This window comes from Pseudorasbora parva, chromosome 16, assembly GCF_024679245.1.
Source record: "Pseudorasbora parva isolate DD20220531a chromosome 16, ASM2467924v1, whole genome shotgun sequence".
NCBI classification, from domain to species: domain Eukaryota; kingdom Metazoa; phylum Chordata; class Actinopteri; order Cypriniformes; family Gobionidae; genus Pseudorasbora; species Pseudorasbora parva.
In genome coordinates this window covers 6430730-6502818 of record NC_090187.1, presented here as the reverse complement: position 1 = coordinate 6502818, position 72089 = coordinate 6430730, and the positions used below count along the sequence as shown (strand labels likewise).

General features: G+C 38.9%; 1 long non-coding RNA gene across 1 annotated transcript; it reads left to right on the top strand.

The window, feature by feature from the left end:
* The first annotated feature begins 26642 nt into the window (after positions 1–26642).
* Positions 26643–57499, top strand: LOC137043110 (uncharacterized). Its single transcript, XR_010898419.1, has 3 exons — positions 26643–26752; positions 40921–40997; positions 57424–57499. It is a non-coding gene; the product is annotated as an uncharacterized lncRNA (long non-coding RNA).
* Positions 57500–72089: the final 14590 nt, after the last annotated feature.

The window sequence follows — 72089 nt, the reverse complement described above, 5'->3', positions numbered from 1 at the left end:
TGAGGAAAGTGATTCGCTCTGTGAGGAAAGTGATTCGCTCAGTGAGGAAAGTGATTCGCCCGCCGCGTGAGGAAAGTGATTCGCTCAGTGAGGAAAGTGAGTCGCTCTGTGAGGAAAGTGAGTCGCTCAGTGAGGAAAGTGATTCGCCCGCTGCGTGAGGAAAGTGAGTCGCTCTGTGAGGAAAGTGATTCGCTCTGTGAGGAAAGTGATTCGCCCGCCGCGTGAGGAAAGTGAGTCGCCCGCCGCGTGAGGAAAGTGAGTCGCTCAGTGAGGAAAGTGAGTCGCCCGCCGCGTGAGGAAAGTGATTCGCTCTGTGAGGAAAGTGAGTCGCTCTGTGAGGAAAATGAATTGCCCGCCGCGTGAGGAAAGTGATTCGCCCGCCCCGTGAGGAAAGTGAGTCGCTCTGTGAGGAAAGTGATTCGCTCTGTGAGGAAAGTGATTCGCCCGCCGCGTGAGGAAAGTGAGTCGCTCTGTGAGGAAAGTGATTCGCCCGTCACGTGAGGAAAGTGCTAATACAGATCGACCGCCGGCCTATCAGTGGGTAAGTCAGTAGCTACTGGTTATAGTATAGCGATTTCCCAAGACAAATCATTAGTCTTATTTTTGGACCTTCCCGCCCGCCATACCCGTAGATGGTCTATTTCCCTGTTATCTAACTAAAAAGGCTATGACCGTTTTCTGTTGCTCGGTCGGGGTCGGATCAGATGGAACAGATGTGAGCTTCTGATGGTCAAAAGGATAGTGTGCTAGAGACTAGCGCTACTCCGCTAACGTTAGGCATTCACTCAAACTAAACCCAAACTTATGCTCTGCTATGATTTTGTAGATGGACCGTTTTGAGAATACTTCTCTGTAGCGCCTCTTTTGACGACGTCCACTCACTTTAGCCTCCTCACCCACAGGTTTTGCTGGATATATTAACTTTTTTCTGAAGGAAATCGTACAATCCTACACCTTTTGCTGTATATATGACCACGCAACCCCAAACACAACATGTTTTCGTCAAAGTTTCAACTTTAATCAACAACAATGTTCTTAACTATGTAACTGTTTACAGTAGTCAGCTGGATCTCTTCAGTTTGCAGTAGAAGCCGCTCGCGTTCTGCCACCCGGAAGTATCTTGGTGCCGATTATTTACAAAACATTCTGAAATGCCCTATATACATGGACTAGTTTTAAATTGCCATTTAAGTACACATTACATTAATATATGTACTTCATTAAGCTGATAAAAAGCAGGTTAATGCGTTTATATGTTAAACAAAATCGATATAAGGGACAAAAATCAAGCAGTGATGACCGTTAATGCCTAATGCACTCGGAAGCCTGGCAGACAATCAAGCTAAATGAAGGGTTTCCAGCAGATGGCACTGTGAGCTTGTGCAGCACTAACAGAATACAGACCATTTGTGTGTGTATCAGAAAATGTAATATTCTGCGGTCAATTTTTAGTAATTGTTTAAGGCAATTTCACAATTTCAGCCATCATACAGTTACCAGCAACAACAGCCTTTCATAAAGCGCACGCGCCTCACTCTAGGCTGGTTGCTATGGTTGATTTGACGGGAGTCACGCATGGAGACACAGGACTGATTATTCATCTTAGTCAATCAGTTTGACAGGAAAAAAATAAACAATGTAGTGACGCCAGGTTTAGGACAAATAGCGCAGTAAAAGTACCGATACAATATTTAAAATGTACTCAAGTAAAAGTACACGGTTTTTAACCTTAAAAAAAGTAAAATTCCTGAGAAAAACTACTCAATTACAGTAGCGAGAGTATTTTGTAATTTGTTACTTTACACCACTGGTAGATGGACCGTTTTGAGAATAGAGGCTGACGTCCCTTTCCTTTCCAGCCGAGGCTGGGTGGCAGAAGAGTTACTAGAGGACAACACGAGAAGAGCAAACGATTATCAGTTTAAACTAAAGTTGGGCTCGATATAGTGGGCCTTATAACTTACCAAATATTCAGTGATCCATGGATAATGGCATGCAGCCAGGAATCGTGTTTTCCTGACATTTTTATGAGCCTGATTTAGACATTTATAATATTTATAAATGTCAGTTATCACATTTTTCAAGTGAATCCCACATTGTTGTATATTGAATTATGTGGCTGCTTGTCAAGCATGGAAAACAAAAGTTTATCCCTTTATAAAGCATTCACTCATTCAATAAACACAATCTCACAAAGTTTTGCAGTGAAGCTGGTATACGATGAATCTCTTATTATCACGATGTCTGCACTTACTGAGGATTGACGCGAGTGTTAACTGAACTCAGCGCCTGGACAAACACACACAAATCTACAAACATGTCTGTGATTGGCTACATTACTCACCAAAGCAAAAACATGTTGGAAATGTAATCATCTGACGAGTGCAAATACAGATACACACTGGATCTTTTGCTAGCTCCTTTTCGCTAATAATATGCTATTATTACGAATTCTTAAGGAGGATTACGAGGATTACATATCCCAGACAAGCAGTTATGGGCAGCTTTTCCCTCTTAAAGCAGAAGCAGCAGCAGGTGGCAGTGGTTTGAGTGAGAAAATGACACGCTATTATCAAGTCCATCTCAAGGTCGGAACAGCAATGTCCATGGGGTCCGTGGACAAGCCTCCCCCCTACAGGCGCCCCTCTGTCGCCAGGCCTGGTTTTGAGTGTTTTCGCTGCATTCACGCTGTAAACCAATGCTGCCTCTCAGTCTTTTTGGCACTCAGTAAGGCATAGTCACTCCAGCTGACTACGAAGTCATGTGCATTCCCTGTATAATTCTCTGTAGCACTAACTACTTTTGATGACCTCCACTCGCTTTATCCTCCTTGCCCATAGGTTTCGCTGGATATATTTAATTTTTCTTTTGAAGGAAATCGATACAATCCTACACCTTTTAATGTATATCTGACGACGCAACTGAGAACACAACACGTTTTCGTCATAGTTTGAACTTTAATCAACAACGTTTTTAACTATGTGTTTACAGTAGCCGGCTGGATCTCTTCAGTTGGTCAGTAGAAGCTGTTCGTGTTCTGCCACCCGGAAGTATCTTGGTGCCAATTGTTTACAAATATTCTGAAATGCCAATGATGTCACCCACCTGTGACGTACAGTCACGCCATTGGACTGCAATCACGTATATATATATATATATATATATATATATAGTAATATTAGAATGCTTTTGTATGATTTTTTTTTCATCAAAAACATGCAACCTTGTAGCCTAGAAATCTAGACGCACCCTAGCGGCAGCAAATTTAATTTGCCCGCAAGTGTGGTCTAGCAACTCTCAATTCCTATCTGAGCTGTATTCCTCAGAATCTGGACGGCCCAATCACATCGTATAGGCTATAGAGTTGGCGGGCGGGGCCATAATGACGACGGCCGAGTTGCGTTTGCGTGCTTCTAGTAACACAGAAACTGGCGAACGGCGGCGGTCTTTCGAATCAGCTCTGCCCGCGCCTCCGGAAGACTTGGAGTTAAGCTCTCCTCTGAGAAAAGAACAAAGAGCGGCACTGAAGTCATTCTTAAAAAGGGAAGATGTGTTCGGAGTTTAGCCGACCGGATACGGCGAATGTTTAATCAGTCAGCGAGCTCCCCTTCACCGTCGTTGCTCCGGTTGGTGTAGCGCTATCCTATCGCGTGCAGAGGGAGTTTGAAAGACAACCGTTTATCCCGCCCCTCGGATTGAGCCCTGTCTATGGTGAGTTTCCAGACCAAACATCTTGATGTGGGTCTGGCTTGTCAGGCTAGCAACCTTGGTGAAAATCAGATGCTTTTTTTCCAAGCTTATGAATGGTATTACTGAATGTGTGTGTATGTGTGTTTGTTCTCATGTTTTTTCTATGCCAGTGGGGACTTCAACCTGAATGCATATAGACTCATGGTGACTCTAATTTGAAGTCCCCATGAGGAAACAAGCTTCTATTACTTCTATGCAGAGTCCCCTCAAAGAGAGCGAACCAGACGTGTGTGTGTGTGTGTGTGTACCATGAAAGGCAAAGGCTCAGCAATATGCAGTATTTTTTAATACAACATTGATTTCATGATTTGTCAGTCAATATGTCAACTCACCAAAACAGTACTAATTTCCCCCCACATTTTTAAATGAATATGTCATTAATGTTACTCAGTTTTGCATGCTTTTCTATCTGTGTTTTAGTGTGTAGTTATACATGGGCATTGGAAGCAAAAATAAAATAAAAGATTTGGGGTAAAAATGTTATCCTGCTGGAGTAGATGCCGTTTACATTAAATGCAAATAGCATATGCCTTGTTTACTAAACGTCTGGTTGGGCCAGACCAAATTACGGAAGGACACCGTATGTCGTTATTATTTAATAAGGTTATTTACAGTGACAATAGTGTAGGGGTAAGGCAAATGGCAGAACGTTTTGATGCAAATTGACCCAAGGCTCAAATCTTCCTTTTGCCAAACTCGCTCTGTGTTTAGTAATAAACTGTTTATTGGTTAGGAATAGGTGAGCGGACATGCGCTGAATTAGAGACGGTAAAATGTGGGTCTTGTCCCACCCACATACAGTGGTTCTGACACCCATGTTGTCATATAAGGAGTGTGTTTACAACACTGCACTAAACACATAACACAATTAACAACACATTAGCACAATCCATGCCTATCATCACTGCAAATTAAGCCATATTGTTTTTCTTGCAAGGTTTCCTTAGTTGTTGAGGATAATGGCATGGCATGCAAACTTTCACCGTTGGCATCTAGTTAATCTTCTACCAAGTGACAGATTCATGTGTGCCAAGACCTTGCATGCCTTGTAACTCAAAGCTCTATAAACAGACTTGTGCTGGGTCAAGCTGTTCTTGCGTGAATGGTGTCAAGGGACCTCTTTCCTTCTACTGTTTTCAGCGCTGCAGGCCGTATTTACCCCCCGCTCGCTCGTAGTCACAACAGGAGTTCTGGAGCCATTCGGGTTAATGCTGAAACAAACTTTACTAAGGAGATGAGCTTTTGTTCAAGGTCAAATGTACTTCTTTTTGAAATTGTTTTTCTACATCAGAACATGCTTTGTCCTATTAGCACTTCATATTGAGAAACAAGAGTAACAAATCACTTTAATGTAGTACAACAATGGATAAATAAATTAACAACTGTTTAATACGAGCCAGTTCAAAAGCATATTATAGATGATTACCCTTGAATATGATTGACTCATGGCGTCAAGGAACATTTTATACCTGTCCGTTCGGGCACCGTTTATACCTGTATTTATGGCTGTACACATGAGACAGATATAAATCTCAGGTCTAAACTGGCCCGATGTTTTTATCTTAACACATTTTTGGTGAGTCACACCAGTCTTTCCATCTCAACCTGTAGACAAACTTACAGGGCTCTCAAGTTTTGAACTGAGTTCAGAGTGAGATTTCGGCCGTGGCGGCAGCAACGGGGTTTGGCTGGGTACGGTGGTCTGATATGAAAAATTACACATTCGTACAAATAAATAAAAAAAACGCATTTAATTAGTGTGTGTGAGAGAGAGAGAGAGAGAGAGAGAGAGAGAGAGAGAGAGAGAGAGAGAGAGAGAGAGAGAGAGAGAGAGAGAATGGTTAGTGTTGTTTATTGGTGTTGGTAGCAGGTTTTTGAGGCCTTCAGCCCAGAGGTTGGTTGCATCTTAACATGAGCACGGTCGCGCTGAAGTGAACTGTGGTTTACAACAGAGATTATTTTACTCTCAATTAATCTTAGACAAGCTGCCTATGATTATTGTTTGCTATATCATCAGTATAGTTGTATTTTTTCCTCTCTTTATGACAGCGGCAGGTCCGGCTCTAGCTCTTTGGTTGCCCTAGGCGAGATGGAGTTTTACATTTTCAATTCCACATTGAATTTTGCTACATTCATTGCGGGATATATAATCAAAATGCAATTGCAAGAATCTTAAATGGGAGTTTAAATGCAATTTGGAAAAATAACATTTAAAAGATCATTTTGCTACAATTTTTGCTTGAACATGTTAAACACATCTAATTATTTCTGTAATACCTTTTAATTTTAATTTTGCAACTTATATAAAGTATTACAATATACAAGTTATGTTTAAATTATATGTTAAAACTAGTGTAGGAAATAGCAAATGTAAATTATATTATTCAATTTGAATTATCATTTTGTTCCAAATGTTGCACACATGGTATGGAAAATGTAAATTTAAATACTGAAATGCATTGCCATTTTGCATATTGCATTGCAAATTTTATATCGCTACACTTCAACTTCCAAAAATAGGGGTGAGCACGAATATATTCGATTTGTAATTAATATTCAAAAAATAAAAATAAAATTGAAATTTTACTATATTGCTTCGCTGGCCTAAATGCAGTGAATCCATTATAAATCCCTCTAAATCTCGCAGTTATAACTCAATCCACTGGGTGGTGCTGTGGAGCGGGTTAATAACTCGACTGTATTTGATCATAATGTCGTCTGCCTCGTGATGTTTGGAATTACTAGATGAAAATGATCTTACAAAATGGAGTTACTTTTAATAAATTAATTAATGAAAGTGAGTTAAAAAAAAAATCCCATCCAAACAGCAGTGGAATGAGGACAGCTGTCCATCACCGCATTCACGAGTGCAGAAGAGCACAGATGTTCACTGAGTGAAAGCGCAATAACGTGATAGCAAAAGGCATTTCATGCAAATCATGATTGAGTGTCCTTTAAATTTTGTTGAGGGATTAAGAATAGAAAACACAAAGTGCTGTCAAAAACTTCACTTAACACCGTTATCTTTGTGCCTCTTCGTCTGGTCTGTCATCGGGGCTTCTAGTTGCCAACTAACGGTACTTCAGAGAGCATTTGATTCAGTGAGCGAGGCGGAGGCCGTGGCGTGAATCACAGAATGTGACGTTGGAATCAGAACGTAAACGTTATTGGGTGGAGGGAATATCCATATCTTACCCAGATACAGCAAATCTATTTTATGATTGGCTGTTCGGTCTCTATTTTTATTAGATTAACTGGTGCGTGGCAGGGCCGTGCTCTATACTCTATGGGGAACTCGCTTGATTCCTCTAATAGCGCGCAACTTATAGTGTGTGTTACCCTGGCGATTTCTCTGCGTGAGAAATACAAGGTGTGGCGTGTGAGCGTGTGAACGGGTTGAAATGCGTGTGTCTCACGCCCAATGCGTGAGACTTGAGAGCCCTGAACTTATATCCCGCATCTGCCCAGCAACAGCTATTACTGTGCCAGTCTTCATCAGTATCTTGGCTGCGGTTTAGACTGAGACCTTCACCTGACAGTCAGAGAGAGCGGCCCCGGAGCTTGTGTTTAACACTCCAGTAAAAGACCCATGTCTGCCTGCTTTGGTCCCGGACAAACTCAATTTAATCCCCTGTCTCTGTATTGATGAATGGTGGGGAAAGTTCAGAGAGCAAATTAAGTTTCTTTAAGAAGTTTTGTTGTCGCGGATGTTGTTGTGGTGGTGGTCAGTTGGACGGCTCAGCTTTCAATAAAATGTCTTGCCTTTGTTTTGGCCCACAAACAGTCGGAAGCTTCTGCAAGGAAGGCTTTTAAATGCTTTAAGAGTTGTTTTACATCTAAGCTGAATCACCTAATTTGTAGCTTTGTCAGGTCATTGGTCATAGAAGGTTTATTAAGGGGAAGTCTCAGATCCATTAGCGCTTGGCTCAGGTTCATAGAGGGCTAGATGGAAACATTTTTAAGAGGTATCGAGGGTTGAAGAGCTCATCAGTTTATGGGGACAAACGTATCTCTCTTTGCCAGCACTCACCAGACCCTGTTGTATAAGTAAAAAGGAACCATTACTATGGTCAGAGGTGGATTATGTGTGCTCCCTGCCAAATATTAACATGGAATGGTTGGAAGTATTAAGGTTTCTTTTTTGAGTTTAATTAATGAACTCATACTTGGAACAAAGTATTACACATGTATTTCCTCCTTGAAATCTTATATATAAATATAATATATTTATTTATAAATGTGTACATTTTTAAAAACTGTACTTGCACATAACCTCTTAAGTGTAGGCTACTTAAAGAGCAAACACTTTCATGACTGTTTCTTAACATACGTAAGTACTCTTTTTAAAAAGTGCACTTTGTAAAAATTTCAAATGAAAATGTTTACTTTTTAGCACATTTTAAAGTATTAGGGGCTCAAGTGCATAATGCTGAAACCCTAATTTCCAAGGATCAGCATTCTCCCCTAAAAGTGATCAGGCAGACCACACTAATCATAGAAACATAACTTTGTGGGATGGTAGTGCCTTCCTTGTCTACAACATGTCGCCAACATGAAGCCAACATGTCTCATCTAAAGATCTTTTACTAAAATGGCTATGATTTTTAAACAGTATGAGATACTTTCATAAAACTCAGTACAACTATGTATGGGCTCGATCTGTGGTCATGTGAAAAAGGAATTACTTTTTTTAAAATTTTAATTTAAAGGACTTATAGCCCTAGAGGCCTGTGAGAAATTCGAAAGTTTGTGTTTTTTACATGCATAAAGGATTGTATACCACATAAATTTCCACACATGCCCAACTCTGCCTCTAGGACTACCGCTGTCAATCGAACTGTTTGTTAATGTTGGAGATTATTTAAAAGCTACTTTCTCGAACTAGTCCTAGGTTTTTCAGCTCGATAACTGTTAAAAACTTTAAAACTACTATTACTATTACACAAATATTGGTATGTAGTGCAGTGCAAGATTAGCAAGTTAGGTTAAAAAGTATATAAATTAAAAAAATAATATAATTAAAATGACAGATGGTTTCGCTTGAGAAGACCCTATTCCTCGTCAGGGATTGCGCAGATCCCCTGAAGCCCTTCGCAGCGCTTTGAAACTTAATTGATTTGGACCTTCAACATTTTGGTTGCCATGTATGGAAGGCTGGAATATTTTCCTAAAAAAAACTTCATATTCGACTGTAGATCATCTTGGATGAAGAGTAAAATATCAGGAAATTTTCATTTCAAAGTGAACTAACCCTTTAAGTATTTTCTTTTAATGTGTATTATTTATGTAATAAAAAATTATGCTGAAGTGTACGTTTTTGAGGGATGCATGAACTTTCATGCAAAAACATCATAACTAATAAGTAATAGGCTATTTTCTACACTGGTTTTGAGGCTCTCTCCTGAACGCCGGGTTTTGATGGGCGTGACGCACTGGAGACTTGGAAGTAAACGCCCACGGCTAGGATTGGATAAGATTTGCATATTTAATGAGCTTTAGCTCTGCTGTCATCTATGCCCTTGTCAGTTCACGTGAGGGAGAGATTATTTTTAAAGCGGCGACTGCAAAGATTCTCTCGACCACAGGGCTCGTAAACATCTTTATCAAGCAAACACAACGATTTATTTCTCATCGACCCGCGATTGATTGGAATATTATTTCTGTATTACATGGCCCGCAGGATCGGTCGATAGAAGCGTGAACCGTGCAACGTCATATGGGAACATTCCATAGGCGTAATTGTTTTTATACTGTACAAACCGTATTTTCTATCCCCTTACACTGCCCCTGCCCCTGCCCCTGCCCCTATTTTCTATCCTGCCCCGATGGGTAGAATGTTTCTTACCCATCACAGGAAACATTCTGCATTTTTACTTTGAAAAACCTCATCCTGTATGATTTATAAGCATTTTGAAGAGTGGGGACATGGCCAATGTCCTTATATTTCACCCTCTCATTGTGATACCTATGTCATACCCATGTCATTATACACATTTGTTTCCTCATATGTCACAAAAACATGCCCACACACACATACACGCGCAACCAGATCAAGAAAGAATTTCTGCCGACAGGCGTACATTTTGGTAGCCCGTCTGGAAAACACACAGCCCCCGGACTACTATTACTACATATAAAAAAAGACGTTTTTACTCACATAAGTTTGTTGCACCATTCCTGTTGAATCCAATATAGAAGGCACAACATTGAGTCTGCAAATCCAGCACTTGAGGCTTGTTTACAAATGATTCCGCAGTGAAATGAAGCGAACACACATACAGCCACGTGAGCTGGAACTTTATCACACATTCCTAATAGGATCCGAAGGAAGCTTATGCAGCGACTGTGTTCTTACACAATATCTTGCTATCTACTTCCACGTGTTTATTGCTGCTGGCTAGCGAACTGAACAGCTGGGCGGTGGGCGGGGCTACTGGATTACACGCGCTGTAGAGGCGTTCACGGTCGTTTTCTGGGCCTGGTGTCTATAAAAGCTTTTCTTTGACTAAAAAGGACATTTTCAGCTTTGTAACTTAATGGATAATCTTGTATTACTGTTGCTAACCCACTGGAATTATGGTCGAATACTCGTTAAACTGATGTTTCCATTTGTGTTTTATTCGTGACACTCATGTAGACACCATAAAGGTCCTTTCACACCGGACACGTAACGAAAAAGCGTAACGAATAAGCGAATATTTCGCGTCAAAACCATTCACATCAGCCGCGACACGAATTTGCGACGTTTCAGAGCTCCAACATTCCAAAACATTCGCAGCGACAGCTGAGAAAACACGGGCACTTCATCATTCAGTGAAGACGAGCTTTTCATTTTATTTAAAGGACCGAGAGGAAGGTTTTGGGTGCAGCCAGTCTTAAAGAACAGAGTCTGAAGGGGAGGATGCTAATCTTGAACAGGAGCTAAAACTTTATCATGGCCGGTTCTGCACTTACTTTCTAAAGTCTGTGGGACAATTTGAGGATCTCCTCCAGAGACGGCAGCGCATCTGACGAGACAAACCGCGCACTTCAGGTAATCAATCGATCCGAGCAGATGTTTCCAGTCGAGTCACATGTAAACATTTCAGTGCCACAGACAGGCGTACTGATGGCAACACGTTCACTTTCCATAATCGCAGACACAATGTTTAGAAAAAAATCAACCATTTATAAAAGGTAATAACTTATAACTTATAAGTTATTATACTAACTCATAAGTTAAGTTATTGCTGTCTGTAGCGTACAGTGGACAAACACAGCTGCAGCTGTACAGCTTACAGTTGTAATCTCATGAGAAATGCCATGCCTGGCAAAGGTTAAAGTTGATTGAATAGCACGTGACATCAACTGGACATTTCGTCAACTTTGTTTCCTTTTATATGATTGGTTGAAGCCGTTTTTAATCGCGCTAGAGTAAAAAAAAAAAAAAAAAAAAACGACATCGAAACGAAAAAAATAAATCTCATTTTTTCGCCTCAGCACATTCGCGTTCGGTGTGGAAGCGCTCATAACTGTGCGTTCACACCGCCGGCGGCGAGAGCGGCAAGCTGGCCGGAAGTCATTCATTTTCAATGGGAGCCGGGCGGCGAGCTCCGGCGAGAGCGGCGCGGCGCCTCTTGGACGATTTGGGCGTCGAGGAGAGTTGAAATCAGCTCAACTTTATGGTAATGAGCTATGACGCGGTTCGGCGGCAACAGGCGGCAACCAGTCAGAATGTAGAAGTGCTCCGCTTGAGAGAAATCCAGATAACGCAGGCCTGTAAACTTTGGTTCCGACCACATTAGTTCCCAAGCAATTTTTAGGAGAGGTTGATCATTGATTGCTGTGCGGGTTTCCCTATCATTTATGACAAGATCATTCATAGTGATGTGTAACGTTAATTTGTTAAGAAGTCGCGCAACACACTATTTTATAGGCGCTAGAACGCTCGTTGTTCAGCGGGTGTGCAATTAATTCTTACTTTCACATTTAAACGATTTCATGAAGTTAATTTATACCCTACTTGTGGTTAGTATATCCATCAACATGCTTGTTTGATTTGCGGCCTCTTTAAATACAGTTTAAAAAAAGAAAAAACATTCGATCTACGTCAGAGCAGCAGCACGTCCAGGAGCTTTCTACAGCGTCGTTGTCAGGGCGGCAAGAGCGAATTTTGACGCTCCCGCCGGCGGCGGTGTGAACGCACGGTTACACAAACAGCTGATTGAAAAAAAAAACCATCACACGAATTATTCGCACATAAAAAATCGCGTCCAGTGTGAAAGGGCCTTAAGAGCTACAGCAAACAAAAACAAACACTGCATGACTCCCACACAATAACCAACATCATAATAAAACAATACTATTACTTACTAAAAGACATGTTAATAAAAGACAACTTGTTAACCTTAACCCTCGAGTGGGATGCACAAAAAACACAGTAGAAAGAAAACCCCGTCATGAATTGTAGGCTGCGTCCTTCACGAGAGCGTGCGCACATACACAAAGCTGAAACAGGCCGCGCTTTATACAACCATAGGTGCATGTTAAGGCTGTGTCAAAATAAAAGTCCTTCAAAATTAACTCGATTCAAACACTTGAAAATTCTCTTTAACAAATTAGCTGTCATTTACAATTACCATGACCTTTTATGTATCAAAAGCTCAAAGGAAAGTTGATTTCTCAATTCATCACCTCTTTAATTGCTCACATGCATGTTTTCATCTTTACTATAACAATGTGAACATATTAGAAAAAGTGACAGAAGTCTGAACAGAAAAATATCAAATCTAATATCACATATACCCTGCAATTTGAAGACAACAGTATAAGAAATAAAATGTTGCCTGCAGTGTGAACAAAGCTAAACATCCCGCATAGCAACCACTTAGCAACAACCTGGCAGCCATCTTCCCTAGCATTATGGATATTAATGTTTTTTTTTCTTCTCACTATGTAATATTTATTGGGCATATTTAAATTCCTCATTAACTCCAGAATCAGGATCAGAATCAGAAAGAGCTTTACTGCCAAGCATGTTTGCACACACAAGTAATTTGTTTTGGTGGCAGAAGAAGCTTCCAGTACACAGGGACTCCATAAAATATCCTTACAAATCCTTTACACTGTAAGCCATGAATGAATGCAGGCTGATCCCAGGGATTTTCAACTGTGAATCTGAATCTTGTTTCCTTTAAGGCATTCTAATATAGCCCACTATATCTGCACATCTGCCATCATGGGATTATTAGAATGTGGAGGGATTGAAGGAACTAAATAACCAACATTCAGTGACTGATTATTCATTGCAGTAAACAAGCCACATTCCCTGTGAATGCCAGAGGCTATATGTGCAAAGCATGATGGGAAACCTTAATCACGATCCCTGACCCTAGCTATGCACTATGTTTTTGGCCTATGTAATTAAAATAAAATCATTGACCTAGCGGAACATATCGAAATGTTCACCCACACGCAAATATGCACCGACCGAGAATGTGCATATACTTTATATGCATTTAAGGATTGTCCATCTGGGTAGTCTGCACTAAGCTTCATCCAGGCTTACTTGGTGGATCGGGGCATGTGAGGCAAAAGGACGCCCGCAATCAAATCATTATTTCAGAGCTGCCGACAGAAACAGCATCTGTAGATGGGATGATTGGATTTTGCTCCGTTTTTAAACACCACATTAAATTACAGCTGTAGTTCAACAGTGCAAGTCCACAGAAACAAATAAATATCAGAGCTGGACTGATTATAGCTGTTTGTTTCTTTTCCAACAAACAGTATATTTACTCCTGTCAGTGTTACTAAGTGAAAATAGAAGTTGCCAATCAAAAATACAAATGTGTGGTGTTAGCGTGTTAATGCACTACGGATGATTATGAAGTCATGCAGGTATGTAACATCAGCAGAGACGCATGTGGGAGTTGTGTGGGACTTGGATATGACATAATGAGATTAATCACACATAATGGATTCAATACACATTGTGCACTGTTTTTTTTCACTCTGTATGTGTCTGTTGCATGCGGATAATGGTATATTATAGCAGTCTACAAACAATTACATGCAATTGACATGACACACAAGCTGCCTGTTTGTTTCTTTTATCCACGTATTTGCTTAAGCCTTGTCTCTTGTTCCCTCTCTTTGTCTGTCCATCACTCTGTCCAATAAATGAAGAGATTGCATGCTAAAAACACACAAACACAAATATCTGTCTGCTGCACAATACCTCTGTCATTTCAACCCATTATCACTGTCAGGATTGGGAGCCACATTATTATCATGCGCAATTATCATTTGTATCATTTGTTTGCTATGATATTGATGGCCGCAGTGTAAAACGCAAGCATCAAAAGGGGAATTTAAATATATAGTTCACATTTTAATTTAAAACACCAAAATAACGCTGTTAGTTTAATGGATGCAGCATATGACAGGGAATAGTGGGGTAAGATGAGTCATTAATTGTTCATTTACTTTCTTATTTGTGGGCTGCTCTTTTCTATACAAAGTCAAGCCTACCAGGTGTTGTTAAGCTGCAGAAAGGAGGCTAACACCAGACCAAAATCAATTTAAGATTGAACATTGGTCTGGGGAGTCTGCTCTGTATTTTCTACTGCACAAGAGGCGTGATAAACGAGCATTATTCAAATGACTCTGTATGCAATTGGATAGTCCTTCAACCAATCGGACCACAAGAGCCGTGATAAAACGAGCATAATTCAAATGACTCTATCCGTCATTGTGTTAAACCCGCCAATAGTGCGTCAGGTGGATAAGCCAGTCTGTGATTGGTTCCCGCTAAAGTGTAACAGAAGCAGTAGAAATTAATGTACAGGTTTTCATTCTGAGTTGCAGGGCGAAATAAAATTGCCGGCAGATCAGGCTGAGTTTACCCAGTCTACAAAGGACAAGCAAGCACCATAAAATATATGCTGTATAAAATATACAGTATCGTATTGGTTATCAGATAAATATATTTTCATTTTTAATCAGTTAGTCTCAACCTCAGACTTCACATTGGCTGAACATCTGATGCATATGACATACTTACATATTAGGAGTTTCAAACTCCTCGTCATCTGATTGGTTGAATTCTACAGGGTGTAGAAGCAGGCACACTCTGTGAGTTTAAATCTAGACTAAAAATGCATCTCTTTACTATGGCATACACATTGAACATTTTTAACTTTCATTAATCAAATCTATTGACTTGGGCTGCATTAACTAGGTCAGCCGGACCGGGAACACTTCCCATAACACCTGATGTACTCGTTACATCAGAAGAAGAGTGGCATCCACACTAATATTAGTCTCTCTGTTTATCCTGAGGTTTACTGCAGTTGGCCGGATCCAGGCCGTGTCCGGATCGGATGGTGGACCTGCGTCTGGACATGACCAGCTCATCCTGGAGTGTCTGCTGAGCCTGTGTCAATTGGTGTCTCTTCTGGATTTGCCCCACTGGCACGTCATGCTCAAAAAACCCATCTCAGCCGCAATAACTCCGATCTTTCAAATACTCTTGTGTAATCGATGCGCCATCCTTAATAAACCTGTCTCTTGCATGATACCCAAAAATTTTGAATATTCCGATCTAATATGATTTGTGACCTGTAATGTTGCCAGAATAATAATCATACACGGTGTGTTAATAGGCCAGAGGAGAACTGGCACCCCGACTGAGTCTGGTTTCTCCCAAGGTTTATTTTTCTCCATCATGCCCTGATGGAGTTTTGGTTCCTCTCCACTGTCGCCTTTGGCTTGGCTTTCTCAGTTAGGGACAGTCAAATTATGATCCAAGTTATTCAACTAAATATACAAATAAAATTAATGAATTAGGTCTTATTTAATTCTATAAACTATAATACTGATCTGCCAACATTGTCGCTCTATGATAAATTAAATTAAGCTGATAACATCACTGTTTTCTCCAGCACAACTGTACAGCCAAATCAAGTTTTGTTGCAATATTGTCCTGTTGACACTGTGAAGCTGCTTTGAAATAATCATCATTTTAAAAGCGCTATATAAATAAAGTTGATTGATTGATTGATGTCTGCGAGACGAGTGTGTTGCATTCTTTAATGGTCTCCCTAGGAACAATTGCCATGCGCCAAACTCTCTCGTGGAAGAAGAATGCGGTCATGTTTCCAACTGTGACAATGAGCTTTTACCAGGATCAAATAAACGATCGATTTTCAAAAGTATGTGAGGTTTGTGGATCCATTTTTGTGGCTCCACAACGTTCTTGAATGAATAATTCATAGATGCACAGTGGCCTGTTATTGCAGGGACATCGACTTTACATTTTCCCGCCTCTAAACATGGCAGGGAACAAAAGGAACTGTGACTAGTAGTGTTAGATGTCAGTCAAACGCCCTCTTGGGCGGTCATTGGCCAATGAAAGCTGCAAAAAAGTCTGGACCTTCTGCCGTCAGTCTGAAGGTCTGGCTACGCGAGACTAGGTATTAATCGATATTGGATTTCATGATTCATTGATAACCTTCCTATCTGCCATGGCTCACATTTGCATTTGTGCAAATTTACCATCTCAAGATATGTCATGCCAAGTCTGACAGCAGTGACATCATTGGTTTGCGCTGAGTTGAAATATGCAGTCATCCTAGGTTTTAGAAATGGATGGACATCTAATATAGCCTACCTAGATATATTCCAGGGTGTCTCATATTTACTAAAATCATAAGAAAGCATAATAGCTTAAACATAATGGCATAGTTTATATGACTTTGCAAAAAAAGCAGTGCCCAGACTTACCTTTTGACTTTCCTCAATGTATTCCTGTTTGTAAGACGTGTGTGTATGTGTGTGTTTACCCAATATTTCAATGCCATGCACGTTTGTGCATACAAATTCTGATGCCCTTTTAGTGCCCTCCTCGAGGGGAAGGGCAAACTCTACTTTTAATCAAATTTAACAGGAGCGGAGAGGATCCTATTTTAGAAAATACTAAGTTTATTATACACCTTGATTCCCTTTATAGGGACAAAATTGATGTTCTGCCTATTTTTTTATAAACATAAATGGTACATATTCGATAGCCTCATGTACATTTCAAAGTATTACCATTTGATACCACTGTCTCATGGTACCGCCACAGTACTTTTTGTAGGCACAGAAAGTTTTAGATTCCAGTAAGAAGAACATCAGCTGACTTTAGGGGTATAGTCTGACAGATCAATATTGCACTCATTGAGACTGCCGGTACAAGGCTAACTAAATAGACAGACACTCCCCCACTTTCTCGTCTCAACGGGTGTATTTATCATTAGTATAACACTGCAGAGGATGTGCATTGCTGAGGACAGCTGCAGCAAAACAGTCTAACACAAGAACGAGCAACTAAATGAATAAATGGAGAAGGATGTTTCGGTTATTGAATCAGGCGTTTTTCTGCCCTTGTTCTCTCTCTTCTGTCCTCTGATCTCATCTTCTTTCAGCTTCTTTTGTCTTATGAAAAATGAATACCAGATCTGTCTCAGATTTAAAATAGTTGTACCATTTTTATCAGTCGATGGTGCATTATTGACCTCACAAGGTTACTAGATATTAATACCGAAGTTTATTGAGATATTTTCTGGGGTTTGGTGTTTTTTTACAGTGTGTTTGAAATGAAAGTGCCTCCATCTCATTGATGTAATTTACCAAGCGTGTCATCCTAAAATAACTGGGGCTCTTCCTGTCTTAGTCCTTGAACAGCAATGCAGCTGGACTACTAATCACCAAGAGCTGTCCTTGGCCAACAATGCCGAGGTGTTTATGTGTGTGAGAAAGAAAGCTGAAGGTATCGCGATCATGTGTGAAAGAGATGTTGTGTGTGTGTCCAAATATGTGGCCATTCTGCTGAAATAAAGTAAACATTAACAGAATAAAAAGCAAATGCTATGATGTGGATGCTGTTGTTCTAGTCTTCCCATTACAATTTAGCATTAGTTAATTTATTATAAACAAATATGAATTAACAATGAGCAATACAAATGCACTGTTCATTGCTAGTTCATGATATCTAATGCATTAACATATTTAACTGTATTGCAACAGGGTATTTTTTTCAGCAGGGGATTTAGTCCTTTTTAAAACAGAGTAAGCCATGACAAACTAAATCATTCTTTAGCTCAAGCTGACTTTGAAAGATTGTGAAAGTTTTAAAGGGAGAGTTTTGAGATAAAGTCATTCAAGGACATCTTGCACTGCTACGCTAAAAAAGGTACCGGTTTCATTCTCTGATAAAGACTCCCTGTGGTGAAAATCATGTTTTTAATGTTTTTTATTGTTCTGTGGTGTTTTTAATATGCTTTCAACAAACCACGAGCAAATGTATAAGTCAGCACCATTGTTGAGTATTTTCTCTTCAAAAGTCCAATGAACCAAAGACGCGGTGTGAATATTGCTGGTGTTTCTGACTTCCCAAACTATCCTGTAACTAATCGTGCCAATGGATGGGCGGGCTTTAGCATTTCATTAACTCTGCTGTTGCCTTTGGCTTGGCTTGCTCAGTTGGGGACACACAATTTTCAACTAAATATCCAAATACATTTAATTACTTATTAACTAATTTACTGATCTGCCTGTATTGTCACTATATGATAAGTGAAATGAGCTGATAACATCCCTGTTTTCTCCAGAGCGACTGTACAGCCGAAATCGAATTCTGTTGCATTACTTTCCTGTTTAACACTGTGAAGCTTCTTTGAAAAAATCTGCATTGCTTGACTTGATTGTGAAGCATTAGCCTAGAAATCTAGATGCACCCTAGCGGCAGCAAATCTAATCTGCCACGAGTGATGTCTAGCAACTCTCAATACACTTCTGAGCTGTAATAACCAAACTCTGGTCGGTCCAATCACATCGTGAGTCGGTGGGCGGGGCTTAACATAATGATGACAGAGTTGCGTTTGCGTGCTACTAATAAACAAAGAAACTGATTTACAGCGGTCTTTCGAATCAGCGCTTTGACCGCGACTCTGAAAAACTTGGAGTTAAACTTTTCTCTGAGAAAAGAACAAAAAACGGCACTGAAGTCATTTTTAAGGGAAGATGTGTTCGGAGTTTTGCCGACCGGATACGGCCAAAGTTTAATCTGTCAACTAGCTCTGCTTCACCTTCGTTGCTCTGGTTGGTTGTAGCGCTATCCAATCATGTGCACGCTGTGCAGAGGGAGTTTGAAAGACAACCGTTTATCCCGCCCCTCGGATTAAGCCCTGTCAATGGTGAGTTTCCAGACCAAACATCTTGATGTGGGTCTGGCTTGTCAGGCTAGTGAAGCATGGGAGTGTCAAGAGAAGCTGTACTAGTATATTTTTCTGTTGATAAGTAATTGTGTAGATTTAGCAATATAGCCCGAGAAATATATTTGACGTATATTACGATGTTACGATAAACTATATGCCTTAAATGTTTTTTTCAGGATGCTGATTTTTAGAAGGCAGACTGAGATGGCGAACGGGAACATGGTTTGTGTAACCTTAGCAACACATTAGCTGTTTGATAACTTAGTAAAGCAAAAGGCCAATCATATTAATTACTGCTATGTGTCCGACGTTGTAAAGAGCGATACTTTTGTGCAGCTTTTGCTACAGTAGCTTGAGTAATTGTTGACCCGAGTGGATCTCTAAATTGTTTGAGTGAGTGGAGGCAGGAATAATTTGCATATTCATTAATCCACGTTAACTAAATGAAGCAATGGTATAGAGTTACATTCAAGCATGAAGATATTTTTTATTCACAGAAAAAAGCTTTTAATATGTCATTTTGGTGAATAAAGATGAGTTTTAAGGTATACAATTATTGACTGCAGGGGGACTTTAAGTTTACATTTCCTAAAACACAAAATACAATTCAAAATACGGGGAAAACATGTAAAATAATCAACAAGGAGATTTTTTTTCCTTCATATTAACGCAGTAATATGAAGGACATTTTTTTTTACCCAGGTCCCTGTTTTTAAAGTCTCCTCTTAATACATCATGTCTTTCAGGAAAAAGAATACAGTGCATTCATGTGCGGCTGTTAATAGAGTTACTTTTAAAAGCATCTTCATAAAAAATTGACCATGGTCTTAGAAAGATGGAAAGGGCTAACAAAAATAGATCAGGTGAGAGTAACAGACATGCGGTAAAAGTGCTTATCTCAAAGAGAAGCAGAAACGATGCATTTATGCCATAGTCTCTCTCTTTGTACATGTCTCATTCTCTCTCCTTCACTTTCCCACTGCTGACAGCTGCACTCTGGATCTCTACTTCTGTGGAGTCAGGAGACTTTGCATGATTACTCTCTGATGGAGTGCCCCTGCTGCTCTTTGTAGTGGCCTAGAAAGGTAGGGTGGAGGCGGGGCAAGTGCTCATAGACAAATACTGAGATTTGAGAAACTTGATACACTTTTTCATTTAATTTTTCTTTTTATGTGATTCCAAATGTCCTTTATGACCTCCAGATGAACTAAAACTAAATGAAGCTACCTTGATGATTTCATAAGCATTGATTTATGTTTCAATGACATACACGCATACAGTTTGTCTCTTATTTTTGCTTATTGGAAACTCGCAAATGCAAATACATAAATATAAACATTTTTTTCAACTATGTTTTACATGATCAAATGATAACCGTGCTTTAAGTGGCATTTGTTAACAAATACCATGCACTTACAACATTTTAACATGCTCATTACTCAATACTTAATCAGTGTTGGTGGTAAGGCATTACAAGTAAAGCAGGTAACGTAATCAGATTACTTTTTTCAAGTAACTAGTAAAGTAACAAGTTACTTAAAAAAAAAATAAGTAGCGCAAGTTACTTTGTTTACCCATTCAGTGACTGACAGCTCTCCTGTTCCCATGTTGAGAGAAATCGTGAGTACGGTTTAAGGCGTTTTGTGCGCTGTGAACATGATGCTTATTGTATTTCTAGACTAAATGTGAGCATGCATTTACTCATCTCACAGATTCAGTATTCCTCGAAATTAATAAAACTGTAAAATGCGAACTCAGAATATACATGCAATAATTAAATGTTTAAATACATGTTTCCAAGAACGTTTAAATCCAGAGAAATAAGCTCTGTGTGTTGCCTATCATTGAGATCATACCTATCTTACCCTCGTTTTCCAGTTTTATTTTGTAGAAACCATGGAAATACCAAAGACACTTTAATAGATTATATATTTTATTAGACAAGGGAACTACTCTTCAAAGACATTTATAGACAGAAACTAATTATTGTACAGTAATACAGCATTTTCTCAGTCATAAAATATTTTTTCAAACGAACTGCATCCCATTTAGTAACACAAACAACTCAGCATTTATTAATACAATTTATATATATATATATATATATATATATATATATATATATATATATATATATATATATATATATATATATATATATATATATATATAACATAGAACCCAAATGCAAAAAAAAGAGAAAAATCCTACCTTTCGTTTAAGTACATTACTTTGGTGGTAAATAAATCACAGATTTGAAAAGAAAAAAAAACTTGAAATCATGTATCCCACAATTATTGGCTGATGTTAATACTTTGTTCCACCCCCTTTTGCCAACAAGAGATCACTTAATCTTCTCCTATAACATTTCACAAGATTGGAGAACACAGAGAGAGGGATCTTTGACTATTCTTCTTTGCACAATCTTTCTAGATCATAGTGTCCTGGGTCGTCTCTTATGCACTCTCTTCTTTAGCTCGCCCCACAGGTTTTCGATTGGGTTGAGGTCTGGGGACTGAGATGGCCATGGGAGGGCCTTGAGTTTGTGACTGCTGAACCAATTTTGTGTAGATTTTGCCACATGTTTTGGATCATTATCCTGGTGATGACGTCCCATCTTCAGCTTTCTGGCAGAGGCCATCAGGTTTTTATTTTAAATGTCCTGGTAGTTCAAAGCGTTCATAATGCCATGCAACCTAACAAGGTTCCCAGGGCCTTTGGAAGAGAAACAGGCCCACAGCATCACAGATCCTCCACCATACTTCACGGTGGGCATGAGGTGCTTTTCGGCAAACTAATCTTTTGTTTTACGCCAGACACACAGAGTGTCTGTTGCCAAAAGCTCAATCTTAGTCTCATCTGACCAAAGCACACGATCCCAGTTGAAGTCCCAGTACCGCTTAGCAAACTCCAGACGTTTAGTATGCTTGTGAGTGTTAGTGATAAAAGGCTTATTCCGTACATGCCTCCCAAACAGCTTGTTGGCATGTAGAGAGCATCTGATGGTTGTTTTGGAGACTTTGTGACCCAAAGATTCCACTCTTTGATGCAATTCTGTGACAGTGAGTTTAGGACATTTTTTTACTTCACTTACCATCTTCCTCACAATGCGTTGTGGCAAGATAAACTTTGGGACCTCTTCCAGCCTTGTTTGTCACTGTTTAGTTGTTTTAAACTTCTTAATGATTCCTCTGACTATAGATATGGGGAAGTTAAGGCGAGTGGCTATTTTCTTGTAGCCATTGCCTGACTTATGAAGGTCGACACACATCTGCCTTTCTTGAATGATGTGTTTTCTTGTCTTTGCCATGTTGACAAATGGGTAAGAGAATTAGGCCTCTGTGTCACATCATATTTATACCCCAGGGAAGCAGGAACTCATGAATTACTAATTAAAATTTCCTAGATACCCTAACCAACTTTAGCAACTACAGAATAATATATTTAGAAAAAAATAAATTACATTTGTCAGAGGAATTGTTAGGGGTGCCAATAATTGTGGGACACATGATTTCAATTTTTTTTTTCCCTAAATGTGTGATTTTTTTTTTACCACCAAAGTAATGTACTTAAATGAAAAGTTGGATTTTTCTCTGTTTTTGCATTTGGGTTTTATGTTGTTTTAAAAAAAGGGAGAATTTTTAGAAGTCCACGACCACATCTTAAACAGGGGTGCCAATAATTGTGGAGGGCACTGTATATAGCTCATCTAGCTTACTGCAGTGTGCAACAAGTGTCTCATTGCAGCCGCTGAGCGAACGCACAGAGTAACATTATGGCATCATTTTTTAAAACACTCACAAAACACTGTATCTAATATGATAAAACAGCACTGCATTACCCCACATACGATTGACTGGAAGAAGCGGAATCGGCAACTGTGTCATAATAAAAGCTCCACTGTTCTCGAGCCATGTTTCGCACTTGTCACATTAGCAATCGCTCCAGCTCCAAAGCACTCGGCCCTGCTCTGCGTCATACTGCAGTAACATTAATAATCTCATCCATGAACATGATTTCTTCCAGATGAGTCCTGTCCCGGTTCTTTTCCACTGGCTGTGATGTAAAGACTGCAACTCCCAAGATTCTCTGATCTTGGCGTCATCAAGCTGTGCCTTAGTTTTGAATAGGCGACCTCTAGCGACAAAAATCACATATTGTGTCTTTAAACATCAAATGTTTTATTGAAGTATGGCCCTTCCCCGAATAACAGGCTAAACACTTGTGATCTTTCTACGAGTCTGCACTTTAGTGACATAAGTCTCCCATGTCCTATTCTTCTGCAATCTAGAATAGCAGCACAGCTGAAAGATTAGTTTGAGCTGCGCCCTCTACTGTACATGTGTGGATTTGCTTTACCTTCAGTCTGAGGCTAAAACGTTTTCACTTTTGGTGTGAAAGGCCTTTACATTTGCCAAATATAAAACTTTAACTTTTTTTGTTATTAAAAACGTAATGCATTACTTTTCCATAAAAAGTAACTTAGTAATGCAATTACTTTTTAATATTGTACAATAATAAAAGTTAAATAATACAATTTAAAAGTACCTTTCCCAACACTGTTCTTAATTATACTTGGTGTTAGTTTTCTACTGTCTTTCTCTCTGTGCAGTGGTGCGCTTTATGATTTCATTACGCAAAAGGCATTCGTGTCTCGCAAAGAGAAAAACACAGACTGCAAGTGCATTACCAACAGGCAGAGCGGATGTAAGGCTGGGCAAGGCTTTCCCTGGCCACAGATTTGAGAGTGTGTAATTTTCTCACTCAAACCACTGCCTACTGCTTCTGATTGCTTTTAGAGGAAAAAGCTGCACATAACTGCTGGTCTAGGATCAGTTTTCTCCATAATGATAGCATATTGATGAAACAGATTTCTGTATTTGTGCTCTGGAGAATGTCAAAGCTTTATATAGGTTAAGATATTTTTGATATAAAAAGACAAATCTTTGGTATCTCTAGATACTTCCTGATCAGGCAGGCTTAAAAGACCCACAACTATACAGTGTTTAAGGGTTTAGAAAATTACAGACTACTCTGCACTTGTTCATGGCAAAAAACTGAGTTGTTTTTGACGATGTTTCTTCCTTAAAGGGTTACTTCACCGCTTTTTCATATTAAACTATGTTATTCCCTTAACTAAAACGAGTTGATGCATACCTCTCTCGTCTGAGTGTGTGCACTTAATCTCTCTGACGCGTGGTGATGATCTGATAGCATTTAGCTTAGCCCACTAAGCCCAGTTCATTCACTATGGTACCAAACAGAGATCAAGTTAGAAGTACCAAACACCTCCATCTTTTCCCTATTTAACTACAGTTACACGAATAGTTGAACGATCAAGTATGGTGACAAAATAAAACATGGCGCGTTTCTAATCGGATTAAAAAGGAGAACCATAATGTATGGCGGATTAGCACTTCTGAGAGTACTTCGACTCGTCGCAGTAAAAAGTCCCGGCCGAAACATCTTTCCTCACACTTCCCCTCACTCACTCATTTCTGTCAATAGGGTGCCGAAGTCATGACGTCACTTTGTAGGCCAAAACGCGGAAGTGAGTTAGCATTTTAGCACTTCCGGTTCCCTCGCTCCAAAGTCTATGGGTTTTTTGAATGGGTTTTTGCTAAATCGCCTGAAATAAGGTCTGTGGTTAACAAAGCCTCTAAATATTTTCACGTTTTGATCTATGATATAAAACACACTAGTTCTAACCTGCTTGTGATTTTTTAAAACTTTATTGTGTCTTAAAAACGGCGGTTGCTAACAAGTTGCTAAAAGGGACTACATCCTTTGGCCGGGACTTCAGACGTCATCGTGACAAACAGGAGATCTCACCAGCCCGCGTTTCATTCACTTTTGAATTCTGTAAGTAAATGTTTAATAAAAATAAAAAACTAGCCCGCGTTTCAGCGTCACATTCTTAGAAGTTTACGTTTCAGTTTATATACATAAAGTTATATATTTAGTCCTTTCAAATAGTGGTGTTTCCAAATATTGTTGTACACAGAAACATGTGATAGGTAACCGATTGCCAGTTCTTGAGAGACTGTAGTGTTTTGTTTTGTCCCGAGATGGAACAACAAGTCGTCGAATGAAAGCTGCGCTGTTCTACATGTCCAGATTTATAGTGGTTCTCTCCTCGAGTATGATCAATCGTCTAAGGAAAATGACATACGATTGTAAATTGATACGGCTAAGTTATAGCTTACGTCGTCAGTGCTTCTGAGGTGGTAAAAACATTTTTTTTTTTCTTCTGGCGAATTAGTAAACATACAGTCAAACATAATACAGTGAAAGATAATATTTAAAGTCTATTTGGGGCACGATGATGAGGCATAATAGCCTAATCTTAATCACAAAGAAAATAATATTAAGGTTTATATAAACTAACAAAATAATAAACGAATAAATAAAACATTAACAAACGAGAAAACAAATCTCAGAGAGGCACGCATAAACTCAATTAGTTTCTAACATTTTTGGAAAAAACGAATGGGCAATATTTCTCATGAAGAAGTGGATATGTGTTCATACAGAGCGCAGATCATAATGAGCGAACGTGTTTTTTAAATAAAGTTTGAGGAAGCTTGATGATGACGTAGATCCGCGACTGTGTGCTGTAGTCCGTTTATAGCTTACCGTTAGCATTTTATATCTGACGGCTTTATTTAGGCTTCAAACGGTATACATTTTGGATTCACCTGTAAAGATTATCTTGATAGACAAAACGTGTAAGGGTCATAACTCTTTGTTGAACACAGATGTTAATTTTTGCGATTGTCCAAAAGTCTATGGGGAAAATGCATAGGCTTTTGATCGAGGGAACCCATGCGCCGCTAACTTCCGGGTTGGCCTACAAAGTGACGTCATGACTTCGGCCCTCTATAGGGAGATGTGAGGGAAGATGTTTCGGCCGGGACTTTTTACTGCGTCGAGTCGAAGTACTCTCAGAAGTGCTAATCCGCCATACATTATAGTTCTCCTTTTTAATCCGATTAGAAACGTGCCACGTTTTATTTTGTCACCATACTTGATCGTTCGTGTAACTGTATTTAAATAGGGGAAACGTGGAGGTGTTTGATACTTCTAACTTGATCTCTGTTTGGTTCCATAGTGAATGAACTGGGCTTAGTGGGCTTAGCTAAATGCTATCAGATCGTCACTGCCTGTCAGAGAGATTAAGTGCACACACTGTGACGAGAGAGTTATGTGTCAACTCGTTTAAGTTAAGGGAATAACATAGTTTAATATGAAAAGGCAGTGAAGTATCCCTTTAATGTTACAGAACACCCCGTTGGCAGTCAGTCATGATTAAAAAGCAGACATTCAGTGGAAATCAACATCTATTTGTCTGCTGGTTTGAGTCAGATAAATTCTTCAGGGTGTATTGTAGGGAAGAGATGTATAACTCACACTGGGAAGCCCCAGGGTTCGGTGCTTGGCCCTCTCCTCTTCTCAAAATACAGGCAAATGGATATCCTTACCACAGCTACACTGCACTGACACACAGATCTACTGGACCTCTTTTTAGCAGGGTTAATAATATCATGGGTTTTAAAAAACATTCATTCTAGTCTTCTGATTTACCACCAAGCTGGGAGGAGAGTAAATGTGTCACTGTGAGGACTTATACATGGAGAGCAAATTAAATATTAACCTCAATTTGCTTGTTTTGTCCTCTTTCAAGTCTCCAAGTCTGTTTGGCTTGTCCTGAGTTAACCTGATCATGAACTACAAAATGCAGATTCCTTTACTGGTTCTGACACGTAAGTGTGAGTCCCTGCATTTTCACGACTACATGGGGAAGAGAGTATTTAATGTGGAAGTAATGATTGCAGAAGGAGGATGATAGCCTCAGGGTGAATGGAGAAAATGAACATGTGCACTACATTTATTCATGTGTTCTCTCTGCATTTACACTACCAGGCTTTCTTGAACAGTGTTACCAAAGTTATAATGTAGAATGGATAAAATACTGTATAGTTAGATATATTTATGTATATATAGGGCATTATATCACTATGATGCCACCACTACTTTATTACTTTATGATTTAATGTAATGACTTTAAGAAATTTAATTGAGTGAAAAAAACCCTAAAGGAATGCTAATGGGTTTCTGTTGTAATTTGAAACCAATCCAAATGGTATAAAACCAAAATTCGCTAAGAGTGAGGAAGTGAAACTTGGGGCGTTTATCCAGTTGGATCATATTTAAAGCCTTAAGGGATGTTTATGCACCTTTTAGGATAAGTTCCAAATTCCATTAGCATTGCTTAATTTTTTTATTTATTTAGTTAGTTAACCATTTGCATTCCAATTCATCTCACAGGCAGATGCTTGGTTGCCACAGGCCCTTTATTTTAAATGGACTGAGTAACTCCGGTTGGAACGGGAACATGTTCCACTTTGGGTAAAAAAAACATTGTGCGACATTTGGAAGTCAGGAACCACAGACTTTCGCCACTTCACTTCAGCTGGTGTCCATTCAGCCTGTTCATGTCTCAGCACTACTCTAATGCATTTATAGAGAAAACCATGTCCTCAAATACCTCAAACCTAGCCCTTCCATTCTCAGGCTACTTACAGAGAGAGGTGGAGAGAGCCTAAACTCATCAGATCAGCCTGTCCTAGAAAACATTTCTGTTCCATACTGCGAGGTCTCTCTGGGGAGAGTCGTGCTATGCAGGCAGTTACCAGAGAACACTTAAGTAGAGCCTTTCTAAAATATCAGCATAGGGTTGTTAACCAGCGTGTTCCTCATCCCATTACCAGGAGAGTGGTAGGTTTTTTGTGAACCAGATAAAGGAGAACACTTGTAAGCTGACATTTAGACCTAATAATAGAGCTCACAAAAGGCTGTCAAGTTGACATATTTAACTTCAGAAATCTTTATTTTATTTTATTTTATTTTATTTTATTTATTTTATTTTATTTTATTTTATTTTATTTTATTTTATATAATGTTATCATGGCAAGGCAAGGCAAGTTTATTTGTATAGCACATTTCATACCCAATGGCAATTCAAAGTGCTTTACCTAGTGTAGTGATTTTTACTTTTGTCCACCCAAGGACACTAAAGCCCCGTTTCCACCAAAATTACCCGGAACTATTTGTACCAGGAACTTTTTTACAGGAACTTTTCTCCCCCCCAGACCTGCAGCTGTCTGCGTTTCGACCGCGATAAAGTTCCGAGAAGATTAGGCAAATTAGTCCGGTGATGCAGGACTGCGCGCGACTGTTCCTCCAAATCAGTGAAGGACAGTAATCATTTGTGTGTGTACCGATTGAAAGATTTAGTGATCTGTTTACATGAGACGTTATCTAAACCGATCTGGTGTTTACATGTGATGACTTTCAATCGCAATCATTTTGTCACATGCAGTTTGTCTGCCGCACCAAAAATGTCAACGCTGTTTTCTCCAGCAGCTGGAGTGTGTTGACTGTAGCCATAGCAACTCTTAACGGCCACCAGGACTAATACAGTATTATTTATAGCTATTTGTTGTAAAGTGTAATAATCATCTCAGAAAAAAAAATCTTCTGTCAGGCGCAGTTAAAGTAAAAACTGCCTGGGGCAATATACGCTGTGTCATTACTCCAACATTATCTTCATAACTTACGAAATAAAAAGTTTACCCCTCAGAAAAATTTACTTTCCTCTCTTGTCAACATGAGCGCGGCGCGCGCCGTCACGGCATGTAAGGACACACACTTAAAAGTAATCGGTCAGGTCGTTTACATGGTGAAAAAAAATTAATAACGAGTATGGAAGAGATTCAAGCTTTGCTGCTTTTGCTGGTTATGTATAGGTTTACTAAAGAGGTAATTAACAATGACAGAAAAGAGCACTAATATGCAGATTCAGCAGCATGCAGCATATTCAGAAAGCTTGTAAAGCTAGATTTAAAATGACAATGTATATTATTATCAGCTATTACGGACATTGAACGTGAGATGGCTGAGACGACCGCGCGCCACCAGACAGAGAGCAAAGACTGATATTTACTGAACGCAGAACGAACCTCGCAAAAGACTTTTAAAAATGCCGGTTGAACTGCGTGAGCTCAACCAATCAGCATTTTCAGCGCCCAAGTCCCGCCCTCGAAAGTTCCTGAACTTTGAAAAAGTACTACCTCGCGAGCAGGGCCGTTTGGAGGGGGAAATATTTACCCGGAACTTCAATTTTACCCTGGTTCCTGCGGTCTAAACACACGAAGTACCACCCAAAGTTCCTAGTTCCTGGGTAAAGTTCCTGTGGTGGAAACGGGGCTTAAGTAAGAGAGTGATTGGTACTCACGTCACCGCTGACGTTGTGAATTTGGATCACACGTCACTTAAGGTGTGGTTATGAGTACATCAGATGACCACCTTCCCCCCTCTTAGTTTGGGACACTAGTCAAGGCCTTTTACCTTGGCTGTATGAGAACACTCCGCACAGGAGGCTGCCCAGTCATTTATAATGAAGGTAAAGGGGGGAGAGTTGGTCAGCTGATTTATCTGAAAGATTGGTGAGATTTCTAACTTGTAGAGCCTTTTCTGCCTTATCAGCACAAGGAAGACACAATTGTAATAAAATAGATTTTATTAACAAAAGATAAACAGAACAATTAACACAACTACTAAATGAATACAATGAATGATAAAGGACTAAAGTGCGTAAAATGCATAAAATACATGTGAGTAAGTTAAGTGTGGCTATAGAAGAGTTATGTTATCTTACGGAAAGATAAACTGTTGTTTCTCTGAAATTAAGGTGAAGAACCTTATTATGCATTAAACAAATAAACGAAAGATTATTTGTTATTAACAAGCATCAGTTATATTACCTCTAATGTAAATTAGAAAATCATATACTGATAATATACAACAATGCCAAGGTCTCTAGAAAGAGGTTTGGTTAAGTGATATTTACGTTCCACATGGTTGAGTCAGCAGTCCGATGGTGATGACTTCTTCCAATGGTTTTGCTGGGAGACAGTGCAGTGAAGAAAGGAGCTGGAATCTGTTTCAACAGCCTTGAACACGAAGATCTGTGGGATGCTGATCTCCTGGGGCACCAAAGGGTCCTAAAATCTGGAACACGCAGATGAGGCCCTGAAGAAGGTGCAGAAGGTCCTTGATCTGGAACACGCAGATGAAGGAACCTTGAAGTGAAGTTTTGCTCTCCTGAGCTTAACCTTGTTGCAAATGTCTCTCTGTGTCTTCTGCCTCTTTGGACCAGACACTCAGAAGTTGGTCAATCTGCTCTGATCTCTTTAGCATGGAGACTCTGGACGTGCTGTAGTCGTCTCGCTGGACTAAAACTCTGAACGTAGTGTTGGTTAATGTCTCTTTCCTCACAGGCTGGAGGCTCAGAACGTTGTCGTATCTGTTGCTGCCTCACAAGCTGTAGATTCAGATCCTCGGATCTTGTGTTGTCTCTCTGGTTAAACCAGAGGCTCAGAACTTGGTTGCTCTGTCACAGTCTAATCCTCGGCGGACAGACTCAGAACTTGGTGAACTGTTTGTCTCTCGCGTGGAGGAGACTCAGAACCTGGTTGCTCTGTCACAGTCTAATCCTCGGCAGGCAGACTCAGAACCTGGTGAACTGTTTGTCTCTCGGATGTGGAGACTCAGAACCTGGTTGCTCTGTTACAGTCTAATCCTCAGGGGACAGACTCAGAACTTGGTGAACTGTTTGTCTCTCACATGGAGAAGACTCAGAACAAGGAGTGTCTATTGAAAGGGTACCTTTATCCTTTTCCGAATAGGAGGAGATTGCAATTTGGCGCTTCTCCATTCCAGTGTTGCTATTGGCTGCTGGCATCAGAGGGGGCACACAGTGTGGCCCACCCTTCTTTCCCCTGTAGAACTCATTTGCATACTGTACACAGTTAGAAGTCTTTAAAGGGTCTTTAAAGTTCATTAATGCATTTCTCACTTTCCAAACCACCATCAGAATACCCTTGGCAATATGCTAAACAAATAGACACCAAACATGATGGAAAAAGATTGAACTGTCATGTGTTCATTCATTTGTTCATTAACAGCTGCATTTGTGGAAGATGTTGCATTACAAATAGCTGTCACTGAGAATACTTATTTCTCTGAATAAGTATGGAATGGATGTGTGTAGCTTACACCAGTCTTAAGGTTTCCAAACATAGTTGTCAATGGATTTGGATGGATCAGTTTTGGTCTTTCTTTGTTTCACCCACTACTGCTGAAGTCCCGAGGAATGTTTATGGCCGTCACAAATCAGGTCATTAGGGATCCATCTCTAGATGGGTGAAGGGCAGAAACTGCATGTGGACCAATGAGAAGTCCTGTCCTTCCTGGGCTTGGTACTAGAGGTCTTCTTCTTGCCCTCAAAGAGGTGTCTGGCTGTTGTCCAAGCATCTTTATCTGATGGCGTTGGACATCTTGTTTGTGCTAGTCCAACAAGATCCAATCAAAATGGAGCAAACCTTTGTCTTTTAAACTGGGCCCTGGAATTCTGGTGTCCACTACACTAGAAATAAATTAAAATAGTGGTAACATGCATGAGAAAAAAGAATATTATGTGGACGAATAAAAAATTAAAAACAAGCATAGTTAAAACAGTTAAATAATTATAAAATTTTTTTTATAAAAAAATAATTATAATAATAAAAAAATAAAATGGTCAGAGCCACAATAATGGTCTGATATAAAAATAAAACATTCTTCAGTTTACAGCCTACTTACATGTACCATCTTTATTAGAACACCTCTCCTTTCTTTCTCAAACACGTTCATAACATCCATTTTAATCACTATTCCATGATTTTTACTCAGGAACCTTCTTGTACCTTCTTATTCCATGTCATGTAGTTTAAGAGTTAATCACTTTATATAATGACCATGTTTAATTTTAAGCTTCCAATCTAATCTGCCACTAGTGTCGTCTAGCAACTCTCAATACACTTCTGAGCTGTAAAAGCCAAACTCTGGTCGGGCCAATCACATCGTGTATAGAGTGGGCGGGCGGGGCTTAACATAATGACGGCCAAGTTGCGCTTATGTGCTTCTAGTAAACACAGAAGCTGAATGGCGAACGGCGGTCTTTTGAATCAGCTTTGACCGTGACTCTGGAAGACTTGGAGTTAAGCTTTTCTCTGAGAAAAGAACAAAGAACGGCACTGAAGTCATTCTTAAAAAGGGAAGATGTGTTCGGAGTTTAGCTGACCAGATGCGGCGAAAGTTTAATCTGTCAACTAGCTCCGCTTCACCTTCGTTGCTCTGGTTGGTGTAGCGCTATCCAATTGCAGAGGGAGTTTGAAAGACAACCGTTTATCCCGCCCCTCGGATTGAGCCCTGTCAATGGTGAGTTTCCAGACCAAACATCTTGATGTGGGTCTGGCTTGTCAGGCTAATTGTCAAGGTATTACAACACAAAAATGTTAGCTTTATTATACATATATTTTTTTTGATTTTGATGTGAAATACGGAATGTTTTTAACAGGTTCCCTGAGATTTGCCCAGCACCTTTTAATCAATGACTCAGTGGTTGTCTCATCTGCTTGTGTTTGTTAGTATGAGCTGTTAATCATTTATTTTTGATCACATTAACTTCTAGAAGCATCATAGTAACTTTAATATAGCAGCAAATTAAGCTCAGAAATGCATATTTCCTTCTTTATGCTTTAGTATATAGCCATGATTTACTATGCTATTAGATATTAGCTATGTTTCGCTTTGATTTCTTTGGTAATGTTGCTTGGCAACCCTATGGAAAATAGAACAAAAGATCCACGTGCCACCGGTTAGCGCAGATCTATCTGCTTGTATTAATACCGTATTGATTCCGCTTACCAGACATTTACAGGCTTTTGAGCATCTGAGAGACACATTCAATTAGGCCTCTTGGTGAAAGCAATGACAAAGACTTCCATTTCGTCATCTGTCAAACTTTGGTAAGCACAAGCTTATCTCTGCACTAAAGCAAAGATAATGAATCCCTGCCTCCGTCAAGAGAAACACAAGCCTAATGAGCAACTCCGAAATGGACTCATAACAACTGTCCATCCCACAGCCAATGCCCTGAAAGAAAAGAAAAAAACAGCCTGTAATTACAGTTCCACAATGCAACATGCTGGCAAAATAAGATTATATTCAGGGAAAATGAGAGTAAAACCTGCTTAATTGAACAGGATTCTGCTGCAATCACTCTATATGTATTGCAGTGTTATTAAGGGTTGCTATAAAAAAATATATATATACCATCTCTTGAGACAAATGGTGTGAACAGCATATCGAGTAGCCCACAATGCAGTTATTCATGAGTCATGGCCGCATCAAAAATGGGTCTCACCTACAGACAATTTGCTAATTGGGTTTCCATTCTTTATTTAGTTGAAGCTGCTTGAGTTTGCAGTGCCATATGGGCATCTGAACCTCCCTGATCATAGTCCATAATGATTGAGAGCTTTTTTAGAGCTGTTGAGATGTCTGTTGTATTCAGTTCTGAAGAGCTGTCAGGGCCTCCTGAGCTGCATCTTATTTGCTCTTTCTACAATTATTCTTATTTAGTCTGGAATGTTGACGTTAATATGCCTCATTTTGTTTTAAAATGCTTGTCGGTCCAATGCCACGTGATGAATGGTGCGTGACGTATATTTTTATTTCCCTGTCTTTGGCTGTCAGTGTAATGCATGACTCCACTTCCAATTAAAGGCCATTACTGAAAAAAAGACTGCCTGCCTCCTTCATGGCCACTGACTGCATTAAGCTCGCTCTTATTCTCTGTGTTTCCGTCCTCTCTTTTAGTGTCATCTCATCATGCTGGCATTGCATCTTGTTGGCTGCGGTTAATTAGAGACCCTGAAAACATCCTCAGATATGAATTTCTGATGTGTTTATTAGTCAGTGACTGTATTTGCATTGAGAGCATCTGACGCTTCCTAATGCTGTTTTACCCGAGGCACCGCTCCCAGCTTTCACTGCAGGCACAGGCTGATTTTTTCCCCAAATTCTTAGTGAAAGGGAAGAAGTACACATTGACTTCAGGAAAGGTATGAAGTGGCATTGAAATTTGATTCATTGACCATCATCACGCTACACTCTCTTTATACTTTAAGCACATATTAGCAAATCTCTTTTATGAGATGTTACAAGAAGTTTTGAAGAAATGTTGCAGGCGTATACATCTATGGTCTAATACAGTATTATCCCTGCACACGAGCCGTTCTTCATTTGTAGGAGTTATCTTGCCTGACTACTATGTATCTTCCTAGAGGCAGCGGCGTAGCACCAAATTTTGGGCCTTGGGTAGAAACCATTTGCTGGGCCCCCGTACCAAATACCATAGTGATATCAATGGGTGGGGTATTGCATTTTTAGATATTTATAGCATTTTATTGCAACTGTAGAATCACAGGGTGCACTAACCGCCAAACTAGACATTCAGTCTTTGAATTACATTTTGTCCTTTTCAATCATTAAGATGTGCATTAAACCGAGAACAATCCTGTACATAATGTAAGTATGGAGGACCAACCCTGCACAAATTAAAAATAAATAAATAAATGAATGACTAAGTAAATAAATGAATAAATAAATAAATATACTAAAATATACTAAATGGGTCAAATTGTTGGAAACATTGATACGTTGTTTAGTGTCTGTGAAAGAACTATGCGGCCGTCATTTACTGATAACTCTCCTCAGCTGGTCTGATTCAGCGTGCGTGAGCTTCATAGACTGTGGTGAGCTCTCAACCAATGATGTGCTGAAGCTACACAAGGACCGCCCTCCTCATTTCCATGTTGCACACGGAAAAAGAAAAAGAAATGAATAAATCGATCAATAAATGTAAAAATAAATGCATATGGGAAAAATAAATGTAAAAAATAAATGAACGCATAAATATAAAAATCTATGTTAAAAAAATGTTAAATTTAATTAACAAAAAAATAAAAGTTAAAAATATATATTTTTATAAAAGCAGAAAATAATAAATTAAGGGAAGAATAATACAAAATTGTATTTGATTAAAAATGATTTTTTTAAATTCTGTTATTTATTTTCCTATTATCACATTTATTTATCTATTTATGTGTTTATTAATTTACAGATGTGTATATTTATTTATTCATTTATTTACTTATTCATTCATTCATTTATTTATTTTTAATTTGTGCAGGGTTGGTCCTCCATATGTAAGAGCGCGAGCTAATTTGCATAACAATGCGGTAAAATAGGCGCTAACAATCTGTGTTTTTGGGGGTGTTATTTTGACAATGGAGGAAAATATAGTGTTTTCATGTAAACTTCTGACTCTTTTTGTTAAAACAATGTCAATGCTTGATGATTCATTTGGAGCTCACCTTTCTTTTCAAAAAACTTGCAGAGTGAGCAACTGCTTGCCCTCATTTGCCTTTCTCTCTTTAATCTTCTTTTCTTTTTGTTTTTGAGCCCCGAGTTTCCTTTCTTAAGGAAAGACATGACTCTTCCCCGTCTTCCTAGTTCATCTCACGGCTAACTCTAGCTCCTCTCTCATAAACTGATTCACCGCAGGTCTGCAGCAGAAGAACCTCACCTGCGGGTCGTACCATTTACATTGATTCGAGAGGGGTGGTGGGGCCCTGCACAGCATGAAAATAACGTTTTTTGTACCAGACCAGTGCCTAACTACAAGTTTAGTTTTGCACAGGAACTGTTTTATTTGTACATATATGCTATATAAATGTTAGTGCATGTATATGTATGTATAGAAAACTGACTTCTGAAGGTCCCCCCCCCCCCGGGTTTATTTATTTAGCGCTTTTTACAATACCGATTGTTTCAAAGCAGCTTCACAGAGTTAAACAGGAAAATAATGCAACATAATTTAAAGGTGCCCTATAATTACAGAGTCCCAAGATGACTCAAATCCCTGTCCAGAGTCCAGATCAGATGGCTCCAGTCCCTTTCCAGAGTCCTGTGATGGTTCCAGTCCCTGTCCAGAGTCTCATTATGGCTCCAGTCCTTGTCCAGAGTCTCGTTATGGCTCCAGTCCCAGTACAGAGTCCAGAGATGGCTCCAGTCTCTGTCCAGCATCCAGAGATGACTCCAATCCTAGTTCAGAGTCCAGTGATGGTTCCAGTCCCTGTCCAGTTTCCAGAGATGGCTCCAATCCCATTTCAGAGTCCAGAGATGGCTCTGATCCTAGTCCAGAGTCCTGTGATGGTCCCAGTCCTGGTTCAGAGTGAGCCCAGAGATGGCTCCAGTCCCTGTCCAGCATCCAGAGATGGCTCCAATCCCATTTCAGAGTCCAGAGATGGCTCCGATCCTAGTCCAGAGTCCTGTGATGGTTCCAGTCTCTGTCCAGCATCCAGAGATGGATCCAATCCCATTTCAGAGTCCAGAGATGGCTCCAGTCCCTGTCCCGAGTGAGTCCTGTTATGGTTCCAGTTCCTGTCCATAGTCATTTGATGGCTTCAGCCCCTGTCCAGAGTCAAGAGATGTCTCCTATCCCTATTCAGAGTTCAGAGATGGCTCCAATCCAATTTCAGAGTTCAGAGATGGCTCCAATCCCTGTCCAGAGTCTGAAATAGCTCCAGTGAGGGCTTTAGCCCCTGAGCAGAGTCCAGTCAATGAGTCCACTCCAGTCCCTGACAAGAGACCTGTCCAAGGAGGTGCTTCCTAAGCCACCCTCTTAAACTTACATGGCTATGGAGGTCCCCTAAGACACTCAGCCTTGCATGGCCAGCTCTGCCATCGTCCCCCAAACTGCCAGCCACGCCCGATTCCCCTGAACTACTGGCTATACCCTGGTCCCCCAAACTGCCGGCACCATCCTGGAGGCTGAAATGTTTCTACCTAAGCCAGTCCTTGTCAGCCTTTCAGGAAAACCCAGAGGCATTATGGCACGATAAATGGGAGGGTATTGTAAAGTATTTGGTTTGCTTGTTCTATGTCATTGCGCTTGTAGTGTGTTTTTTTCTTTGTTGATACTTCTGTTTATAGTTTGGATTATTACATAAGTATCCTTCACTATATTTCCTTCGTCATGCACTTCAGTACTGCAACCACATTGTGACATATAGACTATAAAAAAGATGGATGATGTGTCTCCATTTCCCTCCACTGTAGAAAAATAAAGCCAAATGACCCATTACATCATTTGGATCTTGAGTCATGTGCAGTAGTGATCCTGAGGTGGAGCAGCAGTATCAAGGTCCCGCCCACACTCTCGTCTCCCGCAGACTCAATCCCAAGCACAGCTGTCAGTCAGGACGTTACTATTAGAAAATTACATAAACCAAAAAAAAAAAAAAAAAAACTTTAACATACAAACTAACTAAAATGACAGAAACCATAAAATAATACAAAAACAAATATGCGTAAATGCTTTGGCTTCACTTTTCAGTACGTGTGCGGCACGCTTGATTTTTACCAACAGAAATGTGGGCTTTGCTGTTGTCTTTTCTGAAGAAAAAGAAAATATGTTTGCTTTTCTACAGATAGATATTCTGATCACAGTTTGTTCACTGAGACTGTTGCTTCATATGTCGATCAGACCATCTGTTCCTGTTTTACTCAGTGATTCTTGTCCAAAATAATAATCTTATTTGTTTTGTTTTGCATATTGCTTTGATAGACCTTCAGCAATATTATTTGGAGAATCCGTACTTAGAAAAAGTGACTAATCAGAGCCACAAATTTAGCTTGTTATCTGGTAAACTGAATGTGTGCCAAGATAGCTAACCTGTTGAAATGGCACATGTGCATGTATAGGGATATAAATGAATGTACAGTCCTGCAATTATTATGGTCGCCATTAATGCTTTAGTTCATTAAACTCGTTTAAGTCAAACCTTCATTGGTTTAATGTAATAAAGGAAGGCACTGTCTTTGGCACACATGTATTGCTCATCTCAGCACAAGACTGAAGTGTTTCCGAGTGCTTGTATTTATAGTGTGAGACTCACACTAATTGCCTAATACTGTCTGATATACTTTAATAATGTTATATTGCTATGGTAAAATAGAGAATATTACAGCCATTCTAGCACCCACTCAAATGGCAGAGTGCTAGATTAGAGTTTATAATTAGTAATAGATTGTATTCAGCCAGTAATTATTGGTGATTAGGGTGTCTGGTGCTGAAGTCGTTTCTATAGTATCAGCTGTGCTGAGTCACTGACCTTCGGCTGACCAGCAGAATCATTTTCTGCCTCACCGAACAAATTGTCTTGTTGGGTCTCTAAACTGTCAAAATGAAGATAATTTGATGGAATTGGGTCAAATGATTCGGCTTTAAACAACACTGTGTCAAGAAATGGCCTCATGTCTTGCGCTTAGTAAATTAATTTGTCTTTGGATCACAGGCAGGGATATGAAGTGCCTCCCTTCGTTTTAAAGACAGCATAGATGTCGCTGCCTATGATATCCCACAATTCTGTGAAGGCAGTTCTGTGGTGAGTTAAAAAGATTAAAAAGATCCATAGATGGATGTTTCTTCTGTGATTAACATTTTCAATCAGGGCAAAAGGATTGAGTCAGGAACACGTTCTGGTTTCTGAAGATATATCAGACCAATGATGGGTTTGCACAGCCTCACCTCTGGTTTACTCTTTTTGGGAAAACACAATACAAAAAGATTTATATTTGTCACTGAGCATATCCAAGGAAAGACCCCCTTCGCCCCTTTCCCCAGGCCATTTGGTTCAACAGTTTAAAGCTTAAATGAACATGAAAATGTAAACCGTTTGAAATAGAGAGCCCAAATTTGGCATGAAAGAACTTCAGACCCTTCCCAACCAGTGTGCCAAATCTTATTAGATTGACTCCGGACCATGTCCCGGTTCCTGGGAATAGATTTGTTTTGTGCTATTCCTTGCCCTCAGGTCTGGACACATGTCTATATTATCTGTAATGGCTCCAAAGTTGCTGACAAGGAAATAGATGCTTAATGTCTCATTAGTGGTTAATAGGCACTCCTGATAAGTGCTTGTGTTCCTTTGCAGAAATATGTTACGTAAGGCTTTCTCCTCTAGTGTTCCATCAGTCTGAAGAGGGTAGGGACCTATTAAAGACACCAACTGCTCTCTCCGCGCAAACACTCCCTATTCCCATACAAATATGTGGATTAGGGGGTGTAAATCAGGGGTTTAGGGTCTTTATAACCAACCTTTTGATGATGTGGGTGCGCTTAACATACAGGGGGGAGAGAAACACCATTTTTCCAATAATGGTAAATGATGCAAATTCCCTGCTGGAGACCAAAAAGTGAAGGTTATATTCCTCAATGGGTTCACTAATTAAAGCAGTATGTGTTGTCAGCTGAAAGCAGAGTGGTGGCTGAGCTTTAGCGGAGGAAATGGGTGGAGAGAGAGAAAGGGCAGAGCTACATAAAGCTCAGGTGAGACCTTCATACTGCACACACTGCACTCTGAGCAGCCACTGATGACAGAGAACCTGCCTCAGCACCAATCTGGGCTTGTAATCACTCCGATTTGTTAACTAAATGAATCGTGTCCAGGCCGGCATCTCCGGGGAGACATTTTTATAACAGAAAAACAGAGAAGGCTGGCAGGAAAGGTGGGAGACGAACGCGGCAGCTGTCGGATGAGAGAGTGCTGGAGATTTCGGCTTGCTCGAGTAGATTCCTCATTTTTAAATCTCCAAATATTATGGAAGGGAACAGTTGGGGCATGTATTTTCTTGTGACAAAGACAAATAAGCAGCAGCAGAGAAAGCGTTGTTTCAGAGGATTAAATACACAGCCAAGATCGAGGATTTTTGGAATACCTGGAGAAAGATACCGTTAGCATTCACATTCATCTCAATGGCAATTGCTTGGCTTGCGGCAACACGCATCTGATTTTCTGAGCCATAAATGTGACTAATTACTCTGATGCCCCATTGACTGAATGTGAGGTGTTTGGCCACAAGAATGACACAGTCATTAAAGAAAGATGCATCTACCAGCAGGGACTAATTTAAGTTACTAGCCACTGCTAGTAAACTGGGGCCAAATTAGGCATCTTAATGTATAACATTTACATTTATGCACTCTGTTATCCAAAGCGACTTACCACACAATACAAACATAAGTCCCGCAGTCCAGTGAAGTTCACCGCAGTCGATCAGTAACATGTCTCTCTCCATAGCAGGCTGGGCCAAGTGATTCATTATTTAATGAATTCATTAATGTATTTCCGTATTATTTATTTTCTTTTTACTATATTTTCATTATCTATAGCCTATAAAAAAGTGATATCTGAGGATTTTATTTCCTATTTTCTTTGTTTTATATTTATTTGATTTATAAGTAATTCAAATAAATGTTGTGCTTGTTAGGTTACCATATAGTTGAACTGTTATGGTTAGGGCTGTGTGTTGTTACTCATATGTTTAAATACGTTAGGTTCCTCTACGGCAAATAAAAAAAAAAAAAAAAAAAAATTGTTTTGTTTCTAGTCCAAACATCTAATTTTTTTTAAAACAAGACGTATTTACAAGACAAGCTAAAGTAATTGTCTTGTTTTGGGGAAAAAATAACTCCAAAATTAAGCAATCTTTTGCTTAAAATAAGCAAAATAATCAGCCAATGGGATAAAAAAAAAAAAAATCTTAATTCAAACAGAAAGCAAGATTATTTTTCTTACCCCATTGGCAAATTATTTTGCTTAATTTTAGCAAAAACTCTTTTAATTAATTTTGAGTTCTTTTTTTATTTATTTTTACTTTTCTAGAAAATGTTTCTTAATTTAAGAATCTTGTGATATTTTGACTAGAAACAAGACATACATACTAAGTAAGGAAATCATTTTTTTTGCAGTGTAGTTGTAACGTTTTGTCTGAGAGAGTTTTTTAAGTAATAAAAAGCTGTCCAACAGTGTTTTTCATTTGTGGTGCTAGCGTTACATTATCTTATGGTCAGTTTATTGTAAATGTTATTTTTTTACCTTTGTTATTCTGAACTTTTAGCATAGCTCTTGTTCAGTTTCTACAAGCTGAATGTTTGTGCAGGCAGGAGTGGAACACACACGTGCCTCATCGTAAATGGACCACAATATAAAGGTATTCTTGGCACATGTGACAGTGTGATTTATAGTCACAGAGAAAAATGTTTTAAAATGTGTAGTTTTTTCACTCAATCCCACAAGCAATACTCTTAAACTATCTTCATTGCAGGTTCTGACTCCCAATTCCATTGATTAGGGTTATTGGTTATCATGCTCAGACTAATAAGCTAATGAAATTGGGGGCCACTTAAGCCAATATAGAGGCGACCAAATAGAGTTCTTTGATTGGACAAAATTCTTTGATCTCTAAACAATGGCCATCCCTGCTTCTGTGGCTACTCTCTACCACTACAAATTCCACTGTCACAGGCACTGTTGTTTATCTACAATAATACCTTCATACAACAAGGGGCTGTGTGTGCAGGGCTCCTCCTTAGAGGTAAGGAGTTGCATTTCCAGTGACAGTGCTGAAAGCCAGCGTCAAAAACCTTACATTTTATTCTGGTCACAACTGGGAGCCAGTTGAGTGAGATCAGTATAAAAGATCAGTATAAAACGATGTCTAATGAAAAAAGCACACAGGAATAATCAGGACAAATATTCTCAATCATTACATCAACCATGATTCATAATCAAAGACACAGAAGATGATTTTATGGCAGTTGTTCAAAGGTCACACACTGATTTAATCCTAGTTTACAGTGATTTAACTCGCTGCTTTCTACCAAAGTATGATGCATTGTCAGATAAATTAACTAGGTAATCCTGAACACTTCCAGACACTGTAGAAACACATTTGGCTAGAATACTTTTGAATCCACTGCAAGTGTTAGGAAACCATTACAATTTGTTGCAGGGCAGGTGTTCAAAGGAAGTGATCTCACGACAGCAAGCGTGCTACGAGCGCTGTCCGTGGGAAAAGTGGGTTAACTTTCCCTCGATTTTTCAATCTTTTGTGACATCGAGTAAATGATAAGTTAATGCCTCAGCATAGTGCCGTTCTTCAAATGCAAATGATTGCAATTTCTGTTTTTTCTATTTTATTTATTTTTTTCAGACAAAGAAGATCAATAGTATTCCAACACAAAGTTTTAAGGATAATAATCCAGGAGACAGGTTTAGCAGCACACACACTTGACATACATGAGACTGGACAACAGACATAAGAAAAACAGGAACAGGAAAAGGATTAGCTCACCCCAGAAAATTAAACTTCTGTCATTAATTACTTACCCTCAGACCCCCGTTCATCTTCGGAACACAAATGAAGATATTTTTGTTGAAATCTGATGGTTCAGAAAGGCCTCTTTTGACATCCATTGTCATTTCCTCTCTCAAGACCCATAAAGGCACTAAAGACGGCGTTACAAAGCCCATCTCACTACAGTGGCTCTACAGTCATCTAATAAAGTGACTACAATAGTTTTTGTGTGCAAAATATATATAAAAATAACAACTTTATTCACCAAGTTCTTGTCTTCTGTCTGGGCCTCTGACATGAGCTCATGAAGCACCAGGACGCATACGCTAAAATATGACGTTTCTCACGGTTATAATAAACAATATAATCCTTATTCTTAGTGAATAAAGATTGCTTATTAAACAAAGACATTGAAAAAAATATTGCATAACCACCAAATAGCTGGCGATGTGCACTAAGTAAGTTATGTAATTCGCCATTAAAAAAAGAAGAAGAGGAAGTAGAATGGCGTGCTTCTTCTTAGCATCTGTTTCCATGGTAAATCATCAATTCTTCGCTCTGTTGAGAATATCTTGTGTGTTAACCGGGAACATACTCTGAATTCTCTAAACTTACTCCTGGACGTGTTTTGGAACCAGCATACCTCGAGTAAGCAAGGTTTTAGGTTATATGTTTTGGATATATGTGACGGTAAGTTAACTTTGGTTTCTGGCACCCAGGGCTAGGTAGCATTTTATGACATTTGCCACATTTAAATTCAGTATAGGCCTACCAGAGTTTTGTCGAGATACAGACTCTCTCAAATGCCAAATTTGTTAATGCCTTATATCCAAGTGGGCTCCATACTTTTTATTGGCACTGTGTGAAGACAAATTTGTGTCAGATTACACAGTGAAGTCGGATTGCTCAAAATGTTTTTGCTGTAGAATGAGTAAGAAAAAAAGTTTTTTTTCACAAACGTTTAAATGGCTGAAAGGTTGTATAATTAGTTTTAAAAATTCAGCATTGTATGACTCAAAGAGTCTACCTTATGGGTAACACTTTACTTGAAGGGGTGTGCATAAGACTGACATGACACCTTCATAATCATGACATGACACTTGTCATGAATATGAAGGAGTTTTTATGCATCTTTATGACAACTGTCATTAAGTGTCATTCGCTTAATTATGTCATTTTTAATGCAATGATGACATTTCGGAGTTGTCTTTGTTATGACAACTTGACATAAACCAATACATCATAACCTGTCAGTGTCTTTGTCATGACAACTTGACATTACCAAGACAACATAACCTGTCATAAACATGACATAACAGATTATCAAATTTAAGAAACTTACTTAGCTTATAGGGTTAACCTTAAACTGTTATGTGGTTGGTTTTGATGTTGACTGAGGCCATTATAATGTCATACATTTTTTTCAGTGGCACAAGTTTAATTTGTCATTAAAATGCAATTAGGTGTTAATACGCTGTCAATTTATTTTTTAATAACAGCATCATTAATATTTTTCAGTTCACAATGTTTTATTTTATTTTTTAAGTTTCCTCCACCAGCTTCAACAGAAGGTTAGATAATAGACAATTTCAAATGTCTTAAAAATATAAAAAGGAGTTTGAGAAATAAAATCAATCGTTTAATTTTTAAGACCTGCCCTCTCACAGAACTGACTCTTAAAAACACAAGGCATGAATTTATACACAGGTAACCAGCACCAATTAATGCAAAAAGGGGAAAACACGTACACAAATAATGGCCATTACACAAAATAAACATATATATAACAACATCATATACACACATAAACAAACACAGAAAAATAACACTTTGTCAAATGACTTCACTTTATAAATTATCTTCCGATGTATAAAAATAAGAGAAATAGTCTTTAGAGCCCTACCCCGGGCTGAACAAGGAATGGTTGTGGCTAGAGCCTAGGCCGGAACATTATATATAGGGCCAACGTTTCCGCCCAAACCCCATTTGAGGGTGCACCAGCACACGAGACTCCACCACAACAAACGGAATGGTAAGAATAAACTCAAACTATTCGTTAAAGAGTGAGCGAAAGTTTAAATAAAGTATATTAAACCCAAAATAACGTTGTTGTGAATTGTTTTTACTTACTGCAAACTAAATTGACATTAAACACCTAAACAAACTAACCTGACTGAGGCTCTGTCAACAACTGTTACAGCGTACACATGACCAGTGGTGCCACCATAGATATCATAGGTGTATATGTCTATGCCACTCTATCATTTTGAGTTATATTAATAGTTTTAATGACTCTGTACGATTTCCTCTATGATGCCATATTTCAGGTCAAGCTAAATATTCATGACACTGTTATAAAATAATTTGACAGAGTATTGACACTTAATGGCATGTTAATGACAAATTCAACTTGTACCACTGTAGTTTAGGTCAAGAAATATATTCATGACAATGTTATGAAATAATTTGACACAGTATTGACACTTAATGACATGTTAATGACAAATTCAACTTGTACCACTGTAGTTTAGGTCAAGAAATATATTCATGACAATGTTATAAAATAATTTGACACAGTATTGACACTTAATGACATGTTAATGACAAATTCAACTTGTGCACTGTAGTTTAGGTCAAGAAATATATTCATGACAATGTTATAAAATATTTTGACAGAGTATTGACACTTAATGACATGTAAATGACAAATTAAATTTATAAAAAAATCATGACATTATAATGACAGCCAACGTCAAAACCAACCACATGACAGTTTAATAATAATAATAATAGTAATAGATTTTATTTATAACGCACTTTTCATTCCGAAGAATCTCAAAGTGCAACAAAGGGAAAAAATAACAATACATGAATAACAAGTAAAAATTACATCTCAACATCATGCCGGACGCTGATGACGCTAGCCTGGTGCAAACTTCAGCCACCATGCAGTTCAAGCCCGAGGGAGACCACCAGTGAGCAGCCGACACCCAGAAGAGACAGCAGCCGCAGCGAGCAACATCAAATGTCCTTCAAACCAAAACCAACCACAAATTCAAACAAAAACAGAAGAGAAGCGGTGAAAAAACGGCAAACAACGTCCTCTCAGTGACTGCCAGCAATCAGCAACAGTCCCAATAGTAGCTCTGTTAGACTAGTCACAAACATAAGAAAATATAATAAAATCTAAATTTAATAGTAAAGTTAACATGATTTGTGGGTGGAGAAGCGGCGAACAGACAACGCCAGCATCCTCTCCCCCACGTTGCCTAGCAACTAATGTAATGTAAACCCAAAAAGCTAAGTAGTTTCTTAAATTTGATAATTAATCTGCTATGTCATTTCATGTCTGTTTATGACAGGTTATGTTGTCTTGGTAATGTCAAGTTGTCATGACAAAGACACTGACAGGTTATGATGTATTGGTTTATGTCAAGTTGTCATAACAAAGACAACTCCGAAATGTCATCATTGCATTAAAAATGACATAATTAAGCGAATGACACTTAATGACAGTTGTCATAAACATGCATAAAAACTCCTTCATATTCATGACAAGTGTCATGTCATGATTATGAAGGTGTCATGTCAGTCTTATGCACACCCCTTCAAGTAAAGTGTTACCAAATTATGTTTTATTGGGTGTGTCTTAAAAAGGAAGGCTGCATCCTATGAAGGCTGTATATCTCGGCTGTCATGTCATCAAAGGCCATCTCAATTTAAAGGATCCTTGGAAGGCAGCCTTCATTTCGTGTCCTTCTTTCGGCCTGTATTGAAGGATGCATCAACATATCCTTCGCGGCCTTAAATCCCCCACAATCCTTTGCACACACATTTAAATAAGCTGACGGAAAATGTGTTGCTACTGAGCCTACTAGTTGGTGTCTGAGTTTATTATGAAATATAGACACTAAACTGCCAATAATGGGAATGACGGGAATGACATTGCCATATGAACTTACTAGAGTCTACAAGTAGTAGTCTAAAAGCCTTCGAAGGACTGGACTATGAAGGGCACAGCCTTTCGTTTGAGAAGTATCCATTAATAAAGTTTGAGAGGAGCATGTTTAGATAATTAACCTAATTAACATGGGAGGAGCACATTCAGTTAAACAACTCAATTACCGAGATAAGAGCTATATATATATATATATATATATATATATATATATATATATATATATATATATATATATATATATATATATATATATATAGAGGACTTACCTCTGTTCCATGACAATTTTCCAGCATCCCTCCATCACCCCATCTCCTCACTTCTAACTATTTCTATCCCTGCCTGGGAAGGGGGGAGATCTATGGTCTATGGTTCAGACCAAATTCAATCTCCCTGTCCTCAGATAGCATAGCAAATACTTATAACCTAGCCTAGAAATCTAGACCCACCTTAGCGGCAGCAAATCTTATCTGCCGCGAGAATCGCGGTAGTCTAGCAACTCTCAATACATGTATGCGCTGTAAAAAACAAACTCTGGTCAGGCCAATCACATCGTGTATAGAGTCGGTGGGCGGGGCTTAACATAATTACAGCCAGATTACTAGTAAACACAGAAGCTGATGAACGGCGGTCTTTCAAATCAGCTTTGACCGTGACTCTGGAAGACTTGGAGTTAAGCTTTTCTCTGAGAAAAGAACAAAGAACGGCACTGAAGTCATTCTTAAAAAGGGAAGATGTGTTCGGAGTTTAGCCGACCGGATACAGTGACAGTTTAATCTGTCAACTAGCTCCGCTTCACGTCGCTCTGGTTGGTTGTAGAGCAGAGGGAGTTTGAGAGACAACCGTTTATCCGCCCCTCGAATTGAGCCCTGTCAATGGTGAGTTTCCAGACCAAACATCTTGATGTGGGTCTGGCTTGTCAGGCTACTTATAACCTTTACTCTAGTTATATTTAAGTGGGAACTTGTAAAAGAGAGCTGAGTAAAGAGTAAATTGCTTGCAAAGCAGTTTTTGTGATCTAAACGGTAGCTATTCTCCCAAACTCCTTAGATTCCTAGAGGCCATGAAGTTTCATCTCAAAGAACTTGAATTGCTAAAACACAGTACTTTTCAATCAAAAATAAATTTCTGTGAAATGCAGTTGAGTGGGAACTTAAACAGATGTTACTTATTAGATGTCACCTCAGCATGACCCAGGGAGGAATTTTTGGCCTTTCAGTTCAAAAGTGAACTGAAATGTTTGTGAAATTTGTGGCTCTAGAGGGTTTGAGACTTTATGTGTAGAAGAAACTTAGATGGCTATGACATACGTTTACCAGAATATTACATTATTTCTACTGTGAATGTCAGTGAGACAGTGCTCATTTGTGGGAGTGTGCATGCCCATAATGGGTACCAGTGAGGTCAGGATACGAGGGCTGGATGTCTGATTGCTCTGTCTACTGGGGGTCAGAGACGGGCAAGGAGAGAGGGTGGCACTCAGGTTTAGTGGAGCAAATTGCTTTTTGTGTATGGGATAAAAGAAGACACGACGGAAAACCCCAGAGAGACACTAAGAGAATGAAGACAGACATAGAGAGAGGCAGGGAATAGAGACTTTTAGAGAGTTCACTTAAAAGAGCTAGCACAAAAGTGTTATCGTGTTTGACAAGCATCTGTCCTGTCAAAGTCAGGTTCCATTTGGCAAAAAAAGTATTATAATATACTTAAACAGTATATTGGCAAATATATGCTTAAAGGGGGGGTGAAATGCTGTTTCATGCATACTGTGCTTTTTACCCTGTTAAAGACTTGGATTCCCATTCTAAACATAGACAAAGTTTGAAAAACTAATTTTGGACGTTTGATGGAGTATTTCTGTGTTAAAAATACTTCTTCCGGTTTCTCACAAGTTTCGGAGAGTTTTTTTCGAGTATGGCTCGGCTTGACGTTAATAGATCGGAAGGTCCTCGTATGGCCCGTACGGGCTCTTCTCCCGGTAGGGTGCGTGCGCGCGCGTGACTAGAGCGAGAGAGGAAATGCACGCCCATAAACACTCTCAGGTGCAGATCCAGTCGATCCAGGCGCCGCGCTCCACTTTATTCCTATGGGTGACATCAAGCGACTTCAACGCTTCAGCACAGCATTCTGGGAAGGCAGCGCTGCATTTGAACTGATTTGAACGCAGAAATGACGGGAAGCTTCGCAACATCGCTTCAGTCGCGTCGCAAAGTGGATCTCCACCGTTCACTGCTGTCAGGACTTCACCAAATCATACCAAAGAAGTGTGTTTTTGACGGAGCGGTCCCAGCTATAAAGGTTCGGTCCTGCTTTGGAAGCAGCCGGTGAGTAAAACTGCTTCAAATGTCTGTGCTGTCGGCTCGTCGCGTGAGTAAACATCAGTAAACGACACGATCGCGTGCTTTGTCATTCAAATGCGCTAACGGACTCCATTGTTTGTATAACGTTACACTAGTCTGACGTGCAAAACCGTTTTGCTTGCTACTGCTAAGGTTTAGTCGCATATAATAGTTCATAAACCGAATCATGTCCTCATAAACTGCGAGTAAAGACACACAAATGTTGACAGGCCACTAAATACAGTCCATACCACAGAGACGGACGTCCTGCTGTTGCTGTTTCTCCTGTTCAATTTATTTCAGCCTCCGAATGATTCTGGATCATTATCTGTATTAGCTGAGCTCGATAGCCATGAGTTTCTCCACGCTTGAGGACGTCACCGCTTTGCGCGCTTGTCATTCTTTAGCTCCGCCCACACGATACGCCTCCAGGCGCTCGTTTTTTTCCGGAAAGACTCGGTACAGCCCATATTTCTTTTATAAATATAATAAAACTAAAGACTTTTCGGAGATATGAAGGTACTCAAGATTGACATAAGACTGACTGAAACTGAGTGTTTCACCCCCCCTTTAAACAGCGCAGCTTAAAGTTATGTATTTTTTAATTGAATAAATATTTAATTTAAACATTTAAATTTCAAAATATATTTACATTTTTTTTGCAAAATGTATCTTTTTCACGTCATGGAAATATATAAATATAATTTAGATAGAACTTTTGTTTGTGAGTGGTTGCACTTGCATTTTTTTTTCTCAGGCCAATGAGAATTAAGAACATTGTGGGTATTAACTGGCTAATCTACAAACAACAATATGCAAAAAAGGTTTGTGAAGTTTTTATTATGTTGTTAATATTGTGTTGGTGCCCCATTTGCTTCCAAAACAGCCCTGATCCGTCGAGGCATGGACTCCACTTGATATTATGCCTGATCAGTATATGTATATATCGCCATTCTTATTCTCTATGCTTTGTTTTAAAGCATTTGTCTATGTGGAAGTGGCTGTGTGTGCTTAGCTTACTGACCTGAAATGACCTTGTCCAGATCAAGGCAGCTTTTGTATGCCTGCCAAAACACTTAACAAGCTATATATGCTTATTGTGATAACGGGAGTGTGCTGTCAACATTCATTCACTAAAGATGCACATTTACTCAGAATTCCCCTGACCCTCCATTTGAGATGGCACAGTAGGGTGTTTGGATAAGTCACCTCCCCTTGATGAGAACATGAACCAGAGCACCACTGCAGCTGCTGTGTAATCTAATCTACATACTGCTTTCCTCGCCTTAGTGCATTACCGACAGCGCTACCTTTTATATGCCAAGACTTAATAGACTTCAAGTATACTCCTTAACCTCTGCCCACTCCCAACCCCCCCACTTTTCACACAAGAATAGCACACCAATGACTGTGTATGAGCTCAGCAGAGGATGCTTTACTGAAACTGATCTGAAGGGCAGTTCACTAAGTAATCTGTGCCCTCCTTTTCCTGTAACTCTGAATAGGGATCTGAATTTTGAAAAGAAAGGGCTTATTGTATGTTATCTGTTTTACGACTGGCTGGTTGAAGAGTACATTATTTTTCTAATATGTACCCGTGGTGTTTAAGGTAAATGCATTACATTAAGTACATTTTTTGGTCATTTTTGGGAAATGGGAGAACAGACTGGTTGATTACAATTTTAAAATGTTTATGTTTTACTTCTAAAATGTTTGTTACATGAGTTTAAATATTGCCAACCCATTAAAGGTTTTATGAACTGGCGTTTTTTATTTTTATTTTATACTGTTGTCTAAGGTCAACTAATGATGTTCGTGCAGTTTTTACATTCAAAAACATCATAACTAATAAGTAATAGGCTATTTTCTAATTTTGTTTTGAGGCTCTCTCCTGAACGCTGGGTTTTGATGGGTGTGACACACTGGAGACTTGCGAGTAAACGCCCACTGCTAGGATTGGATAAGATTAGCATATTTAATGAGCTTCAGCTCCAGTTCAGTTCACATGAGGGAGGAATGATTCTCTCGACCACAGGACTCGTAAAAGTCTTTATCAATCCAACACATTGATTTGTTTCTCATCCACCCGCAATTGATTGGACTATTATTTTTGTTTTACATAGCCCGCACGATCGGTTGATATAAGCGTGAACCGCACGTGCACGAGCTCGCCCTTCAAATATGTCGACGGCCTTCTGTTTTGGTAGCCCATCTGGAAAACACACAGCCCCGGTACTTTAATCTTTACGAGCCCTGGCCCATACATATCTGAGTCCAGCGTGCTAAAGGTTCTGTTAGACACGTACACATAAGCAAAATGATCTATAACAATGCAATACTATTACATATAAAAAACACGTTTTAATCACATAAGTGTATTGCACCATTTTTGTTGGATCCAATATAGAAGAAACAGCACAGTGTTTTAATCTCAAATGTCTGCAGATCCAGCATCGACCTAAGATTTGTTTACAAATGATTCCGCAATGAAATGACGCAAACTTTCATTTGTGTGGCTACAGCATCTTCCCCACATGAGCTGGAACTTCATTAAAAATTAAGTTCAACCACACATTCCTTATATTAGGATCCAAAGGAAGCTTATGTAGTTCTTCCACATACAGGAATAGCGCAATAGCTTGCTATCTTCTTCGCAGGTCCATGAGTTGGTGGGCGGGGCTACTGAATTACACATGCTGTAGAGGCGTGTTTCGTCGCGCGATGACATAAAGATGCATGATTGTTTTCTGGGCCTGGTGTCTATAAAAGCTTTTCTTTGACTAACAAGGATGTTTTTAGCCCTGATTGATCTATTTTACCATGGCCGTTTATATATCAAAAGCTCAAGGGAAAGTTGATTTCTCAATTTTCTCACCTCTTTAATACATGCTCTATTCCTTCCAATAAAAGCTAATGTCATGTATTTGTGTGGTTGTGTAGAGTAAATCATAGTAAGAGTAGTTGTGTATAGTTGTATTATGGAAGTGAGCTTTGCACAAGCAAATGATACTTCATATTGTATTCAGAAAATATAACTGACCGCTAGAGTTTTACATGGGCAATTTTCAGTCACTTTTATTTAGACAATGTAAAAATGTAGTCTAGCATTTAAAGTTAATCCTAATGGAGCGAGTATAGAGTTTCTCTACTGATCAGCTTACAAAGCGTTCATACGGTTAGAGGAAACGCTGGGTTCACCCCAGTGCAATGCAGGGCTGAGAGGTGCCTGACAGCCTAATCCAAAGAGGCTCAGAAAGACTTCTTGGTATTATACTGCATGGGTTTTTGCCACGGTTTCACATTATCAGAATATGGGAATTCTGGAGTATTCACATTTGCAATTGAGGAAAGCAGGGATAATTGAAACACTCAATAAACGTAAAGTTGGTTATACCTTAAAGGGTTAGTTCACCCAAAAATGAAAATCTGATGTTTATCTGCTTACCCCCAGGGCGCCAGGGATGTAGGTGTGCTTGTTTCTTCAGTAGAACACAAATGAAGATTTTTAACTCCAACCGTTGCTCATATAATGCATGTTGATTATTCTAATTATGCACACTGATTGTGATTGTGAAGGGTGATCAAGCATAATTCAGTCGTCTACCTTGCCTTAAAAATGGACAGTTACTTAATGGTAGACAAAGATATTTTTATATAAAAAACATTTAAATATATAGAATAATTTTATTTTAGTAAACTAAACTTAATTTTTTACCAACTGATTTGAATATATTTGAGTTACAAAAAAAAAGTAAAACATGGCCTTTTTATTTATTTATTCATGTATTTTTGACTGCGGAAAGCAAGTTATTTATTTATTTATTTATGTATTTTTGTGAAAAATATTTCATGTGTATATATACACTGGACCGGCCAACATCCAGGTGGATGCTGCACATTGGTGGTGGTTGAGGAGATTCCCCCCTTCAATGTAAAGCGCTTTGAGTGCCTTGAAAAGCGCTATATAAATCGAACGCATTATTATTATTATTATTAATTTTAAGCATTGCATCATTTTTGGTATTGACAATGCGAAGGTCGAGCACTCTGTAAAGTCTACTCCAGCACATCCCAAATACTTTTAATGAAGTTACGGTCTGGACTCAGAGGTGCAAATTCATGTGTAAAAATGATTCTTCATGTTCCCTCCCAACCATTCTTTCACAATTTAAACCTGATGAATGCTGACATTGTCATGGAATATGGCCATGATGTGTCGTTGTTTAAGCAATGAAAAGCTAAACGCTCTATCAGTTAGGGTTCAAAGAACTGCTGCCAAACATATAGAAAGATAATAATCACTGCAATAATGATCTAATGAATTAATGAATGAATTTATTTTACATTGACCTATTGAACATTTATTTATTTAACACTGAATACTGAAATTAAATAAGCAAAAACACCAAAAACTGTTTTAGTTTCCCCCACTCTCTCTCTAAGATCTCTTATGAGTTCTATAGGTTTATTTTTGTGTGATGTAGCCAGGTGACTGATTCCTCGAAACCGATTACTCTTTGAGACGACAGATTTCAGGTTCTGAACCATCTCAGAATGCCATTCATCTTTTCTGTCGCTCCAAATGAATTCAACCGTGCAGATTGCTTGTGTGGTGGAGCTTCCTCTCAGACTCAGAGCTCTCTGCCAATGCTGTCATCTCAACCATTCTGCCCAAATTAAAGATCTGTTGCTTTGGCGCTGTTTTTTCTTTTTGATTACCGTTTAAAGTACTCCACTAATGGTGTTTCCTTCTGCAGCTGTCTCATGGTGAAGTGGTTTGTTGTTGTGTGTGTGTGTTTCACGGGGGACAGATCCTAACTTGCTGGTGATGTCTTATCCTTGGCTTTCCTAACAAAGGGCTATTTTCAACAGAAATACATATTCTTAGAGTATCCACTTCTCTCAGGTCATTCAAATTGCAGAAAATACTGGTATTGAATGGTTGATGTGTGTTTGGTAACTGTGATTTTCCGAAGTAAAGCATGTCCCTGGAACAAAATTGTTGATCCTGGAACAACATTCCTCTCTGAAAATGTAGTCTATTCCACCAAACCTAACCGTACCCTGAATCATTAAAGATGTTGATCCAGGAACATGTTGTACAGTTTGTGGGTTTTTGTGCTGTTTCCATAGTCAATCTTTTTTACGCAGATGATGCCGAAATTGGTCAGCTGGGACTGCGTCACCCTAAAAAAGGATGTAAACAGAGATTGTCCGTGTGTTTTGCCACCAGGATGCAATTACAGCTCAAAAAACAAATTAGGTTTGAGTTGAACTGCCTGCGGAGACAACATGTTCTCACTCCCAACTCATCACATATTGACACTTGGTCAGTACCCCATGGCGTCACTTTTTAATGCACAGGGTACCCTTTAATGTAATTTTCCAATGCGTAGGGTGCTCCACTGATTTCCATTGTTTGTCCAATGCGTCAGATCAAGGCACATTTAATTCTTTGCATTTGTAAAAGCAGACTCAATTTTATAAATGTTATAGGCTACTTGAGCAACTAACCTAAATCCTACCCTAAACCTACCCACTATAAATAATATAAAATACATAACAGGCAAATAAAAGTACAGTCACAGGATTTTATTGCAAAAATGGACTAAACACAGTATAAAAGTGTTAACTTACATTAACAGTATTCACTTTGTTGCATTCCAAGTCTTCTGAAGTCATACAATATCTTCATGTAAAGAAAAGAGTTTATCTTAATGTTTTAATCACTGAAATGATGATCCCGCCCCTCCGTGAACACACACACACACACGCACACACACACACACACACACGCACACACACACACACACACACACACGCACGCACACACACACACACACATATCTCATTCAAATGATACACACGACTCTTTAGCATGACACAATTGGTCACGAGACTTACGAGAGCCAATGACATTTTACAATCAAAGCTGATGTAATGACGCAATCGGTCACGAGACATACGAGAGCCAAAGCAATTTCATTATGAAATCTGACATAACGTTTCTTCAGGCAGCCATTTTTGAATGTGTGCATGATCTTCGGCAGATGGAGACACTGAGTGCTTTTGGGAATTCTCTTCACACAAATCAATCGTTTGGCCTCAGAATACTAGGAATATTTGAACTTTTGGATTAAATTCTGCCTGCAGTCGTATCTGCCTGTCATAGCCTGCGTTTTATGTCCTATAATACACAAATGGGTAGGTTTAGGGATGGGGTTGGATTACATGTTTAAACAAGTCTAACTAGAGTAAATAAAAAAAATTGTAAATGTAAATAAAAGTATGCTGGCTGATTAAACTGAGGATCACACTCCAACATGCCATAATGGCAAAATCATAATTTCATCTTGACAATATACCCAACGCGTTTGTATATGACAGCAAAGGTTTCTCACTGAACTCAATGGAGCACCCATGTCTAGAAATGCCACTAAAGGGGTATACCCTGAGCGTTAAAAATTGACATCAAAGGGATCCTGACCAAACGTCAATGTGATGAGTTGGGAGTGAGAATGCGTTGGCTGAGAGGGCACTGAGTGAAGGATGACAAGAAAGACAGAACACTCAAACCCAACAACAGCCCAAGAACACATTTCTACTTCAGTGATCAATATGTGATAGAAATGATCACTTTTTACCTCTACAGTTACAGTACTATAGTAAGTAATATCTGTCATACTCTAAATTACATTTATGCTGTTTTCAAAATCATCCCTCATACCCATTTCACCATTCCCTACATTAATTCACTAATATAGCCCACTTTAAGGAGTGAATAAAAACGATTGCGTGAATTTGGACCCTGGAAAGGCTGCTGCTTTTACATTTGTGCTTGCTGATTAATAATCATTAACAACTTAGCAAACTAACACCTCCATAACTCTGTCATGGAAACTAGCAGGTGTAAACCTTAATTAAATAATTAAATAATCAATTAAAAAGGAATGTTTACCTGTATGACATTACGCTGTTGCCACATTAGACCAGCGGTTTGGGAAATAGAGGATTCAGCTGTAGGTGTCAGACATGGGAATTCATTCGACGCGCGACTCTCGCAGTGCATTATGGGTATTATATAGCCGCTTAGCATACACCGTTTGTACACTCGTTATTGCGGTGCATTTTGGGATAGAATGAGTGCACTCGATAGTGTCCATGGTTTCGGACACCACTACAATTGGCTGTCCCTTTAAATATTGTCCTATTTAACGATAAAGTGTGCGATTTCGGACACAGCCTTAGTAATCAGCGCAGTTATTAACTGCACTGTTCATAACTCCAGCACCCATTCTCCTCAAACTATTGCTGCTAAGGAGGTCAATGTACATCGAAAACACTGATCAGACACACATCGGAGACATTCCCCATTTGAACAAATAAACAATAGTCTTCTACAATAGTGAGAAGAGTGTCAACTAGTGACGCTATAACAGCTACGAGCTATTAGAGGACGTTCAAGGTATTTGGATACTAGAGTTCTGATTGTTTTTGATGTGAAATACTAATGGGATATGTTCACTTGCTGAAGAAACAGAGAATGATAGGTTATAAAATTGATTTTAAGATTAAAACAGAGGATTATGATTCAAATTGAGGGAGCTCCAAACTCAATTGGTTTAATGAGATTTCACCTTCGGCTACCCAGTGCAATGCAACAAAAATATTCAAAAAGATAAATGTCACAAATGTTTCTTTATATTATGGTAGATGTTTTTAGCAATTGCATGTTTGTTTTTATAGCAGTATTAAACACATGGATGTCATATTCAGGATAGTCAATACTAATGGGTTTGTGAATATGTGTGTTCTTTTGATCAGTATTATAATTTTATGTGGCTCCAAAATGATGAATCACATGGCATTAATGGTTTAATGATTGACTCAAAACCCCAGACTGCAGAACCGATCAGCCACATTTCAAATCACATACTTTCAGGAGGTCTCAGGTCAGCTGAACAATTGCCACTGAGTAGAATGAAAATGCTTTTGTAGCTTTCTCCAGGTTTGAAAGATTTCTTTAAAGATTTAGTTACAATACAGACATAGGGGTTAGGTGGACCAAAAGACATCAACAGCCTCCCTTATATGCCTACAATGCCTTTTCTTTTTTCTTTTCTTTTTTTTTGGAGCATGTGGGTGTTTGTCAAGAAGAGAGAGCACTTTATACATGTTTACTCTCTTTCTCTGTCAAATAATGTTTCCATCTGTCAGTTCAGATGGCATTGGATAAGAGCCTGTGTGGTTTCTCTGTAACCCAGTATGAGCAGTCTGAAGGATTTGACATTCTCCCACATGGTTGCAATGTCTTATCATATTTGAGCTGTCTGGAACATACACCTCAGACAGACTGATTAAATTACTATACAGTTCCATGAAACTCCCAGTGTCTAATTCAATTATTCTCGCTCTGTCATAAAGAGTTTTCTGTTGTTCTTCAGTGTGACTTTTGCTCCAGTAGCGGGAGTGGTTCACTTTGTAGAGCAAACATAACGAGTAAAACACAGATTACCAATGACACTCTGTGCCTCCCTATCACTGCAGCGCTGCGAAGAGCAGCAAAGCAGTGGCTTATGTTCAAGTCACCATGAAATCAAAATTGTAGTTTTTTGGCTTTTAGTACGAATATGTTAGCCTTACTTTATATGATAGTGTGGCCAAAACAGTGACAACATTTGGCATTTAGAAGAGATAAGCATTCAAAACTTACAACCTCTTATTTGCACCAATATGGATCAATGGTTTTGATGAGATTACGCTGCACTTCAGCTTCTCATCAGATTTTCTGTCCAATCAAATGCTCTCTAAATGGTTTGACATTAAAGGGGACCTATTATGCAGAATTCACTTTGTGAACAGTGTGTACACAACCACCCTAACGAAAAAACCCACTCCTTTTTTTTAAAATCCCCATAAATCATAAGCAGCGTCTCAGAATTAGTTTTGCTGTTTCTATACAATGTGATGTGACATTTCACAGGCCCCACCCACAACTGGTAACAGACTCCACCCTCTTACCAGTGAGCTGTACACAGACCGCCATGTTTATCTCCTCGCTGGAGCATTTAACAGCAGCATTCAAGTAAGAAATGTATTAGTGATTTACGTTTTTTCTTTTGTTGTTTGATTCATATTAACAGCAGATATAGCTACTGTATATTACACTGTTTTCACTTTAATACAGTCTATACGCATTTGATTTCTTTACTTGCTGTTTACATTCACAGATATAACCGACTATGTTTATGCGAACTGTGTGTTTTTGACATAACCTTGTGGGTATTTGACAGTTTACAAAGCAATAAGACGTGAACGAGAACTTAGTTTAATACTCATGAGTTTCTGTGTGCGTGCTTTGGATGTTTGCCTCTGAAAACCATATATCAGAAGTTTAGACTGATATTTAAAATGCATGCAGACAATACACTTTCGTGATGATGAGGAACTGCAATGCCGCGGGACCACAATAGAGATGATAATCAAAGCCAAACAGATGCTTTATTTTTATCCGAGTAGTATCTGAGGTAAGGGCTGTGCAGGCTCCGCCCTTTTCTGGAAAGTGTGGTGGGGAACAGCAGCTGATTTGCATTTAAAGATACATGCACAAAAACAATTTTTTTTCTTTCCATTAAAAAAATGGCCATTTACAACATGGCAGATCTGTGGGGTATTTTGAGCTGAAACCTTACAGACACATTCTGGGGACACCTGAGACTTATATTACATCTTGTAAAAAGGGGCATAGTAGGTCACCTTTAATGATGAATGGTCACAACTAGAAGTATCAATTACGTTGAAATCAAAGCTGATGCTAATAGTGATGGGAATAACGGCGTTGCTAACGGCATTATTTTTTCATTAACAAGTAATCAAACTAATTACTGTTTCCCCCGATACAATGCCATTACCGTAACTGAGAATAAAATGTGGCGTTACTATAATTGAGCTCACTGAAGTGGTTTTATGGAGCACAGGCGTGCTCTATGTCAGCGGACCTGCAACCTGTGTGTGTGAGTGTGTGTGTGTGAGTGCGAGAGAGAGAGAGAGAGAGAGAGAGAGAGAGAGAGAGAGAGAGAGAGAGAGGGAGTGTGTGTGTGTGTGTGTGTGTGTGTGTGTGTGTGTGTGTGTGTGTGTGTGTGTGTGTGGTTGTGTGTGTGTGTGTGTGTGTGTGTGTGTGTGTGTGTGCGTGCGTTGGGGGTAGGGCTGCAGCTATCGATTCTTTTTGTAATCGATTAATCTACCACTTAATCGATCGATTAATCGATTAATCAGATAATAATTACTTTTTCTTTATTAAAGAGCAATAAGAGACAATAAGACGGGTATCTTAAAATTAACATCTAATTTGTTTTCTTTTTAGAAAAATTTAAGTTTTTAACTAAGTTAAGTTTTTTAATTAAGTTTTATTGCTGAAATTGCATACATTAATAACTGTGAAAGTTATTAATTAATATATATATTTTAATGCATTTTAATGCATACAATTGCCATATTAAATAAAAATCTATTTTAAATTACTTTAAAAAGGTAAACATAGCTCAATCTAAAACTAAACCTACAACCAATAAATCAAATTGTAGTAATATAAATAACAATAATGCTAATATAAATATAAATATTCTATAAATTCTATATAATAGAAATATTCTAATATTCTATAAATATTCTATAAATAATATAAATAACTTAACATTGTATTTTTGTTGTGCAACTTAACTTTCATGTTTCAGCTTCAGCTCAGGCATGACATAAGCATTTACTGTCTTATTTACTCCTTTACTGGAGCAACATATTGGACAGGTTAACTTGGAACAAGAGATGTGTGGATCAGCTCTATCGTCACCGAATCAGCTGTTAGAAGCAAACCATCCACCCGCACCCGGTATTTACAACTTCAAATCCTCCGTGTTAAGCGCCATGCTATCGTCCCATATTAGCTACACTGAAGAAGGTTGCTTAACAAAAAAAAAAAACTTATTTGGCAAAATTACATTTACATAAACCAGGGTCGACAACCTATAGCCTACATCACACGGAGGAATAACCGCTAGAACGTGATCAAACGCGAGATATGTTTAATTCAGTTAAAGTGCATCACACATGCTGATCTTTTGAGCTAATCATTCATCATTGTAACAAAGCTTGTTTTAAGTTAGTAGCTATAAATATGATTAAAGTGTGATTAAATTACACAAATCAATGAAAGCACGCAGCTCTGATCAGCTCTGAAAGCACAAGCGCTGCTCATCACAAACGCGCGCGCGTTACGCCGGCTTCACACAGTATTGAGAACATCTAATGATGCATTTCGAAGATATTATCAAGTAGGATATATAAAGTCTCATTAAAGATTTCACACACATCACAATGACGGTGATCCATGTGCAAAGCTGCAAAGTCCATCGCGTTCATGTGTTTGGAGTTGCTCGTATCTCCTCAGCTGACGCGTGACTGCCGCAAATGAAACTTAAATGTTCAGCGTCGCATCCTGAAGCTCAACACACAGTTGTCTTCATTTAAAAACAGCGATATTAAATGATATTACCAGTGCTGATGCCCGCCGCTCTCTCTCTCTCTCTCTCTCTCTCTCTCTCTCTCTCTCTCTCTCTCTCTCTCTCTCTCGCATTGCGGTCTTTGATCTCGACATGAGATGAAAACGAAAGTTAAAGAACAACACGCATTCATTGCGTTTTAGCGTGATATGAGAGTTCCGCGTCTTTATTAAAATCAACATATTAACGATTTCTCTCATCCACCTTCAATTTTTGGGATGTTTATACGCACCTGAACCGCGGATATAACCGCAATCCGCTCATACTCCGAGTCCTTACACAAAAAATGTCTTTCTGCAATATCTGTGTGTAGTTAAATGGACTAAGCGAAGCATCGAGGCAGATGATTTTGCCTCGAGGATTTTTTTGATTCGATTAACTCGAGTTACTCGATGAATCGTTTCAGCCCTAGTTGGGGGGGGGGGGGGTGGGTGCTGTACACATAACTGATTATGATAGGTGGGTGCGAGACAACCGCAACTGAAGATGATTCATCATGATTGGCTTAGGTATACACGTGCACGTGCGTCGCTGTTGCACACACCAACGACCAAGAGGATAACGTGAGCCACGACATTAAAGAAATATTTGTTGGCCAGCTGGGGTCTGTGCAATAAATATTACAGTTCTAAACAATCTATTTTGTTTTATTGTTCCACTATAGTACTGATATTAATGTAGGCCTATTGAATTTGATAGGTGTCTCTCATATTGTCCCACAGCAACTTTACAATAGTGTAGATTAGTGAGTGTACAATGTTTTATAATAATAATTTATTCTATTTAGTGTCCATTTCATTCATTTAACATTTATTATTGGGGACATCAAAGTTATTTGACATATTTGAACATTTAAAAAAAGTGTAATGCAGAAAAAAAAAGTGTTACTTTTCCTGGTTATTAGTTACTTTTATAATGATGTTACTAATTGAGTTACTATTTGTGAGAAGTAACTATAACTAATTACTTTTTAAAGTAACTTGACCAACACTGGATGCTAATCATCTTAAATGTGCATGTTTGAACTGAATGCAATCCCCCTTGGTTTCTTTACGTACATGCAAGTAGCCTTACATTTCATTAATATTAAATAACTTTTTGAATATTTAAGAACACATTTTTCACAAAGGCCTTGTTACTCATTCACAGAAAATAACAAAAACACTTTTGGACTTTTAGAGCTCAAAGCATTGTATACTGTGATGCCCCCTGAGGAAATGGATCATCAAAATGTCACTTGTTTATGACTGACTCATAGAATTGCATATATTCCCCAGTGAGGCATGAACCACAGGGTATATCACAACATTTACCCCCCCCCCCCCCTCCCCCGTGACATACTAACGGATGCAGAGCTTACATGGTAGGCTAATTGTAGCACAGCAGTCCAGACTCTATTTTCAGCCGTCTCTAGTGAGGAGGCAAAGCTTCTCCAGCCTGAATATAGCAGCAGTGATTCCCATCAAGGGGCCGTTACTGTCTTGAAACTAGCTGCTCTTGAAAAGCACTCAGAATAGAGCAGAAATATGAGGTTCTTGTCTCCTGAGAGCGCAGTTAACTGTGCCACAGGCCTTCAGAGGGAAGCAGTTGAATAAGCGAGATCTGGAAACAGGTGCTCTGTGTTTGTAACATGTTTCAGCTCAGAGAGGTGGACACAGATGTTGAGAGCTGGTTCGGCACTGTAAGTTCTTCACTGAAGATTTATGATAGATCTGCAGAGTTGGAATCACTATATATCATGTCAATTCTCATCTTAAAAGTGTTCAGAGAGTAAGTCAAATATGTGTTGGTTCTGTAGTGGTTTTCTGGTTATTAAATGCTAAATATAACGTTTGTTGGGAGATACAGCTTGATTTGATCAGCCATCCTTTACCTTGGAAGCTCTGGGCTAAGTCTAGAAGAAATAAAATGGCTTTAAAGACAATTAGTAAATTACTGCCACATTTAAAGCATTTCAGTTAATTGCTGACATCTATTTATCTCTGTTGTACATTTATTATATTTTATGAGCAATTTAGTTTGTTTATTAGTTTACAATATTTGAGTGATCCATCAATGAGTATTGAATCTGTGCATCATATAAAATGATCAGGGCTGCATTTCCCGATAACGTTGTCTCTTAGAGCGCTACGAAGACTCTAAAGGTTTAACTTAACTGAAGGTATACCATTTCTAGGTGTGTTCCCCGAACTATACCTTAGGAGGTCGCTTAAGGTATACCTTCTTAAGTGCGACGTTAGCGGGTGCTGTCCGTGGCGGCGGTGCTGAATTGGCTTATATCGATATCGATTATCGCTCAATAATCGATTGTTTCTATTCAGGGGCTGTTTCACTGCGTTATGCGAAAAAAATATGCTCTTTATAAAAGAAGCACTTCAGAAATAGTTGAACTTTCAAGGAGTAGGGGTAGCTGTGTCTCGACAAAGTTGGTCCAACAAGATCTAAAAGCTGCTGAATTTGCTTTCGTGGTAAGTGAAATTTCTTTTAATAGCAGCTTCTGACATGGTAGCCAGGGGACTAAAGTTTTCATGTATGAAATTTCACATACACTAAATGGCTCCGCGGACGGCGCCGTCTTTGATTTAGCACAATTCTATTCGCTGCCTCGCTGCCAAAGTTTGACTAAACTCTCTTCCACAATCATTTCCTTTAAATAGGCTCCTAAGCCTTTCCTGTCTAATGGTTAGCCAGGTGATGTACCTTTGGATAATAATATCATTAAAAAGCTAACAACCATAAGTGTTTGTAATGACATTTTTTATGACAATTTTAATCCTTGCATAAAAAAACAACAACAATTCAATTAGCCTTATTGAACACTGGGTGTATATTGCAAGTTCGGAATTATATTCGTATTGACTGACATATAAAGCAGTCTATGCACAGTGGTGGCCACTAGTGGAATGAACTGTTAATAGTGATAAGGTATAGCTAAGAGTGGTCCAGACCAACCTTACGAAAGTATGACTTAAAGAAGGTATTCTTAACTAAGTTCGTTTCGGGAAACACATATTAACGTTAAGGGATACCTTAAGGTATAACTTAAGAATGACGTAGAGTTAAGAACGTTTCGGGAAATGCAGCCCATGTCTCTTCAGAAGACTTGGAATAAACTGATCGATTCATACACTGTAAAGAAAATAAAATTAAAATAATGTCCCCAATAGAACATTTTCTAGTGACTGATCATACATTTTTCAGTTAGCCAAATAACATTTCTGTGAATTCATGCAATTCAATTTGGCCAACTGAAAAATGTATGATCAGTCACTAGAAAAATTTCAATTGGAGAACTGAATTTTTTAATTTTATTTTTTACAGTGATTGAGATTTTTCATGGAATGACCTTTCAAAGGAGGGACAGAAATCACTAAGATTTCATTAAAAATATATTTATTTCTGTTTCAAAGATGAATGAAAGCCTTATGGATTTGGACCAGTGAGCAAACAATGGCAGAATTTTCATTTTTTGGGTACAAAACCTGTTTCACTATTGTATTTTACTTAACATAACTCAAGTTTTTTTTTTCTTTTTTTTTTCAAGAATGCAAAACATGCATATTTTGGATTTGTGGCAAATGGTAAAGTGAGCGCAAGATTATTTGTACAGCCCCTTTCAATTTTGCTTTAAATAAATTTGTCGGCTTGCCGTTTATGTTGTTTATATGAATGCCATTATACTCTATCTTTGATGTTCTTTCTAAAAATGTTAATGGATTTGTTGTGGAGTGAGGAGAACTCATTAACACGTTTATAGTGTTTATAATGTTTGAAAACATTTCATTATATGCACTGGTATTTTACATAATTTTTGATTGTGTTTTATTTATTTATTTTCTCTCAACAATGCAGTTTTTCCCAGTGAGATTTACTGTCAAGTGCAATGTATTTTCCGGAAAATACAGTATTTTGACTTATTTATCAAATTAAAACATAACACAGAGTTTGGTTGGAATTAATTTTATCCTTCAGGATTTGATAGAAGGGGCTGACATCCATAGATACATACAGCTATGATACACTGCTATTGACTAAAATGTTTCTTACCCACCTACACCTTGTTCGTGTGATTAAACAAGCATGCTTGTGTGTGTTCTGTGATGGTGTATTTGCGACTTTGCGCACTCTGTGGCATCGGGGTCAGTTGGCAGTGAATCATTTGCAGTCACTAAGATAGAACGGAACATCGGTGACTCACAGCAGGACACTAATAACTAACGTCACAGTGCATGTGTTACGGAGAGAGTATTTTGAGGGGTTGACTGCATTGTCTGATTGTGTTTGGTAATCTTGCATAGTATATACTGTGACATGAGGCAAATTTATTTCCTGAGAGACAGATTTTGCACCATCATGGGCAGGGATGACTGCGGGAGCCATGCATGCACAGTGTTCAGATTTGTCCTAGATTATCTGTCTCTGTTCACCTCTTTTCTTTTCTCAGTGTTTGTGTCCTCATGAGACTTCCAGCTCGTCCGTCTCTCGGTTACCTTAACAGTTCGCTCTCTTTCTCTGTTTTTCTCATTCTCTCTGTGTCTTCTCGCAGTATGGGTGATTGGAACTAGTCTGTCCCTGGGCGGGTTTGTTTGCGTATTGGGGTCTGTTCTTCCCTCTGGTCCTGAAAGACCTTTTCACAGAAATGCACTATGATGCTCCATGTCTGCAATGCAGAATGAGAAATGGCTGGTTTGCATTATGAACTCTCAAGTGTTTGATATTTCGAGGGGTCTCATATCGTTATATTTGCTGGGTTTTTTTGTTATCTTTTTCCCTGAGGTCCACCTATATTGTACAGTTAGGTATCAAGGTTTACATTCATATTTTCCGCCTTCTCTCTCTGGCTCTTGAAATGATAATGACTGTTGTTTACTACTGCACTGTTAAGACCTCTATTTAAATGCTCTCTTTTCATGTGAATAAGTAAAAAAATAAATAAATTAACACGTAAAAAACGCTTTCACTAATGACTATCCTGCTAGTGTGTGAACTGTGACATCTTAAGCAGCAGATAGAGAAAATATAAGTACATTTTATGCTTTTAAGAGCCCCCCAAAATAAATAAATCATGTGAAAAAGGAAATGCACAAAAGAGCACTCTTAAGTTCAACTAATTGTATTTAATATAATTTTAAAGTATAATAATTGTAAATAGCATGCAATTAAATGTCTGAAAACATTACAGCCTGTTCCCACTTAAAGGGATAGTTTATAATTGTAATTTTAGAATCATTTGCCAAGGCGTTGCTGAAGTGTGGACAGGCCGAGGTGGAGTGATGGGCCCGGAGGCTGGAGCGGAGACGGCGTGTCCTCCAGGATAGGTGGAGCCGATGGCCTGAAGACACTTGGTTGAAGAGGAGGAGATGAAGGATAGCAGCAGAAGTGGGGCTGATGAACTAGCTTATTGAGAGTTGGGAGAGGGAGGCTGGGCGTGCATTCAGGTAATACAAGGGACACTGGAGATACTGGGAACTCTGGAGAAACAGGGTACATGGGAATCACCTTGCCAAACCAGTCTATGAAGCTCTCCTCAAAAATGTCCTTCAGTTCCTTCATAAGAGTATTGCCAGAGTCTATGGGTCTCATCTACGGTGGTAGTACTGTGAGCGTTGGTTACTCCTTCACCCTAATGCTGCACAAGCACTTCTTCTGCGACACACAGTGTTGTTGGCTCACACACCTGGACAGACTCTGTTTATGGTCTGGGCTCCATTGCGATGACACTCTCCATCCTTATCCTTTGTACGATCTTGTCCATCACGGCTACCCGGACTCCACTGTCTGCGGTGGGCACAGATACTCTAGGGTGCCAGTCGCTGTTAGTGGTGGATGGCTGGTCTCTGGTTGTGGAGCAGGGCTGGTGTGGACATCTTCCAGGCCGATGGTGAACAGAGAGTCATTGTTCACAAGCACCCACGCTACAAACACAGCAAAATCCTCTCTGGGGAAATCCGCTGGTAGGCAAGATGTAAAAAAATCCTGGTGGTGGATTTCCGGTGGACGGTCTCCCTGCTCTGAGCGGAGAAGCTGGACTGAGGGCTGGACTGAGCGGAGAAGCTGGACTCCATAAAAAAATATAAACAGAAAGAAAAAATGCCACAAAAACTTTGTAGGTCAGTCTATCTGTATTGACCTTGGTTGAAGTAATCACTCACACGATGAAGGAATAGACAGGAACACACTTTAATGGAAATCTTCATAGGAAACATGTAGAAGGCAGTTACCGACAGGCTCTAGAAGGAAGCTAATGCCAAGTTCATACTGCCCGTTTTAAGCCCCGAATTTTATTCGCCGACAGGTTTTGCAAAATCGCCTACAAATGCCCGAAATCACAGGCCAATCGGTGCTTGTGGACGTGAGTGACAATCACACAGTGTGAATTATCAAACACGCGATCAGAGAGAATTGCCGACGAGTCGCCGATGCCCGTGAGATATTGGACATGCTAAATATCTGGACCTGTCTGTGATTCAAAGTCCTGGGGTCCGTCCTTTCCTCGCTTAATATATCTGAGATGATTTGACAGATCCCAGATCTTTTAATCGTGATCATGGTTCTTCAAACGAATTTGCGGATTGGATTAAAACATCTGGATTAAGTTATCTGAGATTACTGTGCATTCTCATGTTCTCTGAAAAGTACAGATGCATTAATACTCGAGACCATCAGCATGCAGTGATTGGCTGGCGGCAAGACAACATAATGATATCATATAATAAAAAACAAACACCTGGCAAAAAACTTGCACTGCATCAAGCCATCCCATAATCTCCTCATCACTCAAATTAATGCACGACACAGATTAACTGTACAATGGGTGTAAACCTCCAATACAACTATAAAGTAATTATTCCATCCCAAATAAATTTCTCAATTAAGTGACTGTGTATATAGTATTATATGCACCTTTTAAACATTATATTATTTTCAAATTAACTTTTATATTATAATCATTATTATTATTTGAAATTATTATTGCCCCTAGTTCAGTAATGAAGTCTTGTAATAAAGCAGTGGCTGGGACAGATTTTAAGTATCACCTCAAAATGCAATCTAATCCTGTTCACATGAAATAAGCTGCTCAGAGCAGGTTTAAGTTTACGGACCTGTTGCTATGACAACAAGTCCAGGATGAGCATCGAAGAACCGAACAATACGAGATCAAGCCAAATCATCAACAATCAAATCCAGTTAACTGAGTTAGCGACGTAAGAAGAACGGACCTCTGCTGTGTGAATTTTTCGCTGCAAATGTTGACTGAAAATTCAATTGGCGATGACCGACAGCCAATGAGAGGGCAAGATACAGGGCAGCGAAAGGTTCAAACAGAAACAAAGCACAAACATTTGCTTGACCAGCCGCAACAGCAGCACATTGAAAAATGATTTATTTACCTCCAACTCACTTTGCAGAACACTATCGCTCCCTGTGTCTCCAACCATTTCCTCCACCATTATCTTTGATCTTTTTCTCCTTTTCACTGCAAATCAGCGGACAGACAATTTGGATCACAAACTTTCTGCAGTCTATATTTTTTATAAAAACCTCAGTCTGATGCACGTGTTGTTATCTTTTGTTATCGGTATCGTTCTTGGTGTGAGTGTGCCTTTAGGGTACGTTTACATGACAGCGGTGTACTAAATGTTGCATACAGATGACAAGATCACTAAGATATCCCGGCTTAATCCCTTATCCTAGTTTTGTGCAATAGGCCCCTGGTCCCAGCGTGTTTTCCAAGCCATGACAAACACCTTGAAAAGGCTGGATTGATGTCAAACTTCAGTGGCCTTATTTTCTGTGCCTTTACACCACATTTGAACAAAGCAATTGTTATTTCCAAAGCTCAGTTTCTTTGTCAGCTCAAAGAGTCAAGAAATTGGGAAATCTTTTTCATCAAAGTTTTTATGCATTTTGGCCATTCATTTACATATTTTGGGGCCTGAAAACACAACCTTTTGAAAATGGGTTTCAAAGTGCAAACTTTTGAAAATTATATTGCTACTGTCTCTGTGTAAACTACACAAATTTGTGAAAACGGTGCTCATGTGTATGTGTTCGGCTATAGGCGCTTAGTGTTTTTTTGGTTATTTTTTACTTTTTTAAAATTTTCTTTACAAAGTCTCACCGCCTCTGACCTGGTTTGAGCAATAAAGTGTTTTTAGTCGTTTTCACGGATCCATGTGAACGGGGATCGTTTTGACAATATTGTCTGTATTAAGGGTTGCACCAACTAGTCGACTAATCAACCTTAATGCTCTGCCATGACGCTTTAAGCTTGACGTCGACTAGTCGCTGGCCTATAGAGGGCGCAACAGGATAAGCAATTTCCTGTCACAGGCTCTGTTTTCAACAGTTAAAAATGACAAATAAATACATACTCTGGGAGCTCTCCACAAGACATAACTGATTACCATCTGGATGCTCAAAATTGATCGGGAGAATGCAGGCTAATTTTACACCTAAGTTAATCATCGCGCTAAACTAATGCGTGCTGCATTGCAACGCACACACATAGCTGATCGCACATCACGCCGAGATCAAGCGCGCCTCACACAAAACCATTCAGTAGCGCAGAAATGTATTGTCAACACAGTTCTGGGATTTATCAATAAAATGGCTTAAAAACTGAAAAGTTCTAGCGTATATTTCTTGATAACTAAAACTTACAGCTTCAGTATTAGTAGAGAGAGACGCTGCCAGGTAGAGTTAATTCACACGCAGTCACTCTCTCACTAATGCATTCCATGTAATCTTTATTGTGCTAAATCTGTGAGAAATATAACAACCATAAGACAGAAGAACTGATACAAAAGCTGTTATGTAGGATCAATAACCTTATGAGCAGCGGTGTGTCATATGCCATAGCTGTCCTGTGCACAAGAAGACCCGAGTTCGCGTCTCAGCTCGAGGTTCAGGCTTATTTGTTCATTAATGACATCATCAGTGACTAGTCGACGTCGACTCGACTTTCATTACATAAATGTCGACTTTAAAAAAATGGAAGTTGTTCAACCCCTAGTCTGTATGCACTGAAAAAAAGGAAAACACATTGTCCAATTTATTTAATCTTATTATTTGCGATCTACGCAACAAAAGTGTGTTTCTCTTCTGAACTTGATTTCTTTGCTTTGGATTAATCTAATTCTCTAAAATGTGCAATCTACTAGATTACATTATTTGGGGTAAATGTGTATCAATGAAGTACTTGAACATGATTTTTGCTGAAACTGTAGTTCCAGCATGCTTTGCTTGGGACTTGACGAGAAGTGTTATTTTATGTGTTTTTTGGGCAAAATTAGATAAGGGGGAGATTTTACATTTTTAAATAGTGTTTAATGGTTAATAATGTTGCAATAATTAGAACCATTTAAATTATACTGGGTTACCGGTGGAGAAGAGCGGAGCGATTGCTTAGGCTGTGGACTGAGACAGCACATGTCATTAAAGAGCATTTCATAGCACTTGACATGTTCATTATGTGCTATTGCTGACTAACAGAATGAAAGCTAGTAAGTACAGTCTTATAAATCAGCAAAGTGAACACAAACATATACAAAAACAAAATAAGCTTGTGATTTGATTAAAGAGGCAGGGTCTCAAGCCCCCCTGTGCATACCACTGCTGTTAGGAAGCCATATTAAAATCACTTTGAGATTACGCAATTGGGTTACTTAAAATTACTTAATTCCATGATGTTGAAGTTTTTTGAACAAATCATGTTTGTATAACTTAATTGATTCATGTGGAACCGATGTACATGATTAAGTCATGTAAATCCAACACACCTTTTTTTTCAGTCTGCAAAAAACAAAGGATAAACTTTTCTGTTTGTAGTACTTCATTGTCGGCATACCCTCAGAAATCCTCAACAACTTTTCTTGGAGTTGGAAGGAAACCTGTGATTGGATTTTCTTTTGAATGGGTGTTTAGACATATAGTCATTAATAATCTCATTGTTGTTGATATTTTTGCTTTGTTGTCTACTGTGTGACATAAAGGAATTGACTTCAGAGAGATCATAATCAAATTTTTTTTTTTTCTCTAAGCCTTAGATTATTTTTTATTTCTTTTAACAGTTTATAGGGCAATTTAGAAGCATTGGTTTTATATATATATTTAACAGTCAGGATGTGGCATGAATAAAAAAGAATACAGCAAGTTGTGAACAACATGAATTATTCAAATAGTGTAATTTGCCATAATAAAATCAAAAACACAAACAGTGTGCAACACAGATTCAGAATAAAATAATGAGCATTTAGAACAAAGGTCTTTCTTTGTGTTTTGGACACCCCTGAAGAACTAAATGCTGTCTAGCCCTTTACAGAGGCACAAACAATAACAGCTGCACAATGAGGGGATATCAAACAGACCATAAACACTACTGACTGAACTGAAAGCTCAAACACTATTTTAAGTTGCACAAACAGTCCAACAACACCTACGTTGGCATACAGTATTTGGCACAGTAGACCTTCATTTATTGATTTTATTACAGGTAAAATAAAAATAGATAAGATAGTTCAGTCTGAAGGGCCTGTTTTTCCCTCAGTGAACCAATATCACAGTGTTTAAGATTCAATGCTGATATCTATGATTTAAACTGTTTTGATAAACAGATACATGAGTGAGTTGTTCAAGCAGCTAAAATATCAGGAAAAATTTGAATGAAAACACAATATAAAGACACCTAGTGAAACCTGAAGTTGTTGGAGTGCAGTGTGTGCAAGCGTTTCAGTGGAACAAAATGATTTCCTAATCTCATCTATTATTTATTTATTCATGGTCTGGCACATTCTGAAAAGGTTTACTGTATTCACGCCAGGGATGGCTGGTGCTTATCAAGTAGGGGGAGCCCAGTCACTTATGAATGGCAAAATTGCATATACATAATTGGTTAAAATGTGTTGCATGTTGCCCCTAAAGCACTCGCGTTTCAAACTCTGAAAAGTGAAATAGCTTAAATTGCCCTAATTATGCCATTTTAAAGTTTCCTAATTTTAGTTTTGGAAGTTTACATGCATCATCAAAGGTCAAAAAAACACCCAAGAGGACTTTGACTGACATCTAGCACAACCAATCACAGTTGGTTTTGTCCCACGTAATGTTTAGGGGTGATGTCCCTGCAATAATAGGCCGGAATGTATCATATGTATAAATGATTCATTCCACAATGGAGCCGCAAACCTCACATACTTTTGAAAATCCAGTTTTTAGTTAATCCTGTAAGCTCTCATCGTCACAGTTGTAAACACGAAGGCGTTCTTCTTCCACGAGGGGGTTTGCCATCACAGCACTTGTTTCCAGGCAGATCATTAAAGAACACAACACGCACGTCTCGCAGACATCCAGGGGTGCGTCTTAATCAGCTCCGTAGTTAAGTAGTCAGGGCACTGATCAGGGACTAAGCCAATGGGCTGACTCCTCGATCAGTGCCCTGAATACTGAACTACAGAGCTGATTAAGACGCACCCCTGTAGAATTCAACCAGTCAGATGCAAAAACTTCGAAACTCCCCAAGTGTTTCCAGAAATGTGTGCCATGTGCATCAGACGTTCAGCCACTGGTCCGTGTGTGTAATGTCTGAGGCTGAGACTAATACGGAAGTGACTTAAACTGCAGTGTATCGACTGGCCACTGGAGACAGACTCCAGAAGGGAGCAGAATCTCACTCAGCCTCATGTTAAAATGGCCAACTTTGCAGCAGAAAAAAAAAACAGCCTGGTACAAATTGTGGTTTTGGTCACGGATAAACTGTAAGGTTTTTTTTAACTGTAAGGAAACTCATTCCATTAAATTATATTAAGCCTTAAAGTTCTGCATAATTAAGGGTGTGACTGCTTTGAGTGAAAAAAAAGTTGACACATTTTTTTTGACTATTGTTACTCTGCAATTGACACACTTTAAAGACAATATGATGACATTAATTTTGCATCAATCCCCAGCGCGAGACAGAATCAATGTTTAAAATATTGAAAGAACTAGCTATTCAACCCAAACCTTGAGCAGGAAGTTTCTCAGTGACGCTTGAGGTACATTATGAGAAGTTTCAACTGTAATTCCTCACCATCAGCATTAACAAGAGTATGGCCATCAT